Below are 71600 nucleotides of genomic sequence, written 5' to 3' on the forward strand. Positions count from 1 at the left end.
AGACGACTTTTGAGTAGTAAGACATGTATAACAGCAACAGATGTCATTTATAAGAAGGGGCTACAAGTGTCTTATATGGTGAGCTACCGAGTGGCTAGGACAGGCAAGCCCCATACTATTGTGGAAGAGTTCATTCTTCCTGCTGCCGTGGATACGGCTGGGACAATTCTACGGGAAAAGGCCCAAAAAAACTATACAGACAATGCCTTCATCAAACAACACCGTTTCACAATGCATCAGTGACATGGCAGGAGATGTATTGAAACAATTACTGCTTCGCATACAAGCCAGTGAATTATATGCATTACAGCCGGATGAGTCAACAGACGTGGTGGGCCTGGCACAGCTCCTGGTATGTCTGTTACAGCTGGATGAGTCAACAGACGTGGCGGGCCTGGCACAGCTCCTGGTATGTCTGTTACAGCTGGATGAGTCAACAGATGTGGTGGGCCTGGCACAGCTCCTGGTATATGTCTGTTACAGCTGGATGAGTCAACAGCTGTGGTGGGCCTGACACAGCTCCTGGTATATGTCTGTTACAGCTGGATGAGTCAACAGACGTGGTGGGCCTGGCACAACTCCTGGTATATGTCTGTTACAGCTGGATGAGTCAACAGGCCTGGCACAGCTCCTGGTATATGTCTGTTACAGCTGGATGAGTCAACAGACGTGGTGGGCCTGGCACAGCTCCTGGTATATGTCTGTTACAGCTGGATGAGTCAACAGACGTGGTGGGCCTGGCACAGCTCCTGGTATATGTCTGTTACAGCTGGATGAGTCAACAGGCCTGGCACAGCTCCTGGTATATGTCCATTACGTTTACGGGGGGTTCAATCAAGGAAGACATCTTCTGCAAACCACTGGAAATGAGAACAATAGGAGAGGATATTTTTTAAATACTGGGCAGCTTTGTGAAATCAAATGGACTTTTGTAGATTTCAAGATGGTATCTGTACTGATGGAGCAAAAGCCGCACCTTGGGTCCACTACAGCATCTACCAAGAAGCTCTTGGGTCCACTGCAGCATCTACCGAGAGGCTCTTGGGTCCACTGCAGCATCTACCGAGAGGCTCTTGGGTCCACTGCAGCATCTACCGAGAGGCTCTTGGGTCCACTGCAGCATCTACCGAGAGGCTCTTGGGTCCACTGCAGCATCTACCGAGAGGCTCTTGGGTCCACTGCAGCATCTACCAAGAGGCTCTTGAGTCCACTGCAGCATCTACCAAGAGGCTCTTGGGTCCACTGCAGCATCTACCAGGAGGCTCTTGGGTCCACTGCAGCATCTACCAAGAGACTCTAGCTGCCAAGGGAATGCCTGACAGCTTGAAAGATGTTTTGGACACTACAGTGAAAATGGTTAACTTTGTCAAAGCAAGGCCCCTGAACTTGTGTATTTTCTGCACAATGCAATGATACGGGTAGAAACCATGTAACGCTTCTACAACAGACAGAAGTGCACAGGTTATCAAGGGGCAAAGTATTGACAGGTTTTATTTAATTGAGAGACGAGCTTAAAGTTTTCTTTACTGATCATAATTTCACTTGTCTGACCGCTTATCCTTATCCTTATAAACTTCAATGGGATTAGGGACATCCCAAGGATGCTGGATATCACAGACCATTTTCAAATCAGATTGGAACCACATTCATAGGTGGTTTGAAATCAGAAACAAATCAAATTCATGGTCATGAACGGTTAAACTTTTTTTTGTGTCTTACGTGTTGGGCGCTAGCTACTCAGTTAACAGTTTGGCAAGAAAATGTGCTAGCAAACTAGATTGTTTACACTCTAAGGTCGATGTCCCTGCCCAAGATTAAATACAATTAGCATAATTCAAAAACTACCCATAAAAATCCTTCAATTTAATCTAGAAATATCCGTTTTTTTGCCTTGGACGTGTCTCAACCCTCCGCATCCGACTATGTCGCACTTCCGCATCTATGGGCTGTAGTACTGTAGTAGAGGACAACTTAAAAATATATTTTGTATATCTAAAGGGTTCCTAAAATTCAAAATGAAATAGCTCAATTTGCCATGGTATGACCATCTTAAAACAATTCCATATGTTAGCTGTGTAGAATCCCCGAAAGAGATTCTGGAGGGAAATGACAATTCCATATGTTAGCTTAGTAGAATCCCTGAAAGAGATTCTGGAGGGAAATGGGAGGAGCCTGAAGAATGTCCAAAACAAACAGTTAAATAACCACTGTTAACCTGTCCACCCTGACCTCTGTGAGTCAACATGTAGTATAACTATTCAACACAGTTAACCTCTCCACCCTGACCTCTGGGAGTCAACATGTAGTGTAACTATTCAACACAGTTAACCTCTCCACCCTGACCTCTGTGAGTCAACATGTAGTATAATTATTCAACACAGTTAACCTCTCCACCCTGACCTCTGTGAGTCAACATGTAGTGTAACTATTCAACACAGTTAACCTCTCCACCCTGACCTCTGTGAGTCAACATGTAGGGAAGACTTCCTCTGACAGGGGGTTGGCCAGTCTATTTATAGACAAAGTGTGTTAGTGTTTTAGGAAACAGGGATCAATGCAGGACTCAGCAAGGGCTTATCCATGGGCTGGCTAGACTACTGTGGTGTGTGTGTGTGTGTCTGTGTGTGTGTGTGTGTGTGTGCTCTATAGGAAACTGGCAGGGGATCTCCACAGTAGACCCAGGTGTGTGTAGAAGGAAACACAATTAAAAATATTTAAAACTGTTTGTATCTTAAATAGCATGAGCAGTGCACATTTGTACCAGCTCCAGAAACTCTATATTTCATGAAATGCATAGCATTACTCAGTGTTTAAATGAATGAATCAGTGTTAAATGAATTAGCATGATATTGATTCTTGACTACACCATTCACCACAGATGAATAGGGGAAACATACGTATCTTTGCTAACACCCTGCAGTCAGGTTTTCACACCAGTAGACTAGCTAGCTATGTAAACAACGCCTTCTGTGAACACGTGATGACGGTTACAAGGCAGTGCATATTTACATTTGGTAAGATAATATTTTTTAGACATTACCATTGGTGTTTTAAAAGGATCAGAGAGTGTGTGAGGAAGTGGTGGCAGCAGGGTAACTGAGGGCTTAGTCGTTGCGTACGGGTGTTTCCAGTATATGGAGTTCGTGCGTGAAAAACACATTATTTCTTTAGGGTGCTGATGGTGCCGCCATGACGCCCCATTACAGCTGCCCTTAATACGATATGCAAGTGGTGTCGTCCTGCGTCATACTTCTGGGTCCTGTCTTTTGAATGGGCTTGTTGATTATATCGACTTATTCATGAAAATGTTTTCATTTAAGATATATAGTACCAGTCAAAAGTTTCCATTTCCCCCATTATTTAAATCAGTCTTCCAAACAGTGTGCCTGAATGTGAAGTGTTTCACTTGTAAATGTTGATCATTGGCCTCGTCTAGTGGATTGGGCTGTCACTGACTCTACTAAAGGCTTGGCTAGGATGAGTCCCCTGCTCCCCCAGACTCTACTAAAGGCTTGGCTAGGACGAGTCCCCTGCTCCCCCAGACTCTACTAAAGGCTTGGCTAGGATGAGTCCCCTGCTCCCCCAGACTCTACTAAAGGCTTGGCTAGGACGAGTCCCCTGCTCCCCCAGACTCTACTAAAGGCTTGGCTAGGACGAGTCCCCTGCTCCTCCAGACTCTACTAAAGGCTTGGCTAGGACGAGTCCCCTGCTCCTCCAGACTCTACTAAAGGCTTGGCTAGGACGAGTCCCCTGCTCCCCCAGACTCTACTAAAGGCTTGGCTAGGACGAGTCCCCTGCTCCCCCAGACTCTACTAAAGGCTTGGCTAGGATGAGTCCCCTGCTCCCCCAGACTCTACTAAAGGCTTGGCTAGGACGAGTCCCCTGCTCCCCCAGACTCTACTAAAGGCTTGGCTAGGACGAGTCCCCTGCTCCTCCAGACTCTACTAAAGGCTTGGCTAGGACGAGTCCCCTGCTCCTCCAGACTCTACTAAAGGCTTGGCTAGGACGAGTCCCCTGCTCCCCCAGACTCTACTAAAGGCTTGGCTGGGACGAGTCCCCTGCTCCTCCAGACTCTACTAAAGGCTTGGCTGGGACGAGTCCCCTGCTCCCCCAGACTCTACTAAAGTCTTGGCTGGGACGAGTCCCCTGCTACCCCAGACTCTACTAAAGGCTTGGCTGGGACGAGTCCCCTGCTCCTCCAGACTCTACTAAAGGCTTGGCTAGGACGAGTCCCCTGCTCCTCCAGACTCTACTAAAGGCTTGGCTAGGACGAGTCCCCTGCTCCTCCAGACTCTACTAAAGGCTTGGCTGGGACGAGTCCCCTGCTCCTCCAGACTCTACTAAAGGCTTGGCTGGGACGAGTCCCCTGCTCCCCCAGACTCTACTAAAGGCTTGGCTGGGACGAGTCCCCTGCTCCCCCAGACTCTACTAAAGGCTTGGCTGGGACGAGCCCCCTGCTCCCCCAGACTCTACTAAAGGCTTGGCTAGGACGAGTCCCCTGCTCCCCCAGACTCTACTAAAGGCTTGGCTAGGACGAGTCCCCTGCTCCCCCAGACTCTACTAAAGGCTTGGCTAGGACGAGTCCCCTGCTCCCCCAGACTCTACTAAAGGCTTGGCTAGGACGATTCCTCTGCTCCCCCAGACTCTACTAAAGGCTTGGCTAGGACGAGTCCCCTGCTCCCTCAGACTCTACTAAAGGCTTGGCTAGGACGAGTCCCCTGCTCCCCCAGACTCTACTAAAGGCTTGGCTAGGACGAGTCCCCTGCTCCCCCAGACTCTACTAAAGGCTTGGCTAGGACGAGTCCCCTGCTCCCCCAGACTCTACTAAAGGCTTGGCTAGGACGAGTCCCCTGCTCCCCCAGACTCTACTAAAGGCTTGGCTAGGACGAGTCCCCTGCTCCCCCAGACTCTACTAAAGGCTTGGCTAGGATGAGTCCCCTGCTCCCCCAGACTCTACTAAAGGCTTGGCTAGGACGAGTCCCCTGCTCCCCCAGACTCTACTAAAGGCTTGGCTAGGACGAGTCCCCTGCTCCCCCAGACTCTACTAAAGGCTTGGCTAGGACGAGTCCCCTGCTCCTCCAGATTCTACTAAAGGCTTGGCAAGGACGAGTCCCCTGCTCCCCCAGACTCTTCTAAAGGCTTGGCTAGGACGAGTCCCCTGCTCCTCCAGACTCTACTAAAGGCTTGGCTAGGACGAGTCCCCTGCTCCCCCAGACTCTACTAAAGGCTTGGCTAGGACCAGTCCCCTGCTACCCCAGACTCTTCTAAAGGCTTGGCTAGGACGAGTCCCCTGCTCCCCCAGACTCTACTAAAGGCTTGGCTAGGACGAGTCCCCTGCTCCCCCAGACTCTACTAAAGGCTTGGCTAGGACGAGTCCCCTGCTCCCCCAGAATCTACTAAAGGCTTGGCTAGGACAAGTCCCCTGCTCCCCCAGACTCTTATGTGTGTGGGATTCCCAGTTTTATGTATGTTCTCTGTGTGACATGCGTCACTTACTGTTATTATTTCCAGGTGCTAGATGTTAGAGTCGGACAGGGTTTTACCATTAAATGGGCAGTATTTCCCCTGTGTCTGTGTACAGGTCGGCCTGCTCTGGGAGGATGAGAGAGGGGACGGTGTGGACTGATCCTAATTCCATGAACAAGTTGGTGAGTCTAAAAATAAGGCAGTCCATAAAGAAGGAGGCCGTATCCTCTGGAACACGGCTCAAATAGCAGCAGATCTGCCAACAAAGCAACGAAGCAACGCTAAATTACCTTAGAGATTGCTGTGGAAGCTGGATGTATTTCTGACACTGAACATGGCCATATTGGGCTTGTAACTCATCTGTTGCTTTGGTAGACTGTACTTCTTGCAACTCTGCTATCGACTGTATGGGATGAAATTGGAGTGTCAACAACAGCTCAGCAGTTGGGGTTTGATACTTTGACATTTCTATGTCAGCGGGTAACATTCCAAAACGACTTTAGTCTGCATGTAATTCTGACACCCAGTTTCGGGAACGTGGCCGTTGGCTGGAGAAGTTCACTGACAGGGGGGGGTCATCATGTGGACTACTTCTTGTAACATGTTGTATGTTTGTCTAAAGATCTGTAAAGCTTGATAGAAAAACACAACGGCTAATTGATCCATGTGTTTCTCCTTGTAAATGTCTGAGTTGAATATTACATTCAGCCCTCCATTGACTTCACACTGTGTGCTGAAAAGACCTCATAACCTGTAATGTGGACCACAGAGAGATCCGGTACAGAACAGCACATTATTTAGACCTTATTGGTCGACCACGAGGTCCTGACATTGCTGACATTGGCCCCCGTAATAGACTTATCATGATTTATTAGAGGCACATATCTCCCTGAGATTACACAGACCCATAATGAATTTGAAAACAAATCCAATTTTGATACACTCCCATATCTACTGGGTGAAATACCACAGTGTTCCATCACAGCAGCAAGATGTGTGACCTTTTACCTCAAGAAAAGGGCAACCAGTGAAGAACAAACACCATTGTAAATACAACCCATATTTATGTTCATTTCTTTTCCCTTTTTGGACTTGAACTATTTGCACATAATTAAAAAACTGTATATAGATATAATATGACATTTGAAATGTCTTTATTCTTTTGGAACTTTTATGAGCGTAATATTAACTGTTGATGTTTTTATTGTTTATTTCACTTTTTTGTTTATTATCTATTTCACTTGCTTTGTCAATGTAAACATCTGTTTCCCCCATGACATTAAAGCCCTTTGAATTGAACTGAATTGATTTGATTTGATATGTGACCTGAAAAATAAGATCTGAATGAAGTCCAGCTTGGTTGTTTTAGGGATCCAGCTTGGTTGTTTTAGGGATCCAGCTTGGTTGTTTTAGGGATCCAGCTTGGTGGTTTTAGGGATCCAGCTTGGTGGTTTTAGGGATCCAGCTTGGTTGTTTTAGGGATCCAGCTTGGTTGTTTTAGGGATCCAGCTTGGTTGTTTTAGGGATCCAGCTTGGTGGTTTTAGGGATCCAGCTTGGTGGTTTTAGGGATCCAGCTTGGTGGTTTTAGGGATCCAGCTTGGTGGTTTTAGGGATCCAGCTTGGTTGTTTTAGGGATCCAGCTTGGTTGTTTTAGGGATCCAGCTTGGTTGTTTTAGGGATCCAGCTTGGTTGTTTTAGGGATCATCATGTGACATGTCATATATTCTGACTGGCTGTGACATTTTAATGGATTGAATCATGTAGAAAGTGCTGCCGTGTGCCAAAGCTCTTGCGTGTCTCAGGAAAACTCCTGTCTGTGGTGATTAAACTACTTGGCAAGAACAGTGTAAGTGTTGAAAGCGCCATTAAAATGTCTTGGATCAAGAGTTACTGTCCGATACTCCCAAGGTCCGGCCAAAATATTTTAAATATGTACAATGACAGTTTTAATGTCAGTTTACTCAACGGTTTAATGACATCTGGCAGTTAACGAGTGTCTCAGAAGCCAGAAACTCCTGTTCTGGACAGCCCCATTCCACATAGTGTGCAGGTTCTTATTCCACACCAGCACTATGTCCCTCGGATACCAAAACACAGGTCGAATATCATGCCAGATCTTTGCACATTAAAATAACTTTGAATGTCATAAACTCTTAGTCTGCATGGTGTTGATGTTCTCTCCACCCACAAACATGCCAAGTAAATATCTTGTGTCTAATAACAGTGGCATCTGCTCAACTAGTGCATCCAGCAGCTCCCCTCTATGGGGCTTCTTGTACTGATGTGCTGGGTGGACACTGCTCACAGAACAAACAGGGGGTATTCAGGTGAAATGTTCTGAACATTGCTGATAGAAATGTATTGAATAGAGCTGACGTGATTCTCTATTCTACCTGACAAACAGTCATATCTGTTCTACACAATACATTTCTGTCTAAATGTCACCCTATTGAACATTAATATAGCTGGAACCATGATGATGCTATGAATTCAATAATTTCCCCATAATGTTGCTTGAGTATGATAATCTATATGTTGTTTTGTTACAGACCAGGAGAACCAGTCCTTCCTGATTACGTAAGTTGTTTACTAAAATCTCACTTGAGAAAATTTTTCTACTGCAATATGTTGTGTCATTTGGGTGTGATGAAAATACATGACATTATGAATGGATTAGGCTATGTATAGGAATGAGTCGATGAGTGGGGATAGTTGTTAATGAGAGAGGTACAGGATAGAGGTACAGGATAGAGGTACAGGATAGAGGTACAGGATAGAGGTACAGGTTAGAGGTACAGGATAGAGGTACAGGATAGAGGTACAGGATAACTGATCCCCCGTCTGTGGAAATCATCGTCCACACGATTAATACGATAGATGTCCAACAAACTGTAACATTTAAAGGGGTCTATCAAAGTAAAATGCTAGATGTATTTAGTTAACCTCTTTCTAACCCCCATGCTCTACTTTAGGGTAAATTCATCAGGATTCACTTCCAAGGTAGCAAACTGGCTAAAGCTGACATTGAGACCTGTGAGTTGATTTTCATTGTTTCTCTATGATTTCCTAAATTCACACATATTCTTATTCGGAGAGCATATCATCATATCATATCATTTTATCTCATATTCTCTCTCTCTCTCTCTCAGACCTGCTAGAGAAGTCCAGAGTGTCCTTGCAGCTTCCCGATGAGAGAGGTTACCACATCTTCTTCCAGATGATGACCAATCACAAACCTGACATTATTGGTGAGGCAAAGTAGAGATTCAGGGGGAATGTTTCCTACCTCCATTATAAATACTATTACAATGAGTACATCCATGGTAACAAGGCATTTAGATATGGGTCAGGTCTTTGGCAAAGATGTATCAAGTAATGGACTGTGATAAGTGTTGCGAATGTATCTTTCAAGGATTTGATGTAATCGATCACACAACATCCAGTGGCCCGTTGGGGTATTTCAGATGATCCCAGGGGTCTCTGACCTTCTGTGTGGCATTATCACATGTCAAATATATTAAATAATGTAATACTATGATTTAAAAATAGAAAATAGATTGACAAAGCTGTAAAACAGTATCCTAGATATAAACCATACACTTAATGAATACCATTGGTGTTTAATATGAGGGTTTCAGCATGAAATATCATTTATTTTATTATTATACACAATTGGTTTGATTCTATTTGTTGTCCATGTTTGATGTTTGGGCATCAAGCTGGTGGCAGTTGGTAAACAAAAGGAAATATTTTGAAGAATTGTATATAGGAATAAAAAAATTGTTTAAAAGTTATTAGAAAATGAATTACCAAAGTTACGATATTGTTGCCATGGATGTTCTGTTACTTGATGTTAGGAAATTATGATTAATATGACTGAACAAATCATTTTAAATGGAACTGTAAGTAAACTTATACTTTGTTCTATTATGTTTAATAGGCAATGTGAGTTCATAAGAAGAAATTGTGTGACAGGACAAGGAGTAATAAAATGTTAAAGAACACCATTCCAACTGGGCAGGAACAAATGGGTTGTGGACTGTGTAAACACATAAGGTCGTTAGCCTATGGTTGACCCTACTGAAACTTAGCTCTGTGGTTTTTAGATTAGGCAGTGAGTGCATTCCTAGGGTTTCTGTTAATTAAAACTGTCAGTTCAGTGGTGATCGATAATGTTGAGGGGTCAAAAGTTATCTGGGAGTGTGTTAGTAAGTTAGAATGAACTTTTCACCTTACTTTGTCCCGGTCGACAGGAGGGGGTTCGGTTAAGGCAGTGAAATGACGTCATGATCTGTATTTAAACTGATGCATGTGTTTGAGTGGCAGCGCGCTCCGAGAATAAATTCTATTACCTATTATTTAAAGACTGGTCTGCGTCTATTTTATGCAAACAAGAAATCTTACAAATAATCATAAAATAGATGAAGGGCTTTCAATTGATGAAAGCACATTGGCTTAATTAAATTATACTAACACTTGACAAAATTAATGAAGATTTACGGTAAACTTTGGGAAATTACAGCCGATAGCTTTGAAACCCTAACAGTGATATAAGATACTTGAGTCCATCTATTGAGTAAAGGAGAGATACTGTAAAGGTAGATCAGTAGAATTCTAAGAGATTTAACTGACAAGACATCCTCTGTTGTCCATAGAAATGTCACTCATCACCACCAACCCCTACGACTTCCCCATGTGCAGTCAGGGTCAGATCACTGTGGCCAGCATCAACGACAAGGAAGAGCTGGATGCCACAGACGTGAGTCAAACAAAGGGTTCCTCATATTCTATATATGGAATGGGTAGGACCACCATACACACTGAATGCACTGTGCAATTCCAACCTGGTGGCTGCTGGGAATGTTCATGTATTTGGTTTTGTTTTATTCTGCCTTGTTGTTAGTTAGGCATGTGCCTCAGGGAACTCTTCATACCTTCACACTTCACCTTGAGGCCCATACTGTACATGTAAGACATCAACAAGAGAGTGTCACTAAGTCCCTGTGGAACTGTGTCAAATGTATCTTGTGATGTCATCTACCAGTGTTGGTCAAGTGTATTCACGTGGATCTGAGAAGCCAGTCAAATGTATCCATCCCATTTGTTCTGCTGAGAGCACAGAACTGTAGTGTACTGTATGTGAGAAAACTAGCTTTCAGTTCATCACTGTTGTACTTCCTGTCTAATGCCAGGATGCCATTACAATCCTGGGCTTCACTAATGATGAGAAGATGAGCATCTACAAGCTGACAGGAGCTGTACTGCACCATGGCAACTTGAAATTCAAGCAGAAGCAGCATGAGGAGCAGGCCGAGCCAGACGGCACAGAGGGTGAGTCCCACTCATAGATATACAATATGTAAAGCATTAGTCCCATTCCCAGTCCCACTCATAGATATACAATAAGTAAACATTAGTCCCATTCCTAGTCCCACTCATAGATATACAATATGTAAAGCATTAGTCCCAGTCCCACTCATAGATATACAATATGTAAACATTAGTCCCAGTCCCAGTCCCAGTCCCAGTCCCAAACATAGATATACAATATGTAAAGCATTAGTCCCAGTCCCAGTCCCAGTCCCAAACATAGAAATATAAAATGTAGACGGCCAGAGCCTCATCAAAGTACGGCAGAAGATCGTTTCAGTGAGCTGGCCTTTATAATTGACCTGGCCCGGGTATCCTGGAAGGATATTGACCTCATCCCGTCAGTGAGCAGGCCTTTCTAATCGACCTGGCCCGGGTATCCTGGAAAGATATCAGTAGAGCACGCCTGGTTGCTCTTTAAAAGTGCTTTCCTCACCATCTTAAATAAGCACGCCCCTTTCCCAAAATGTAGAACTAAGAACAGATATAGCCCTTGGTTCACCCCAGACTTGACTGCCCTTGACTAGCACTAAAACATTCTGTAGCGTTCTGCATTAGCATCAAATAGCCCCCACGATATGCAATGTTTCAGGGAAGTTAGGAATCAATATACACAGTCAGTTAGGAAAGCCAAGGATTTCGAACAGAAATTTCAAACAGAAATTTGCATCCTGTAGCACTAATTCCAAAAAGTTATGGGACACTGTAAAGTCCATGGAGAATAAGAGCACCTCCTCCCAGCTGCCCACTGTCACCACCGATTAATCTACGATAAACGATGATTTCAAGAAGCATTTTTCTACGGCTGGCGATTCTTTCCACCTGGCTACCCCTACCCCGAGCAACAGCTCTTCACCCCCTGCAGCATCTTGCCCAAGCCCTAAAACTAAATGCATAATCTTCAACCGATTGCTGCCCACACCCGCCCGCCCAACTAGCATCACTACTCTGGACGGTTCTGACTTAGAATATGTGGACAACTACAAATACCTAGGTGTCTGGCTAGACTGTAAACTCTAGCCTCCAACACTCTACTCAGCAAACTGGATGTAGTCTATCACAGTGTCATCCGTTTTGTTACCAAAGCCCCATACCCTACCCACCACTGCGACCTGTATGCTCTTGTTTGCTGGACCTCGCTACATATTCGTCGCCAAACCCACTGGCTCCAGGTCATCTATAATCTTTGCTAGGTAAAGCCCCGTCTTATTTTAGCTCACTGGTCACCATAGCAACACCAACCCGTAACAGCAGGTATATTTCACTGGTCAACCCCAAAGCCAACACTTCCTTTGGCCGCCTTTCCTTCCAGTTGTCTGACTGGAACGAATTGCAAAAATCGCTGAAGCTGGAGACTCTTATCTCCCTCTCTAACTTTAAGCATCAGCTGTTAGAGCAGCTTACAGATCACTGCACCTGTACATAGCCAATCTGTAAACAGCACACGCAACTACATCATCCCCATATTGTTATTTATCTTCTTGCTCTTTTTTCTTTTTCCCCAGTATCTCTACTTGATTTAAAATGATGGAAGTGGGTTCAAATCAAAACCTAACCCTTTTGTCAGTGTGACATCAGAATCAAGTGATCTTGTGTTTCTGAGTCTGTTGTTGTTGGTTCTCTCTCCAGTGGCTGATAAAATTGGCTACTTGCTGGGCCTGAACTCAGCTGAGATGCTGAAGGCTCTGTGCTACCCCAGAGTGAAGGTCGGCAACAAGTGTGTGACCAAGGGACAGACTGTGCCTCGGGTAAGGCGGCCAAACACAGCATCTACCATTTTCTGAGCACCATACATCTTTTGGTGATGAGTGAAGTGCTTGTTTTGAATAGTGGTGCTGTTTTCCCCAAGCTCTTTTCACCTTGTCACTAGACATGGTCAATATCTCATGTATTCATTTGAGGTATTATCATTGCAGGTTAATAACTCAGTCTTGGCTCTGGCCAAGTCCATCTACGAGAGGATGTTCCTGTGGATGGTCATCCGTGTCAATGAGATGTTGGATACCAAGAATCCAGGGCAATTCTACATTGGTGTGCTCGACATTGCCGGGTTTGAGATCTTTGACGTGAGTCTGAGACCAGAACAAGACAAGTAGTTGTGATTGAGAGGGATTACAGCCTTGTATGATGATGAAATGATCCCTTCTGAAATTCCTTCAACAGTACAACAGCATGGAGCAGCTGTGCATCAACTTCACCAATGAGAAACTGCAACAGTTTTTCAACCACACCATGTTCGTCCTGGAACAAGAGGAGTACAAGAAGGAGGGAATAGTCTGGGCCTTCATTGACTTCGGCATGGACTTGGCTGCCTGCATTGAGCTTATTGAGAAGGTAAGCTGTCTGTCAGGATTATAATGGACCTCAACAGCAAAGTTCAAATGGAGATATTATCACATGGTACAACACATCTGACTGTTGATAACTCAATATGTTTCCTATTGTGCCCCTAAATGAAGATACTCTGATAATAGCATATTTGCTAAAAGAACAAATGTGATCCTAAATGTAAATATCACTAATTTGATGTACATCTCTTTTCGTAAAGCCATTGGGCATCTTCTCCATCCTTGAAGAGGAGTGCATGTTCCCCAAGGCTTCAGACACTTCCTTCAAGGACAAGCTGTACGCCCAGCATCTTGGCAAAACCAAGGCATTTGAGAAGCCCAAGCCTGCCAAAGGCAAGGCAGAGGCCCACTTCTCCCTGGTGCACTATGCCGGCACTGTGGACTACAACATCACTGGCTGGCTGGAGAAGAACAAGGACCCCCTGAACGACTCAGTTCTTCAGCTGTACGGGAAGTCTTCAGTCAAACTGATGGCAACCCTGTATGTCGCTGCCCCACCTGAGGGTAAGACTAGCAGAACATCAAAACATTTCATGTAGAACTAGTTACAAATCAGTCCCATATTCTTTAAAGGGTCAGTCTGCAGTTGCTACATCCATTCGTGGACTTCATTCTTGAAGAACATCGGCTTGGTTCACCTGTCGTACCCCATCAGAACCCAAAATATGAGCTTGTTTAAATGTTTGTAAGCAAAGTAAAAGGAAACATGCACTTTACAGCCTCAAAACATTATTAATACTATCATTTTGATATCATGGATGGTCAGTCCTTCAATACATAGATCTGTCTATACATTTGAGTGGTTATGTTTCTCCAGGACATCTCTCAGTTTTTTATCAAAACAGGGGCAGGGAGCATATTTTGGTATTGTTTCAACTGCTGATTGCTGCTTTAAATGTATCACAATTTGTCAGGGTGATTTACTGGGTTAATTTACTCATTCAACAGGTGTTATTTTACAAAATCTCATTGGCAGCACTTGCATTAAGATAAGTGTGAAATTAACATGAGATTCTCTCATTTATAACAGATACAACCAAGAAAGGAGGCAAGAAGAAGGGTGGTTCCATGCAGACTGTGTCCTCCCAATTCAGGGTGAGCTTTTAAAATGTGTATATTCAGTCCTTCAAAGCGTGTACTGATTATCAGAAATTATTTCTGAGAACATGGTTTGTAACCCTCCTACAGGAGAACTTACATAAGCTGATGACAAACTTGAGGAGCACTCATCCTCACTTTGTACGCTGCCTGATCCCCAACGAGTCAAAGACTCCAGGTACAATAGATGTTGAGTTAAATATGACATCTTGTCAGTACAGTATCAGTAACATTAACAAACCAGTCTTTAACCTTTAACCTGTTTATGAGTATTTAAAGAGACTTGGTTTGTGTTTCCAGGTCTGATGGAGAACTTCCTGGTTATCCACCAGCTCAGGTGTAATGGTGTTCTGGAGGGGATCAGGATCTGCAGGAAGGGCTTCCCCAGCAGAATCATCTATGCTGACTTCAAGCAGAGGTACACGTGCACACACACACACACACACACACACACACACACACACACACACACACACACACACACACACACACACACACACACACACACACACACACACACTAATCTTCTCTAAGGGTTTTCCCAACATCAGAATAGCCTTATTATTTTACGTAATATAACCAATCTATTACATCTTGACATTTCTCCTGATTCAGGTACAAAGTACTGAATGCCAGTGTCATCCCCGAGGGCCAGTTCATGGACAACAAGAAGGCTTCTGAGAAGCTGCTTGGGTCCATTGATGTGAATCACGAGGACTACAAGTTTGGACACACCAAGGTCAGTCAAAACCCCCCCAGCAAAAAAGATGCCAACTAAAACACAACTTCAATGATAATTTAAACTCTAACCATTAAATGTCTCTCCAGTTGATCTATCCATCATGTAATTATTTCTTAAAAATGTGAAGAAACATTGTACTCAATTCATTATCTTGTGCATTATGTCAGAATGGTATGTCTGCAGTTATCTATATCAGTGTACATTATTAATCTACAACTATACAATAACTTACAACTCATAACGAACCTATCTCATGGTTTGTTTGTAAACATTACAATGTTTATGTTGTTCAAATCAATCTAGTGGTTTTGTTCCTCTCTTTGGATTCAACCTTTCTATCTGTTCCCACCTGACTGGTTCCATAATTGACCATGTCAACCTGTGTCAGGTGTTCTTCAAAGCCGGTCTGCTGGGTGTCCTGGAGGAGATGAGAGATGAGAAGCTGGCCTCTCTGGTCGGCATGGTCCAGGCTCTCAGCCGTGGATTCCTCATGAGGAGAGAGTTCACCAAGATGATGGAGAGGAGGTGAGGAAGAGTAGACATCTTGGCAAAGAATTCTGTCAGCCTCCTGTTTGTAATGTATAATGATTGTGTCATTTCCCACTCCTTGAAGTTTGCAGTTGTATAAAAATATATATATTTTCTTCAAAACATATATTTTGACCCTTTAGTGTGTGTACTTTACTGTATTTATACTTGGGATGTCGTTTTCCACAAGAAAAGTAAAAAACAAAAACACTGGAGGAGATCTTTAAGCATGTCACTCACCACGTCACTCACCATGTCACTCACCATGTCACTCACCATGTCACTCACCATGTCACTCACCATGTCACACACCATGTCACTCACCATGTCACACACCATGTCACTCACCATGTCACTCACCATGTCACTCACCATGTCACTCACCATGCCACTCACCATGTCACTCACCATGTCACTCACCATGTCACTCTATCCTCTCTGTGGACCAGAGAGTCCATCTTCTCCATCCAGTACAACATCCGCTCATTCATGAATGTGAAAACCTGGCCATGGATGAAGTTGTACTTCAAGATCAAGCCCCTGCTGCAGAGCGCTGAGACTGAGAAGGAGCTGGCCAACATGAAGGAGAACTATGAGAAGATGACGTCGGACTTGGCCAAGGCTCTGGCCAAGAAGAAGGAGTTGGAGGAGAAGATGGTGGCCATGGTGCAGGAGAAGAATGACCTGGCGCTTCAAGTCGCATCTGTGAGTGAGCAACAACCCTCACCAGAGCACATTTAGACACACAAGTACACAGACACAATCGCACACACATCAGCACATTCAAACAATAATTTAAAAGGATGGCCTTGACTAGAATACAGTATATACATATGAAGTACATAGAACAGTGATGACAGGTCTATGAACATAGGGCAGCCGCCGGGTGCAGGGTTGAGTAACCAGGTAGTAACCGGCTAGTGATGGCTGTTTAACAGTCTGATAGCCTTGAGATATAAGTTGTTTTTCAGTCTCTCTGTGTTAGTGGTGGCTGTTTAACAGTCTGATGGCCTTGAGATAGAAGCTGTTTTTCAGTCTCTCTGTCCCTGCTTTGACACACCTGTACTGACCTCACCTTCTGGATGATAGCGGGGTGAACAGGCGGTTGAAGTCCTTGATGATCTTTTTGGCCTGTAATATATATTTATATATGTCATGCATGTAAATTGATTTGCTCTGACTTATTTGACTAAATTAAGTCTATATTTTTATACACAAAGTGAGAACACAGGTTTTTTCTCCTGTTCTGAAACCAGGATTCAGAGAATCTGAACGATGCGGAGGAAAGGTGCGAGGGGCTCATCAAGAGCAAGATCCAGCTGGAGGCCAAACTCAAAGAGACGACTGAGAGGCTGGAGGATGAGGAGGAGATGAATGCTGAGTTGACTGCCAAGAAGAGGAAGCTGGAGGACGAGTGCTCTGAGCTGAAGAAGGACATTGATGACCTGGAGCTCACCTTGGCCAAAGTGGAGAAGGAGAAGCACGCCACTGAAAACAAGGTCTTGTAGACAGTCTAACCAAACAATAATCCAAAGAATAATCAACTCAAAACAGAAATGTAATTCAAGTCTTTTTTTGAGTGCAGTAAAAATTAAGACACAAAACAGTGGAATTTCAGTTGTGGTGTACTCCCCAAATGCATTACATGTTCTGCTCCCCCCTCGTTTATGATTTCCATTCAGTCCACTGGCATGGAGTACAGTGCCATCTAGTGTTGAATCTATAGTACAGTACTTGTTGACAACATTTCTATTATCCATTTAACCACTTATGGTGAAGTGACCAAAAACAAATTTTGTTGTGGCCGTTTTCAGGTTAAAAACCTGACAGAGGAGATGGCGTCTATGGATGAGAGTGTTGCCAAGCTGACCAAGGAGAAGAAAGTCCTCCAAGAGGACCACCAGCAGACACTGGACGACCTGCAGGCTAAATATACAGTACATGCTATTATTATGTAGTGAGGTTCAATTGTTTCAACTGTATTGTAGTGTTCATTCCCCCTGCTCCTGACCCTTTTTCTAGGCCCGTATTGAGGAGCTGGAGGAGGAAATTGAGGCTGAGCGTGCTGCCAGGGCCAAGGTTGAGAAGCAGAGGGCCGATCTCTCCAGGGAACTTGAGGAGATCAGCGAGAGACTGGAGGAGGCCGGAGGCGCCACTGCTGCTCAGACTGAGATGAACAAGAAGCGCGAGGCTGAGTTCCAGAAGCTGCGTCGTGATCTTGAAGAGTCCACCCTGCAGCATGAGGCCACAGCCGCCGCTCTGCGCAAGAAGCAGGCCGATAGTGTGGCTGAGCTCGGGGAGCAGATCGACAACCTGCAGCGCGTCAAGCAGAAGCTGGAGAAGGAGAAGAGCGAGTACAAGATGGAGATTGATGACCTCTCCAGCAACATGGAGGCTGTCGCCAAGACTAAGGTGAGTAGTGATGTTTTGGTCAAGCATTGTTGAAGAGGGCCAACTACATTACCATTCAATAAACTGAAGTTGACAGTCCCATATGTTTCACTAACAGGGCAATCTGGAGAAGATGTGCCGTACTCTTGAGGACCAGCTGAGCGAGCTCAAGACTAAGAATGATGAGAATGCTCGCCAGGTCAACGACATCAGCGGACAGAGGGCCAGACTCCTGACAGAAAATGGTGCCTCCAACAATGAACAACAAACCAATATAGTTCACCTCAGTAGTACACAATAACATGTGTCGGGGGCTGTAAATTCAGTCCACACAGTTTCTGCACTACGATTCCTCAAAATAAAATGTCAATCTTCGAGAACAGAGTCCCCATAACAAGATGTCCCTCTTTCCCTGCAGGTGAGTTTGGCCGCCAGCTGGAGGAGAAGGAAGCCCTGGTGTCTCAGCTGACCAGAGGCAAACAGGCCTTCACCCAGCAGGTGGAGGAGCTGAAGAGACTGATTGAGGAGGAGGTCAAGGTAAGGCATCCTAAATGGAAACCACCTTCGAGTTTAGATCTTTATCTACACATAGACTGTTTCTACTCCTCCCTCAGAGACTTCTACTGTCATCTGTTTTACTCTCCCTCTCTAATCTCTCTTTGTCTTTCTTTCTCTCTCAGGCTAAAAACGCACTGGCCCATGGTGTCCAGTCTGCCCGCCATGACTGTGATCTCCTGAGAGAGCAGTTTGAGGAGGAGCAGGAGGCCAAGGCAGAGCTGCAGCGCGGCATGTCCAAGGCCAACAGTGAGGTGTCTCAGTGGAGGACTAAGTATGAAACTGATGCCATCCAACGCACAGAGGAGCTGGAGGAGGCCAAGTGAGTTGCTCTCAATAGTAAAGACTAAAATAAACGCTGTGGATGTTGAGGCTGGTTGGGGATCTGAGAAAATGGTACTTCAATATGTAGTGCAATATTTGTTTCACAACAAGTTACTCACCATAACACCACCCGCTGTTGTCCAACAGGAAGAAGCTGGCACAGCGTCTGCAGGAGGCTGAGGAGACCATTGAGGCGACCAACTCAAAGTGTGCATCCCTGGGGAAGACCAAGCAGAGACTGCAGGGAGAGGTGGAGGACCTCATGATTGACGTTGAGAGAGCCAACGCCACCAACCAATATTTGAAACTGGTATCATTTCCTATTTATTATTCCTCCAGTGTTGATCTTTTGTTTTGGACAGGCAGACCAGTTGTATAAGTGAAGCATTTAGAGAGAGGTTTAGTGCTTTTATATTTAATCATGTCAACCCACCCAATTCATATTCATTATATAGATAGGCACGCTTTATTTTGTCTGGATTAGCATCCCAGATAAATCTAAATATTTTTTGCTCATATGATTTGAAAAAAGGAATCATCATGAGTAGGCAGCTCCGTAAGTAAGTGAGTAAGCTGAGATATGACTAAGTGTAACGGATGTGAAATGGCTAGCTTAGTTAGCGGTGGTGCGCACTAAATAGCGTTTCAATCGGTGGCATCACTTGCTCTGAGACCTTGAAGTAGTGGTTCCCTTTGCTCAGCAAGCTTTTGTGGAGCGATGGGTAACGATGCTTTGTGGGTGTCAGTTGTTGATGTGTGCAGAGGGTCCCTGGTTCTCTCCCGGGTATGGGCGAGGGGACGGTCTAAAGTTATACTGTTACATAAGTGTCACGCCCTGACCGTAGTTATCTTTGTTTTCTTTATTATTTGGTTAGGTCAGGGTGTGACGAGGGTGGTTTGTGTAGTTTTGTATTGTCTAAGGGTTTTGGTTTATTTAGGGTGTTTAACTAGGTGTTTATATGTCTATGGTTGCCTTAGATTGGTTCTCAATCAGAGGCAGCTGTTTATCGTTGTCTCTGACTGGGGACCATATTTAGGTAGCCATATTCAATGGATAGTTTGTGGGTTGTTATTCTATGTTTAGTTGCCTGTTTGCAGTAGTTATATAGCGTCACGGTTCGTTTTGTTCAGTGGTCGTTCTGTTCATTAAAAGCGTTATGTACGCTTATCACGCTGCGCCTTGGTCTCCTCATTATGACGACCGTGACAGGACAACCCACACTACAAGGACCAAGCAGCGTGAAAAGGAGGAACAGCGCTTAATGGGGAGATGGACCTGGGAGGAGATATTAGATGGAGCAGGACCCTGGACACAGCCGGGGAGTATCGTCATCCTAAAGAGGAGTTAGAGGCAGCGAAAGTGGAACGGCGATACTACGAGGATAAATACCGGAGAATTGAGGAACGGTGACGATATGAAGGTACACGGCTAGCACGGTAGCCCGAGAGGCAGCCCCAATATTTTTGGGGGTGGGGGGGCACACGAGGAGATTGGCTGAGTCAGGTAGAAGACCTGAGCCAACTCCTGTGCTTAATGTGGGGAGCGTGTTACTGGTCAGGCACTGTGTTATGCGGTAGAGCGCACGGTGTCTCCAGTGCGCTATTCTAGCCCGGTGCGCTCTATTCCAGCTCCTCGGATTGGCCGGGCTAGAATGGGCATCCAGCCAGGAAGGAGGGTGCCGGCTCAGTGCTCCTGGTCTCCAGTGTACCTCCTTGGACCAGGATATCCTGCGGCGGCTTTGCATACTGTGTTTCCGGTGAGTCTACACAGCCCAGTATGTCCTGTGCCAGCGCCCCGCATTTGCAGGGCAAAAATAAACATCCAGCCAGGACGGGTTGTGTCAGCTCTACACACCAGACCTCCAGTATGCCTCCACAGTCCAGTACGTAAATCTGGGCTGTGTACACAACATACGATCAATCTTGCAGAATGCGCAGACAGGCACTCACTATAGGCAGCATACAAGTCACTGGAAAATATCAAAACATTCTGCCCAAACATTCTGCCCAAACATTCTGCCCAAACATTCTGCCCAAACCTTCTGCCCAAACATTCTGCCCAAACATTCTGCCCAAACATTCTGCCCAAACATTCTGCCCAAACCTTCTGCCCAAACATTCTGCCCAAACATTCTGCCCAAACATTCTGCCCAAACATTCTGCCCAAACCTTCTGCCCAAACCTTCTGCCCAAACATTCTGCCCAAACATTCTGCCCAAACATTCTGCCCAGACATTCTGCCCAAACATTCTGCTAAAACCTTCTGCCCAAACCTTCTGCCCAAACCTTCTGCCCAAACATTCTGCTAAAACATTCTGCCCAAACATTCTGCCCAAACCTTCTGCTAAAACCTTCTGCCCAAACCTTCTGCCCAAACCTTCTGCTGAAACATTCCGCCCAAACCTTCTGCCCAAACCTTCTGCTAAAACCTTCTGCCCAAACCTTCTGCCCAAACCTTCTGCTAAAACCTTCTGCCCAAACCTTCTGCCCAAACCTTCTGCTAAAACATTCTGCCCAAACATTCTGCCCAAACCTCTACAGAAATGTGATCAAATATGTCAGTGCTTTTTTTTTTACAAACTGCTGTGGCTTAATTCCAATAGTGCCCAATTATACATTAAATAAAGGGCATTATTGCCACCATAAAAGGTAAATGGAGGGCGTTTTCTTGTACCCAGCATGCACAACCCACATGGAAGGCAGCTATTGGAACTGCGGTCAAGAACGTTGAGTTCATCTCATGTTGCCCTTCAGTCTCCACATTAGAAAAAGAAAGCGTGCTATCTAGAACCTAAAAGGGTTCTTTGTCCGTCCCCATAGGAAAACCCCTTCAATAACCCTCTTTAGTTGCAGGTAGAACTCTTCTACATCGACCTCGAGTTTGATGAGGACTTGAGTATGGCCCGCGTCGACACCATCACCCCCTAAATGAACTAATTACAGATAAAACCAATAAAAGTACTGAGTCAATGTGCGGGGTTAAAGGTTAGTCGAGGTCATTTGTAAAGTGACTATGCATAGATAATAAACAGTGAGTATCAGCAGTGTTGAAACAAAGATCAGATGGTTCAGCAGTCTTAGGACTTGGGGGTAGAAGCTGTTCAGCAGTCTTAGGACTTGGGGGTAGAAGCTGTTCAGCAGTCTTAGGACTTGGGGGTAGAAGCTGTTCAGCAGTCTTAGGACTTGGGGGTAGAAGCTGTTCAGCAGTCTTAGGACTTGGGGGTAGAAGCTGTTCAGCAGTCTTAGGACTTGGGGGTAGAAGCTGTTCAGCAGTCTTAGGACTTGGGGGTAGAAGCTGTTCAGCAGTCTTAGGACTTGGGGGTAGAAGCTGTTAAGGAGCCTTTTGGACCGAGACTTGGCACTCTGGTACCGCTCGGCGGACGGTAGCAGAGAGAACAGTCTATGACTTATAATGTCTGGTACTGTGTTTATAATGTCTGGTACCGCTTGGCGGGTGGTAGCAGAGAGAACAGTCTATGACTTATAATGTCTGGTACCATGTTTATAATGTCTGGTACCATGTTTATAATGTCTGGTACCGCTCGGCGGACGGTAGCAGAGAGAACAGTCTATGACTTATAATGTCTGGTACTGTGTTTATAATGTCTGGTACCGCTTGGCGGGCGGTAGCAGAGAGAACAGTCTATGACTTATAATGTCTGGTACTGTGTTTATAATGTCTGGTACCGCTTGGCGGGCGGTAGCAGAGAGAACAGTCTATGACTTATAATGTCTGGTACTGTGTTTATAATGTCTGGTACCGCTTGGCGGACGGTAGCAGAGAAAACAGTCTATGACTTATAATGTCTGGTACCATGTTTACAATGTCTGGTACTGTGTTTATAATGTCTGGTACTGTGTTTATAATGTCTGGTACTGTGTTTATAATGTCTGGTACCATGTTTATAATGTCTGGTACCATGTTTATAATGTCTGGTACCATGTTTATAATGTCTGGTACCATGTTTATAATGTGAATTACCATGTTTATAATGTCTGGTACTGTGTTTATAATGTCTGGTACCATGTTTATAATGTCTGGTACCATGTTTATAATGTCTGGTACCATGTTTATAATGTCTGGTACCATGTTTATAATGTCTGGTACCGTGTTTATAATGTCTGGTACCATGTTTATAATGTCTGGTACCATGTTTTATAATGTGATGACCGTGTTTATAATGTCTATCGTGTTTGTCATGTGAATTATCGTAATTTCACCACTAGAGGGGACGAGGGAACACTAATCATTATGGTTGTATATATCTGCATTTATTTTGGGGGGGGGGGGTGGAAATTGGTTAATGATAAATCAATATCATGGTTTCTTTACTTTTTTCATGTATATATGCGTATAATCTCGGATAACCCAGGACTAAAATCTTGTGTAATTTGGTCAGATAATCGAGTACCATTTGTTTTCACGTCGTCTGGCCACATTAGATTATTGTGCGCATTATCTGGGACAAAATTCAAATGAAAAAAACGTTGTATCCTGAGAACTTTGTTCTGAGAATTTCCGGCCCAATCACCAAAGTGTTCTCTCTCAATTGCCATGTTTATGTTACCATCTTGCTTCTCCTATTTGTTTCTTATGGAGACATTTCAATTTGGGCATGTTCATACAGGCCACTTCCCCTGAGTGTAAAGGGTTAAGACTATCATGGATGATTATAATAGCTTAGTGTATGAATTGTGTAGTTACATTTCTCCATCCTCATCCCTCAGCTGGTTACCAAAACAAGTGACCTCTTTGTTGGGGGGTCCTCTTTGATGTTGCTTAAACCCCAGATTGCTCCTTTAGTTAAAGTACAGTATTTTTATGGTATGAAAAAAAGCTGTTTTCTGACAAATAAGTCCACAGTCACAAAGGAAGTGTATGTAGGCCGACATGTTTTTAATCATTGCTCAACTTTTCACCATGAAAATCATATTTTATGAAACACAGGAAATTGATAAGACTTTGGTCTTGTTTATTCAGCTTCTTTTCCCTGTAAGAAGAAAGAAATAACAGAATGGATCAGTATTAATAATGAACATGATAATTATATCAACACTTGGTAATAACAGAATGGATCAGTATTAATAATGAACATGATAAATATATCAACACTTGGTAATAACAGAATGGATCAGTATTAATAATGAACATGATCATTATATCAACACTTGGTAATAACAGAATGGATCAGTATTAATAATGAACATGATAATTATATCAACACTTGGTAATAACAGAATGGCTCAAGCATTTAAGACTCAGTAAACACCTTGTACCAACTAAATTAGTTATTTTATTTACCCTGTCCTGAAATGTGTTTCTCAGAAATCTAAAATACATTTGAGTGAGTGTAAAATGTCAGAATTGTCTACTGTGAAGTCAGGTGTAGGTTTAGCAGCAGTTCTGTACCTTTCCAGAGTCACGGGTCTTGGCTCTGAGCTTGTTGACCTGAGTCTCAGCGATGTCAGCACGCTCCTCAGCCTCTTCCAGCTCATTCTGAACCTTCCGGAACTTAGACATGTGCTGGTTGGATGCTTCCTCCTGGGTGAGGAAAAGAGAGGAGAGCATAACATCAGTATTGAAAGCTTGAAGCTTCATATTATTTTTATTCATATAATTATTTTAAAGGTATTTTAAAAAGATTTAGGATAGCATTGTACAGTATATATAGGGAGATAGATGATACAGAAGAGAAAGTGAGTGGTGGAACAGAGGATCAATCTGCTGCTTCCAGGGTCATGTGATCCAGGAGAGTCAGCACCACCACCAGACCAGCCCCCGGCACAAAGCTAAATAATATTCAACCCTCTCTACTTTAAAATGTTACACATTTCTTCAGAAATTACTTGCACTATCAACTGAGTCAATGTTGACGTTGTGCAGTAACAACACTTCAACTAATCTCACTAAATGTTTTGTAATGTCTACTAGGGAATGTAACCTTTCAGAGGATTTGACTAAGTCTGTGACTCACCGCTTCCTCAGCCTGCCTCTTGTAGGCCTTCACTTTCATCTGCAGCTTATCTACCAGGTCCTGAAGTCTGGCAACGTTCTTCTTATCCTCCTCAGTCTGTGGGAGAAGTTACAAGAATCAATAGTCCATAGTTTAACACACAAACCAGAGTGCTTTAGTGTGTGAAGAATACACTTTCTCTTACCTGGTAAGTGAGCTCCTTGACTCTGCGCTCATACTTGCGGACTCCCTTGACCGCGTCTACACCTCTTCTCTGCTCGGCCTCCACCTCAGTCTCGAGCTCACGCACCTTTGTGGAAGAAATAAACGTCGGCATTTATGTGAGGTGGTGAAATCAGACGTAACAAATGTTTGTAAAACAGAGGAATTTTCTTCCACTGGTCAAGAAGTGTTGTCTGCTCCTATGTACTTTTACGATTTTAATTAAAGGGGTCTATAATGAAAACAGCTACTTTTCATGATGTAGGTGGGTGATTGAGAGAAAAAGCCATTACACAATACCCCTGTTCATTTTCATATGATCAAATACATTTCCAGCAATCTGTTTTTCAATCCACCCTGCTGTTAACTCACCCTGGACTCCAGTTTCTGGAGCTGCTTCTTGCCTCCCTTCATGGCCAGATTCTCAGCCTCATCCAGACGGTGCTGCAGGTCCTTGACTGTGACCTCCAGGTTCTTCTTCATTCTCTCCAGGTGAGAGCTGGTGTCCTGCTCCTTCTTCAGCTCCTCGGCCATCATGGCCGCCTGGAATGGTAGTTAGTTTAATTTATGCACCAACTGGCACCAATCATAAAGCTCCTTTGGGATCTTTGGTGTGGTTAAACCAGCCCAGCGACTGCTGGCCCTTGGGGACAAATCAAGTTGATGTAATTCAAGGACTCACGTCAGTGATGGCCTTCTTGGCCTTCTCCTCTGCATTCCTGGCCTCCTGGACAATGTCGTCCACCTCTCCCTGCACCTGAACCAGGTCAGTCTCCAGCTTCTTCTTGGTGTTCGCAAGGCTGGTGTTCTGAAGGAGGAAACAAGACGATTTGTTTGACTCTCAAGAGAACTTACAAGTCTGAGAAAGAGAAAGTCACAAGGCTGAAATCATGGAAATGTAAACGGTATGCTTGGTTGAGTTTCATTAGAAATGGCTTTTGACCCGTACCTGGGAGTGCAGCAGTCCGACACGCTCGCTGGCGTCCACCAGCTCAGTCTCAGCCACTTTGCGGCCTCTCTCTGTCTGTTCCAGAGCAACTCTCAGCTCCTCGATTTCAGCCACCATCAGACCGTTTCTGCGCTCCACCATGGCTGCCTGCTCCTTCATATCCTCTGCGGCGCGGACGGCATCATCAAGGTGCAATTGGGCATCCTGGGGTTCACAATTACATAGTATCATTAGACTTGTGGAAGTAGGGGCGAAAGGATTGGTAATAAGGGGGAAAGGGGGATAACTAGTCAGTTGTACAACTGAATGCCTTCAACTGAAATGTGTCTTCTGCATTTAACCCTCTGAATCAGAGAGGTGCAGGGTCTGCCTTAATCGACATCCACGTCATCGGCGCCCGGGGAACAGTGGGTTAACTGCCTTGCTCAGGGGAACAGTGGGTTAACTGCCTTGCTCAGGGGAACAGTGGGTTAACTGCCTTGCTCAGGGGAACAGTGGGTTAACTGCCTTGCTCAGGGGAACAGTGGGTTAACTGCCTTGCTCAGGGGCAGAATGACAGATCCAGCAACCTGTTGGTTACTGGCCCAACGCTCAAACCACTAGGCTACCTGCCACCCCAGTGGGTAATAGGCATGTTCATTGGTAAAAATGTCCCGGATATCCTTACAGTATATTAGTTCACTCTAATATCCCTACAGTATATTAGTTCACTCTAATATCCCTACAGTATGTTAGTCTACTCTAATATCCCAACCTTCCTACAGTATATTAGTCTACTCTAATATCCCTAACTTCCTACAGTGTATTAGTCTACTCTAATATCCCAACCTTCCTACAGTATATTAGTCTACTCTAATATCCCTACCTTCCTACAGTATATTAGTCTACTCTAAAATCCCTACCTTCCTACAGTATATTAGTCTACTCTAAAATCCCTACCTTCCTACAGTATATTAGTCTACTCTAAAATCCCTACCTTCCTACAGTATATTAGTCCAGTCTATTACATTCCTCTGATCTATTATTTTCTACTGATTCACGAACAAATCCCTCCCTGATGTCCAAGTCCCTTTACCTTGAACTGTCCCTGGACGTTCCTCAGCTGTTTCTGGGCCTCAGCGGCCTGTCTGTTGGCGTGGCTCAGCTGAATCTCCATCTCATTCAGGTCTCCCTCCATCTTCTTCTTCACCCTCAGGGCGTCATTCCTGCTCCTGACCTCAGAGTCCAGGGTGCTCTGCATGGAGTCAACCACCCTCTGGCTGTTCCTCTTGATCTGCTCCATCTCCTCGTCCTTCTCAGCGATCTTCCTGTCCACCTCACCCTTGATCTGGTTCAGCTCCAGCTGCACACGCAGAATCTTGGATTCCTCGTGCTCCAGTGTGCCCTAAACGAAGAGAAGCTGTCAGTCAAATCAATCCTTCACTCAGCTCCGCCCCCCTTGGTTACTGTTGCAACCTCTGACAACATTTTCCTGGGAAGCCCAATTCCCCATTCAGACCACTGGAATAAACCCCTTACAATAATCTCAAACTGTGTTTTTATATACACAATTAAATTAAACACTACCCCTCAGGTATGTTGTGTTGGACTGTCATTACAGCTGCTTCAAAGGGAATCCTGGTCAAATCATTGTTGTAGTGTGGCCACTGAATGGCTCTGAATTCAGTGCCAGCATGCAGTCAAAGCCATAACTACTTTTGGAACTAACTAGTGGTCTCAAATCGTATCCTGAAGTTTAAAGCAGATGGGAGATGTATTCATAACATGACTAAGTGAGCTAGCCAATGTACATGATCATATAAGTTATATGGCTAGCTAGCAACGTTTGGTGGTCTATGAGACAGAGCTAGCTAACCAAGTGAGCTAGCAAACAATGCAACAAAAGCATAATATCGGATTCACTCCATCAATAGGCTCTGCATTTCAGGATTCAAGTAGCAAGTCCCCCTGGTGCACTGTTCAATTATTAAACTTGAGTTTTATTTTAAGAAAACTCTGTTTCTGTTTTCTTCTTCTACTGGTTTTCATGTGTTTGAAACAAGAGCTTGTTCGATGTGTCCGACTCGACGATAGTTGCTATCCATTGGAGAACAGGGATTGGTTGCCCACAAACGTTAGGGCGGAGCTTAGCGAAGGGTCAGGACGTTTGGATGTGCAAAACACAAGGAATTGCATATATATGACTACAATAAACACCAATAAAAGGGAGCATTGGATTGTAGCTGGCATTGCCAAGTGTAACACTGCTTTTCCAATCAAACAGCTGTAGTTTGTACCTCAGCCTCCTCCAGAGCGGTCTGGATCTCAGACTTCTCTGTCTCCACGGTCTTCTTGGCCTTCTCCAGCTCATGGATGCTCTTGCCAGTCTCTCCGATCTGCTCAGTCAGGTCAGAGATCTCCTCTGCACACACAAACACAGAAGCTGTTGAGACTTGGGAGATTTTCAGTGGATATCACCAATGCACTGAAGTTTATAATGAATCATAATAACAGATAATTAGTCATTGTCTTGCAAATCTAATTGCCACCCCACATCATTGGGTTGTTCAAAGGAATACCAATTACAAGTTCCAAAAATATATATATTTTAAAATATATGTAAAAATTCTGAGATTGTGTAATAGCAATTTGATATAATGTTGATGATTCCAGTCGATTCCATTTTCAAACACTGGTCAAACATCATGCAAGAATAACTGCTGTCAAATGCTCACGTTGCAGGTTCTTGTTCTCTCTCTTCAGAGTCTCCAGATGATCCAGAGCCTCCTCGTAGGAGTTCTTCATCTTGAAGAGTTCAGTGCTCATTGAGCGAGCCTCCTTCTGAGCTCCTTCCAGCTCAGCCTGGCCCTCCTCATACTTCTGCTTCCACTCTGCCAGAACCTGGGGAAATCCATGGGATTTTCATTACAACTCATTGAAAGAGAGTTTTCAATCGGAAATATGCTACAATTATAATACAACTGATCAAATAGCAGACAGAAAATATCACCCTAGAGTGAGGTTTATAAGTGTTCACCTTGTCGAAGTTCCTCTGCTTCTTGTCAAGGTTGGCGGCCATGGCGTTGGCTCTCTCAACGTCAATCATGAGGTCCTCCACCTCTCCCTGAAGTCTCTGCTTGGTCTTCTCCAGGGAGGCACACTTTGAGTTGGTCGCCTCAATGGTCTCCTCAGCCTCCTGCAGACGCTGGGCCAGCTTCTTCCTGTTGGACAACAGCGGGTGGTGTTATGGTGAGTAACGTGTTGTGAAACAAATATTGCACTACATATTGAAGTAACATTTTCTCAGATCCCCAACCAGCCTCAACATCCACAGCGTTTATTTTAGTCTTTACTATTGAGAGCAACTCACTTGGCCTCCTCCAGCTCCTCTGTGCGTTGGATGGCATCAGTTTCATACTTAGTCCTCCACTGAGCCACCTCACTGTTGGCCTTGGACATGCCGCGCTGCAGCTCTGCCTTGGCCTCCTGCTCCTCCTCAAACTGCTCTCTCAGGAGATCACAGTCATGGCGGGCAGACTGGACACCATGGGCCAGTGCGTTTTTAGCCTGAGAGAGAAAGAAAGACAAAGAGAGATTAGAGAGGGAGAGTAAAAGAGATGACAGTAGAAGTCTCTGAGGGTGGTGTAGAAACAGTCTATGTGTAGATAAAGCTCTAAACTGGAAGGTGGTTTCCATTTAGGATGCCTTACCTTGACCTCCTCCTCAATCAGTCTCTTCAGCTCCTCCACCTGCTGGGTGAAGGCCTGTTTGCCTCTGGTCAGCTGAGACACCAGGGCTTCCTTCTCCTCCAGCTGGCGACCAAACTCACCTGCAGGGAAAGAGGGACCTCTTGTTATGGGGACTCTGTTCTCGAAGATTGACATTTTATTTTGAGGAATCGCAGTGCAGAAACTGTGTGGACTGAATTTACAGCCCCCGACACATGTTATTGTGTACTACTGAGGTGAACTATATTGGTTTGTTGTTCATTGTTGAAGGTACCATTTTCTGTAAGGAGTCTGGCCCTCTGTCCGCTGATGTCGTTGACCTGGCGAGCATTCTCATCATTCTTAGTCTTGAGCTCGCTCAGCTGGTCCTCAAGAGTACGGCACATCTTCTCCAGATTGCCCTGTTAGTGAAACATATGTGACTGTCAACTTCAGTTTATTGAATGGTAATGTAGTTGACCCTCAACACTGCTTGACCAAAACATCACTACTCACCTTAGCCTTGGCGACGGCCTCCATGTTGCTGGAGAGGTCATCAATCTCCATCTTGTACTCGCTCTTCTCCTTCTCCAGCTTCTGCTTGACACGTTGCAGGTTGTCGATCTGCTCCCCGAGCTCAGCCACACTGTCGGCCTGCTTCTTGCGCAGAGCGGCGGCTGTGGCCTCATGCTGCAGGGTGGACTCTTCAAGATCACGACGCAGCTTCTGGAACTCAGCCTCGCGCTTCTTGTTCATCTCAATCTGAGCAGCAGTGGCGCCTCCGGCTTCCTCCAGTCTCTCACTGATCTCCTCAAGTTCCCTGGAGAGATCAGCCCTCTGCTTCTCAACCTTGGCCCTGGCAGCACGCTCAGCCTCAATTTCCTCCTCCAGCTCCTCAATACGGGCCTAGAAAAAGGGTCAGGAGCAGGGGGAATGAACACTACAATACAGTTTAAACAATTGAACCTCACTACATAATACTAGCATGTACTGTATATTTAGCATAAATGTGTTTATACATAGCCAGCTACACTAACATATTTACTATATTCATTAGACATTGTCCCATGCAGGAACCAACCTAACAACGGTAAGAAGCAACATCTTTTCATAGATTAGAAGCACCAGCAAGAAGCACCATCTTCCATCTTACTGAGCCATCAGAATCCACCAGGAAGAATGTGTGCTACCAGAAGAAATATGTCAGTTATTTTCCTGTACTGGAGCTTAGATCCTCTACTGTACCTGCAGTTCCTTGATCTTCTTCTGCAGCTGAGCTCCCAGAGACTGCTCATCCTCTATCTTGCTGAGGAGCTGGGTGGTCTCAAACTCCTTCCTAACAAACACAAACACATTGATTGTAAAGTTTGTTTTGGTTAGACAGTGTAAAGGGAGCCTAAGCTACCATTCACTTTGCTTGTAAGAATCACATACAAAGACTATTTCATGATTACAAGAATGAGCCAAGAAGAACCATTATGTTGATCAAGAAGGCAGGGAATACTGTAGTCATTTATTTGTGTTTACTTCTTGATTTTCTCATCAGACTGCTGCTTGTCATTCTCCAGGTCCATTATGGACTCCTGGGCCAGTTTCAGATCTCCCTCCAGCTTTCTCTTGGCTCTCTCAAGGTCCATACGGAGTTTCTTCTCTTGCTCCAGAGAACCCTCAAGCTACAAGATATAAACAGACATGTGTTGGTCAAATCTAAACAACTGTAGATTATATCATCTTGCATAATATCATGGCCAGAATGACAAACTCCACTCACGTCGTCCACTTGCTGTTCCAGCTTGGTCTTGGCCTTGGTCAGAGTGTTGACTTTGTCCTCCTCTGCCTGCAGGTCATCCAGTGTCTGCTGGTGTGCCTCTTGGAGGGCTTTCTTCTCCTTGGTCAGCTTGGCAACACTCTCATCCATAGACGCCATCTCCTCTGTCAGGTTTTTAACCTGAAAACGGCCACAACAAAATTCGCTTTTGGTCACTTCACCATAAGTGGTTAAATGGATAATAGAAATGTGTCAACAAGTACTGTACTATAGATTCAACACTAGATGGCACTGTACTCCATGCCAGTGGACTAAATGGAAATCATAAATGATGGGGGAGCAGAACATGTAATGAATTTGGGGAGTACACCACAACTGAAATTCAACTATTTTGTGTCTTAATTTTTACTGCACTCACAAAAAGACTTGAATTACATTTCTGTTTTGAGTTGATGATTCTTTGGATTATTGTTTGGTTAGACTGTCTACAAGACCTTGTTTTCAGTGGCGTGCTTCTCCTTCTCCACTTTGGCCAAGGTGAGCTCCAGGTCATCAATGTCCTTCTTCAGCTCAGAACACTCATCCTCCAGCTTCCTCTTCTTGGCAGTCAACTCAGCATTCATCTCCTCCTCATCCTCCAGCCTCTCAGTCGTCTCTTTGAGTTTGGCCTCCAGCTGGATCTTGCTCTTGATGAGCCCCTCGCACCTTTCCTCAGCATCGTTCAGATTCTCTGAATCCTGGTTACAGAACAGGAGAAAAAAACGGTGTTTTCACTTTGTGTATCAAAATATAGACTTTATTTAGTCAAATAAGTGAGAGCAAATCAATTTAAATGTTTTAAATATACCATGGGCAATTTCTTGAGTTAGTCACATAGTGATTGTGTTAGTGTCTGTGTACTTGTGTGTCTAAATGTGCTCTGAGGAGGGTTGTTGCTCACTCACAGATGCGACTTGAAGCGCCAGGTCACTCTTCTCCTGCACCATGGCCACCATCTTCTCCTCCAACTCCTTCTTCTTGGCCAGAGCCTTGGCCAAGTCCGACGTCATCTTCTCATAGTTCTCCTTCATGTTGGCCAGCTCCTTCTCAGTCTCAGCGCTCTGCAGCAGGGGCTTGATCTTGAAGTACAACTTCATCCATGGCCAGGTTTTCACATTCATGAATGAACGGATGTTGTACTGGATGGTGAAGACAGAATCTCTGGTCCACAGAAAGGATAGAGTGACATGGTGAGTGACATGGTGAGTGACATGGTGAGTGACGTGGTGAGTGACATGGTGAGTGACATGGTGAGTGACATGGTGAGTGACATGTTTAAAGATTGTTAGGAAAATTATGATAAAATGACTGAACAATATTCTAATTTTAAATAGAACTGTAACTAAGTAAACTCCTCCATTGTTTTTGTTTTTTACTTTTCTTGTGGAAAACGATATCCCAAGTATAAATACAGTAAAGTATAAATACAGTAAAGTATAAATACAGTAAAGTACACACACTAAAGGGTAAAAATATATGTTTTGAAGGAAATAGTTATTTTTAAATACAACTGCAAACTTCAAGGAGTGGCATTCCCAGTATTCCTTAACTGGAAAAGTAAAAAATAAAGTCACTTGATGACGTCTTTAAAGCTACATTCTGCGATTCCGAGAATAACAAAATGGGGACCCCACCACTTTTTGCATACAGCTGAGGACTGAGGCTAGGGAAATGTAATCCCTCTTAAATGTATAGACGGCGCTCTAGATGCAAGAACTGACAGGTGATGTTAAGATCACGAGGCATTTCATATTATTCCAGAATTAATGGGTAAATATCACTTATTTAAATAACAATTGAACTGCTTGCTAAATCCCAAACTGCTGCTTTAATAGAATATTATATCATGTACCTTCTCATCCTGAACAACTCACAGCATATTCAGTACACAATCATTATACATTACATACAGGAGGCTGACAAAAATTGTTTGCCAAGATGTCTACTCTTCCTCACCTCCTCTCCATCATCTTGGTGAACTCTCTCCTCATGAGGAATCCACGGCTGAGAGCCTGGACCATGCCGACCAGAGAGGCCAGCTTCTCATCTCTCATCTCCTCCAGGACACCCAGCAGACCGGCTTTGAAGAACACCTGACACAGGTTGACATGGTCAATTATGGAACCAGTCAGGTGGTAACAGATAGAAAGGTTGAATCCAAAGAGAGGAACAAAACCACTAGATTGATTTGAACAACATAAACATTGTAATCCTTACAAACAAACCATGAGATAGGTTGTTTATGAGTTGTAAGTTATTGTATAGTTGTAGATTAATAATGTACACTGATATAGATAACTGCAGACATACCATTCTGACATAATGCACAAGATAATGAATTGTGTACAATGTTTCTTCACATTTTTAAGAAATAATTACAAGATGGATAGATCAACTGGAGAGACATTCAATGGTTAGAGTTTAAATTATCATTGAAGTTGTGTTTTAGTTGGCATCTTTTGCTGGGGGGGGTTGACTGACCTTGGTGTGTCCAAACTTGTAGTCCTCGTGATTCACATCAATGGACCCAAGCAGCTTCTCAGAAGCCTTCTTGTTGTCCATGAACTGGCCCTCGGGGATGACACTGGCATTCAGTACTTTGTACCTGAATCAGGAGAAATGTTTAACATGAGTCAAGTTGTAATGGGTTGGTTAAGCCTATTCTGATGCTGGGAAAACCCTTGGAGAAGATATTTGTGTGTGTGTGTGTTTGTGTGTGTGTGTGTGTGTGTGTGTGTGTGTGTGTGTGTGTGTGTGTGTGTGTGTGTGTGTGTGTGTGTGTGTGTACCTCTGCTTGAAGTCAGCATAGATGATTCTACTGGGGAAGCCCTTCCTGCAGATCCTGATACCCTCCAGAACACCATTACACCTGAGCTGGTGGATAACCAGGAAGTTCTCCATCAGACCTGGAAACACAAACCAAGTCTCTTTAAATACTCATAAACAGGTTAAAGACTGGTTTGTTAATGTTACTGATACTGTACTGACAAGATGTCATATTTAACTCAACATCTATTGTACCTGGAGTCTTTGACTCGTTGGGGATCAGGCAGCGTACAAAGTGAGGATGAGTGCTCCTCAAGTTTGTCATCAGCTTATGTAAGTTCTCCTGTAAGAGGGTTACAAACCATGTTCTCAGAAATCATTTCTGATAATCAGTACACGTTTTGAAGGACTGAATATCCACATTTTAAAAGCTCACCCTGAACTGGGAGGACACAGTCTGCATGGAACCACCCTTCTTCTTGCCTCCTTTCTTGGTTGTATCTGTTATAATGGAGAAAAGTTCAATATAATTATAAATGAGAGGGATCTCAGGTTATCTTCACACGCATCTTAATGCAAATGCTGCCAATAAGATTGTGTAAAATAACACCTATTGTATGAGTAAATTAACCCATTAAATCACCCTGACAAATTGTGATACATTTAAAGCAGCAATTAGCAGTTGAAACAATAACAAAGCATGCTCCCTGCCCCTGTTTCGATAAAAAAAAACGAGATGGTCTGGAGAAATGTAACCACTCAAATTTATAAACAGATCTATTTATTCAAGGACTGACCACTCATGATATAAATGATAGTTTTAACCATGTTTTGAGGCTGTTTTGAGGCTGTAAAGTGCATGTTTCCCTTTACTTTGCTTACAAGCATACAAGTAAAAGCTTATATTTCGGATTCTGATGGGGTACGACAGCTGAACTAAGCTGATGTTCTTCAAGAATGAATGGGTACATATCTTAAGTCCACAAATGGATGTAGCAACTGCAGACTGAGCCTTTAAAGAAAATGGGACTGATTTGTAACTAGTTCTTCATGAAGTCTTTTGATGTTCTGCTAGTCTTACCCTCAGGTGGGGCAGCGACATACAGGGTCGCCATCAGTTTGACTGAAGACTTCCCGTACAGCTGAAGAACTGAGTCGTTCAGGGGGTCCTTGTTCTTCTCCAGCCAGCCAGTGATGTTGTAGTCCACAGTGCCGGCATAGTGCACCAGGGAGAAGTGGGCCTCTGCCTTGCCTTTGGCTGGCTTGGGCTTCTCAAACGCCTTGGTTTTGCCAAGATGCTGGGAGTACAGCTTGTCCTTGAAGGTAGTGTCTGAAGACTTAGGGAACATGCACTCCTCTTCAAGGATGGAGAAGATGCCCAATGGCTTTACAAAAAGAGATGTACATCAAATTAGTGATATTTACATTTAGGATCACATTTATTCCTTTAGCAAATACGCTATCAGAGTATCTTCATTTAGTGGCACAATATGAAACATATTGAGCTCTCAACAGTCAGATGTGTTGTACCATGTGATAATATCTCCATTTGAGCTTTGCTGTTGAGGTCCATTATAATCCTGACAGACAGCTTACCTTCTCAATAAGCTCAATGCAGGCAGCCAAGTCCATGCCGAAGTCAATGAAGGCCCAGACGATTCCCTCCTTCTTGTACTCCTCTTGTTCCAGGACGAACATGGTGTGGTTGAAAAACTGTTGCAGTTTCTCATTGGTGAAGTTGATGCACAGCTGCTCCATGCTGTTGTACTGTTGATGGAATTTCAGAAGGGATAATTTCATCATCATACAAGGCTGTAATCCCTCTCAATCACAACTAATTGTCTTGTTCTGGTCTCAGACTCACGTCAAAGATCTCAAACCCGGCAATGTCGAGCACACCGATGTAGAACTGCCTTGGATTCTTGGTGTCCAACATCTCGTTGATACGGATGACCATCCACAAGAACATCCTCTCATAGATGGACTTGGCCAGAGCCGAGACTGAGTTATTAACCTGCAATGATAATACCTCAAATGAATACATGAGATATTGACCATGTCTAGTGACAAGGTGAAAAGAGCTTGGGGAAAACATCATCACTATTCAAAACAAGCAATTCACTCATCACCAAAAGATGTATGGTGCTCAGAAAATGGTAGAAGCTGTGTTTGGCCGCCTTACCTGAGGCACGGTCTGTCCCTTGGTCACATACTCATTGCCGACCTTCACTCTGGGGTAGCACAGAGCCTTCAGCATCTCAGCTGAGTTCAGGCCCAGCAGGTAGCCGATTTTATCAGCCACTGGAGAGAGAACCAACAACAACAGACTCAGAAACACAAGATCACTTGTTTCTGATGTCACACTGACAAAAGGGTTCGGCCAAGTTTTTTGGGGTCTAGGTTTTGATTTGAACCCACAACCATAATTTTAAATCATTTATGGAGGTTGGAATTGGTCTCTATAAATGATCTCCTGCCAGACATTGATGAGGCTCTGCCTGTCTTACATTTTGTATTTCTTTGTTTGGGACTGGGAATGGTTATAATGCTTTACATGTTGTATATCTATGAGTGGGACTCACCCTCTGTGCTGTCTGGCTCAGCCTGCTCCTCACGCTGCTTCTGCTTGAATTTCATGTTGCCATGGTGCAGTACAGCTCCTGTCAGCTTGTAGATGCTATTTTTCTCATCATTGGTGAAGCCCAGGATTGTAATGGCATCCTGGCATTAGACAGGGAGTACAACAGTGATGAACTGAACGGTAGTTTTCTCACATACAGTACACTACAGTTATGTGCTCTCAGCAGAACAAATGGGATGGATACATGTGACTGGCTTCTCAGATCCACATGATTACACTTGACCAACACTGGTAGATGACAGCACAAAGGGAATTTTAGACTAGAGATTGACACGGGAACAGGAATCCCGCGGGTTTTTGCGGGTCCTCCGGGATTCTGGCAGGAATGGGAGTGAAGTTCTAGAATCAAGTTCGGAGAGGCTAAACAGTCTACAGGAGCTGGCAGTACATGTAAGGTTATAAACATCGTTTTGGGGTGGAAATATATAATGTGTAGAGTATTTCATTAAAAGAACATTTAAAAAAACGAAATACATTGTAATTACCCCCTCCCCTTCTGTCGGCTCACCCTCCCGGTGTAACGTAATCAAATACGCTACCAACAACAGAGCGGGACAAGCGGCCTGATGCAGCATAGCTGCTCTCCTCCCAACAACTTTATCGTCAAGCCTGATTGTTCGTGTATTTAACTAAACCCGTAACGTATGAGGTGAAGAGTGAAATAAAAATTCTATTGACTTATGCAGTAATGCCCGCTCAGGTTTATTTTTTTATGTTCATGTTGTAAATGTTATTGTGTTGTAAATGTTCATATACGACGGTGCTCAGCTGTAGGTTACTGTGGTCTGTCCTCATCCTCCAGTTTCAATCCATCTACATTTAGGTCGTTTAGAATATGTTCTTATCCAGGGCGATTTAGGCCTACAAGTCAGTGCGCTTAACTAAGATAGGTAAGACAACCACATATCACAGTCGCGTATTGCATTACTGAAATCATTTAGCATACTTCCTAAACAAACACAATAGCCTACATACTGTATTTCTTTGCGCAAAAATGAGCACTGGACGGGACAAGAGAGATTTTTTTTTTATCACGAAGGGACAGGAAAGTTCAAGGGTTTTGGAACTGTTGCTGGATCAGGACAGCACAGGAAAAAACATTGACAGGACAAGATGGGAAATGAATGAATTTTCACTCCCGTGTCAACCTCTATTTGACACAGTTCCACAGGGACTTAGTGACACTCTCTTGTTGATGTCTTACATGTACAGTATGGGCCTCAAGGTGAAGTGTGAAGGCATGAAGAGTTCCCTGAGGCACATGCCTAACTAACAACAAGGCAGAATAAAACAAAACCAAATACATGAACATTCCCAGCAGCCACCAGGTTGGAATTGCACAGTGCATTCAGTGTGTATGGTGGTCCTACCCATTCCATATATAGAATATGAGGAACCCTTTGTTTGACTCACGTCTGTGGCATCCAGCTCTTCCTTGTCGTTGATGCTGGCCACAGTGATCTGACCCTGACTGCACATGGGGAAGTCGTAGGGGTTGGTGGTGATGAGTGACATTTCTATGGACAACAGAGGATGTCTTGTCAGTTAAATCTCTTAGAATTCTACTGTCCTACCTTTACAGTATCTCTCCTTTACTCAGTAGAAGGACTCAAGGATGTAGTGTAAAATAAATATTATCAACTGAGACTCGTGGACTAGTGCACCACAGTCCATTACTTGATAGATATTTCCCAAAGACCTCACCCATATCTAGATGCCTTGTTACCATGGATTAACTCATTGTAATAGTATTTATTAGAATGGAGGTAGGAAACATTCCCCCTGAATCTCTACTTTGCCTCACCAATAATGTCAGGTTTGTGATTGGTCATCATCTGGAAGAAGATGTGGTAACCTCTCTCATCGGGAAGCTGGAAGGACACTCTGGACTTCTCTAGCAGGTCTGAGAGAGAGAGAGAGAGAATATGAGATAATATGATATGATATGATGATATGCTCTCCGAATAAGAATATGTGTGAATTTAGGAAATCATAGAGAAACAATGAAAATCAACTCACAGGTCTCAATGTCAGCTTTAGCCAGTTTGCTACCTTGGAAGTGAATCCTGATGAATTTACCCTAAAGTAGAGCATGGGGGTTAGAAAGAGGTTAACTAAATACATCTAACATTTTACTTTCATAGACCCCTTTAAATGTTACAGTTTGTTGGACATCTATTGATGTCAGAAGGGAAATAGTGAAATACATTTGTCCAATATTAGATCACTTTCCCAGTGTGCCCTTCATACTTACGAAGCGAGACGAGTTGTCGTTCCTCACAGTCTTGGCATTACCGTAAGCCTCCAGCAGAGGGTTAGCAGCAATGATCTGATCCTCAAGAGACCCCTGATTGAGACAAACACAAGTTGCTCAGAAACTGGTTAAGTGGTAAAGTTAGTTATTCTCGATTGCTTGAACACAGCCCACCAAACTGAAATGTATTAAAATGGCACTCAGAAGCTGAACATACCTGCATTTTGGTGGGGTCTACTTCCTTCTTGACACCAGACACTGCAATGGTGGCAAAGTACTGGATGACACGCTTGGTGTTGACAGTCTTTCCTGCACCGGATTCTCCGCTGGTTAATATGACAGAGAAACAGGGGTTTTAGTCACATGTTTGAATGTCAGATCGGCTTTCACTAATAAATAACATTGTAAAAAACACTGTTTTCCTACATAAATTAACAAATATCCCCACTCATCGACTCATTCCTATGCTTAGCCTAATCCATTCATAATGTAATATATCACACCCAAGTGACACAACATATTGCAGTAGAAACATTTTCTCAAGTGAGATTTTAGTAAACAACTTACGTAATCAGGACGGACTGGTTCTCCTGGTCTGCAACAAAACAACATATTGTTTATTATACTCAAGCAACATTATGGGGACATTATTGAATTCATAGCATCATCATGGATTTCATTTTGGAACATTTTCCATTCAAGGCAAGTGAAATCAGATATTACCAGCAAACTGTTCTAACGTAGAATAGAAAACAGTAGATACATCTCTAAAACATATTTTAACTTCTATCCATCCGTCCATCCATACATCCGTCCATCCGTCCATCCGTCCGTCCGTCCGTCCGTCCGTCCATCCATCCATCCATTCATCCATCCATCCATCCCTCCCTCCCTCCCTCCCTCCCTCCCTCCCTCCCTCCCTCCCTCCCTCCATCCATCCATCCATCCCTCCCTCCCTCCCTCCCTCCATCCATCCATCCATCCTTCCATTAGAGCTCATACCAATCTGCATGAACTGAAAGGCGTTGTCAGAGACAGAGAAGATATGGGGTGGAGCCTCCATCCTCTTCTTCCCTCTGTAGGCGTTAACAACCTCCATGTCGTACACAGGAAGCCACTTGTAGGGGTTCACCGTGGCACAGAACAGCCCAGAGTAGGTCTGGATGAACGAGAATAAATTCAATTAGGGGATTAGAACAATCAGATTGACGTTTACCTGGATTTATGTGAGGATGTGGGTGTACTATGGTATAGTAATGTAGGTCTACTGTATTTGGTCTGTTTTGGTTTCTACCATGACTTTATGTGTAGTACTGTATGTGTGTGTATGTTTAGACAGGTTTCTTACATAGATCATCCATGCTGCATAACGCTCTTTGAGGTTATACAACACAGAGGCTTCATTCAGGTAGGTCATCATGGCCATGTCCTCAATCTTGTCGTACTTAGGGGGGTTCATCTCATAGACATCTGCTTCTTTGAAGACTTTTCCTTCCTGAAACAGTCAGAAATCTAGATTATACACAGATCAAACTGGACAGGACTGAATGCTTTTAAAAACAAATATATTTTAAAAAAAACTGCCATATATTTTTTTTTTCTTCTTTTTTTTTTAACCTTAATTTAACATATAAATATATTTTATTGTTTATTATTAAATATATTATTATTACAATTTTAATTAGCAGCGATAAAAAGGATGTGTTTGAAGGTTATATTCTGCCTCCAAAAAAAACTAAGAAATGCTTATGAATCAATCAATATTGTTTTACTTATTTAATTTGTACAATTGGCATGATAAAAATGAAAAAAGTGTCTGCACAATCTTCAATTCTTTTCAAATCAGGCTTACCTCCTTAGTGCCGTTAGGATTCGTGACTGTCACAGTACACTTTCCTTCAGCCCTGGCAGTGACCAAACCCTTAAGGTAAAGCTCCTTGGTGTCTGCGACATAGCAGGCGTTCTTTGAATCAAAGGGTGCGGTTTGTGCCTCCATCCTCTCCTTCTCAGGCTTACGGAGGTATATGGCAGCCTTGCCGTAGATTTGCATCTCCGCGTCCGTACTCATGGTGACGGATCACTAGGAAAGAGGCGAAACAAGAAACATGATTGACTCTGTGGTGCTTCCTCCACAATCAACCTAGTTGTGAGGGGTTTCTCTCACAGAACATTTGTCACTTTTCTTATGAAGACTCAAACTATGTCTCACCTTCTTTTTCCCCTTCTACAGATGAATTTGTACTTCTTGGAGAACCCTGGGAAACATTAGGGTGGTGTGAATAAGTCTAAAGCATTATCATTTAGCCCCCGGAGGGCCAGAAAACATCATTCAACTCAATCATGACAACCTTGTCCAATTAAACTACAGGTGCAACTGGTAACTTTCATTTCCTGGTGACATCTCACTTAACTACACATTCTGACAAGAATTCAAATAAATACCCCTGAAAACCCAGTTACATTATAAACCAACCCCTCAATTTCTAAACAGCAGGAGCACCACTTTTGACCGTAAATGAAATTTACAGATTTGAATAGAAAACACATTTAAATTTAAGCACAATAAATAAATAAAACATTTTAAATCAACGCCACTTGATTGTATTTTAAAAATCTAACAAGACACATGTAAGATTCTAAGCACACAAAATGTTGGCAAATGTAAACATGTGAAGAGGTGGAGAGAGTCTTACCACAGAGGAAGAAGGTGTCTGACTTATGGATGCTGGGGTCTCAGCCTGCTTATATCTGGTTGAAACTGACAACCAGGCAAAAGTTAATTATGGACCACTCTGGTAAAGGACATGGATTGACTGAGAGACCTCTGTGTTTCTGTGTCTCACTAGCGCCACCAACTCCCAGGAGCGCCACACTCCCATTACATGACTTTTTAATGCAATAGTTGGTTTTAAATTGAATTTCACTGAATTGACGTTCATTAGATCAAATCAAATGTTATTTGTCACATGCGCCAAATACAACAGGACCTTACAGTGAAATGCTGACTTACAAGCTCTTAACCAACAATGCAGTTTTAAGAAGAAAAAAATGGATCATAATAAAACAATAATTATAATAATATCATTATGACAATAATTATGACGCTGCCACTCAAATACTGTAATGACACTACAATTGTAATACAAATATGATCTTACTTAATTTAGTTTAATTTTTGTGGCATTAATCCTTATCAACAGCTTTCTTTATATTTAAAAAAAAAATAGATCTATTATTTTGCTTTCAAACACATCTAAACGGTCTCCTCATGTCACCTCATGCATGTCACCTCATGCTTGTGAAGGAGTTGGCCGTTACTTCGTGCTTTGCTTAGTTTGATTTGTCACCCTGGTAAAACCATATTGCATTTAGGCTTTCAATTACATCTCATAAAAGTGTTAAACCAACGGTGTAGTTATTTATCTACAGTATGATCTATTGAAGATGCTGCAGGAGCTTTTTTTTGTCTCACGTGTCAGTTGTCTAAAACGGTCCAGGAGGATTCTTAAGGATTACATAACATCAGTACAGTATTTAAATCATCTCACATTTCAGTTGTCTAAAACGGTCCAGGAGGATTCTTAAGGCTTACATAACATCAGTACAGTATTTAAATCATCTTATCCACTCATATTTCTGACAGCCATGTAGCTACCTCAGACTTTTATTTCACTCCGAGGTAAACCGTTTAGCAGCTGGCTTCTATAAAACTCCTTTAAAATGACTATATAGTTACAATAAAGTAACAGATTCCTTTCCATTTCCATGACAGTTTAATTAATCCTTTACAATACAGTTTTAATATCTTTCTAACAGCTCTGGCAACTTGTGAGGGAGCCACGATCAGCAGAGACATTTCTTTAACCTATTTTTAACACGCAATTCAGCAATGTAATGCACACACACTAGACGTTAATGTATTTAAATGTATGTAAATCCTAAAGTCTTTTGTCTGTAATGTCTTTTTTTGGTTGTGTGTCGGACTCCAGTAAGACACCCTGTCACCATTGGCGTCGGCCAATAGGGATCCTAATAAATCAAACCAGGAAGTTGTTCTTTCAAGTCAGGCATTTCACATTCTTCAATTATCTATCTCATCTTTGCTTTTATCAAACCTCTGCATTTAATAGACGTTTAAATGTTCTTTGTGTCTAATATGGTGCAGCCACATTAATGTTCAATAGCGTGAAACCTTACACAGGGCCGGTCCTAGCCTTTTGGGGCCCTAAGTGAGATTTGGGCCACAGTGGAAGTCATGGCCCCTGCGTGCCCGGCCGGTTTAGGCCATGATTACTACGAGTTTAGATAGCTGACTAGATTCATTTACCAATCTAAAAATTAGCTGACATGGCTAATTCAGTGACTGATATAAGAACAGAAAACTGCTGATGCACAACCATTCTATCTCTGCTGGATGCACAAGTTGAGCAGGGGGCTGACCATCTGGGAGGACCATCAAGGCCTTTTAATTTCTTGGACTGTGCTCTAGTCTTCACTGCAGCCAAGGTTTATTGTTTGGTTTTTCTGCCAACATTTCCACACAGCCAAAATCTGGCTCCGTTGCCACTGTTATTAGACAGAAGATATTTACTTGGCGTGTTTGTGGGTGGAGAGAACATCAACACCATGCAGACTAAGAGTTTATGACATTCAAGTTATTTTAATGTGCAAAGATCTGGCATGACACATGACCGGTGTTTCTGTATCCGAGGGACATGCTTTCTCTAAGCTCCAAACTTGTTACCATCCGCAAATCAGTGGGGTGGAGATGTCAGAGGAATAGACAACTGTGAATTTGGCCACAAACACCTCAACTGACTTTACAGCCATGGGTCTTCTCACAATGCACTGTATCGAGATCAGGGCTGAGGTTATTTCGAGTCAATTTAGGAATTGACCTGCAATAATTTATCATTAAAAGCCTTGTGAAATATTGGAATTTCAGTTCAATTCCTGAATGAACTGAGTTGTATTGCTTCATTAACACACTGAACCTGATTTTAGGTAATTAAGGGCTAAATTGAAGAGAATGATCCGTTGATTTAGCTAAACCCGCTATGTTAGCGCTAGGGTGGAACACGAGCCTGCACACCATGTTGATGGGCTGTCCAGAACAGGAGTTCCTGGCCTCTGACACACTCTCAACTGCCAGATGTCATTAAACAGTTGAGTAAACTGTCATTATAAAACTGTCATTGTACATATTTGACGTATTGTGGCAGGCCCTTCAGAGGGTCAGACAGTAACACTTCATCCAATACATTTTAAGGGTGCTTTAATTCCTCAGGCAGAGCCGGCTCTCTGGCTTAACTGGCATAGGGGGCCCCCGACCCCCCCCCCCCCCCCCCCCCCACCCCACCCCCAAAAATAAGTAAAAAATAATAATAATTAGGAAATCTGTCGGGTTCTCAAGTTACTATTAGGAGTTAGAATAGTAGAATACCCAAGGTGCAATTTAAAAATGTGGTTGTACATGAGCAGTTTTTCTCTTGTTATGTCTGTCACTGAATAAAGGTCTTCACGGGTCCACCCGATTACCCGGGACCCGAACCGGTCCGAAATTCCATAGAAAGACCCTCGGATCTAGGTCGGGTCCTGTTTGATGGCCATTATTTTAGATGCAACAGAAAATGGATGTGTGAAACCATTTCGGACAAATCTTGGACATGTTTCAGGTCAGGATCTGGTCAACCTCGGATCCAACCTCGGATCCAAATGGCCATTATTTTAGATGCAACAGAAAATGATGTGTGAAACCATTTCGGACAAATCTTAGACATGTTTCAGGTCAGGATCTGGTCAACCTCGGATCCAAATCGAGTTGGGTATTGATCTTCAAAAAAATGACCTGGTCCTGTCGAAGTCGGGTTGGAATTTTGTGCTTCCAATTTGGTGCGAGTCTCATTTTCAGGACCCAAGAATACCTCTATCACTGACACTCTTAATTAGCCCATGTCAGTTAAGATTTTGTAGCTTGCTGAGATAGTCTAGCCAGCTATATACATTTGTAGTAACCATGGTTGAATTGTGGTGCCAGGTAGCCTAGTGGTTAGAGCTGTTGGACTAGTAATCTAAAAGGTTGCTAGATTGAATCCCTCAGCTGACAAGGTAAAACATTTGTCGTTCTGCCCCTGAACAAGGCAGTTAACCCACTGTTCCTAGACCAGTTAACCCACTGTTCCTATGCCGTCATTGAAAATAAGAGTTTGTTCTTAACTGACTTGCCTAGTAAAATAACAAATCAACCGGGCTCGCAGGGAATGAGCTCAGGGGCCTTAACCTCCAGGGGGCCCCCCATTGATTTTGTTTGTCACTCTCACTCATATATCATATTAACATTCCATAAGTCACGTAAAAATGTATAGAATTGCAGAAAATGTGTTATAAAATTGGGTGGGGGGGAGGGCAACAACATTTAGTTTAGGGTCCCCAAAAGGCTAGGGCCGGCTCTGGAGTTACCCTGAGACACCCTAGCGCCTTGGCTCACATCAGCATTTTTTTTTACACGGTTCAATCCATTAAAATGTCACAGCAGTAAAACTCTATATCTGGATATGAAATGTCTGTGGCATGGATCCACAAAACAACCGAGCAGGGTTCATTCAGATCTTATTTCCAGGTCACATATCTCGCTATAAATTTAGTATGGGGGGGCCAACGTCAGCAATGTGAGGACCTCGTGGTCGACTAATAAGGTCAAAATAATGTGCTGTTCTGAACCGGATCTCTCTGTGATCCACATTGCAGGTTATGAGGTCTAAATAATGTGCTGTTCTGAACCGGATCTCTCTGTGATCCACATTGCAGGTTATGAGGTCTAAATAATGTGCTGTTCTGAACCGGATCTCTCTGTGATCCACATTACAGGTTATGAGGTCTAAATAATGTGCTGTTCTGAACCGGATCTCTCTGTGATCCACATTACAGGTTATGAGGTCTTCACTTTTCTCGCATGCAGTGTGAAGTCACTGTAATATTAATCTCAGAAATGTTCAAGGATAAACACATGGGGATCGGTTGTGTTTTCCATGAAGCTTTACAGATCTTTGGACAAATAAGTAGTCAAAATTATTACCCCCCCCCCCCCCCTGTCAGCAGCCTTCTCCTGCCAATCACCCTATTCCCGAAACTGGAAGTCAGAATTACATGCAGCCTAAAGTTGTTTGGGATTGCTTTATGACCATCTGTCATAGAGATGTCAAAGTATCAAACCCCAACTGCTGAGCTGTTCTTGAAACTCCAATTTCATCCCATACAGTCGATAGCAGAGTTGTAAGAAGTACAGTCTACCAAAGCAACAGATGAGTTACGAGCCCAATATGGCCATGTTCAGTGGTCAGAAATACATCCAGCTTCCACAGCAATCTCTAAGGTAATTTAGCATCGCTTCGTTGCTTTTTTGGCAGATCTGCTGCTATTTGAGCTGTGCACCAGAGGACATTAACGTAAAGGAAACAGACCTGATATGGCTATTAAACAGACCAGTCAAATATCTGCTTATTATTGGACAGTTTTATTTGTACACTTTCAAATGTAAAGACAACAGAGGTTGTAGAAAGATACAGTCAAGGACAAGAAAAGTAAAGTCCATAACAGAGAACATGAATAAAACTGGGAATCCCACAACTCCCCTTCAGCTGAAGCTGTTGGAACATAAGCGTCTGGGGGAGCAAGTGTTTGTGTGTGTGTGTGTGTGTGTGTGTGTGTGTGCGTGTGTGCGCTTGTGTGCATGCGTGCGTGCGTGCGTGCGTGCGTGCGTGCGTGCGTCTACAATTATATTTCATACAGGTATGGTCATGCGAATAGGACTCCATTGAGTTGTTTGGCGGCCATATTAGAAAAAGTATTCTGTGATTGTCTTGTAATCTACAAATCTTTTTAGAAACCTGTTCTAGCCGTGTGTATGTAATTTGGTGCTTATATCACCAAAGTTACCATCCAAAAACGTAACTTCCAACATTCTCATGTCTATTGCACAATATGGGCTAATTTTAAACAATATTTGAAGGTGTTGCTGTCAAATTTGGTTATATTATATACATTTGAAAGGGTGATGTCATGACCTGTCAGCTCCACTTGTATTAGGGTTTCCTTTTTTAAAACAATTCATACAGGCAATTCTGATATGTACCCTAGATGTCAAAGGTCAAAGTTCTGTTGACCTGAACATATCCCCGAAAATGTGTCTAGTGGATAGCTGTGAATCAATGCTTTTCAATTATATACTGAATGAGTATTGGGTATGTGTGAGCAATAACTTGTTGTGTACGGACATTGTTTGTGATAGGGTAAAATCCCTACCCTCTCCTATGGGGGAAATGAATAGGATGGAGGGATGAAAATGTGAAAACACATTGAAAGCTACCATTTCTGCACTGCTATCACACGTGTTACAGCTCCAGGGACATAGACCTTCAACGAAATCACTGTGAGACATCGTCACCCCAAGTGAACCCTACGGCCCAAATGTGGGGGTCTGGCCCATGGACTGTTTCTGGAAACGACAGCCTGCAGTACCCAGGTCGGCCTTGAACTGCATGGCTTCAATGAGAGGGGCGCAGTCGTTCTCCCCTGATTTCGGCTGACTGTTTGGCTTTCCTTCCAACCTTTCCCGCCACTGTGGATGTATTTATAGCCCTCTCATAAAAGTCAGAGGGCTCCGCTATGTGTCTGATATGCTGACAAAGCTATCTAGCCTCTAACTCATTGCAATTTGAACCCTCTGGAAAATGTGGATAAGTGTAATGTTACTGAATACATGAAATGCTTTTTTCCTAAATGGGTATAGACTTGTTATTGCTTGTGTTTGCAGATGGGGGGATCTGTGAAACTCACTCCTCAGTCTGACGTGTCTCCCCTTGCGCTGCCAAATAGAAAAATTAGCATTACCATGAACAATAACGTTTAATGAACTTCATTCATCCCTGAGGGGCAATCATTTCTGGCAGGCATAGGATACAGTTAAAAGCCAATAAACATACACTTGAAGGCCCCGAACAGTCAAAATCATGTTGGAATCATGTTGAAAGGCCCTGAACAGTCAAAATCCCAAATTGGATGATGTTTGGATGGTGGGCGTTGTTTACATAGCTAGCTAGTCTACTGGTGTGAAAACCTGACTGCAGGGTGTTAGCAAAGATACATATGCTTCCCCTATTCATCTGTGGTGAATAGTGTAGTCAAGAATCAATATCATGCTAATTAATTTAACACGGATTAATATATCAACTATATATTTCATGAAATGCATAGCAATACTCAGTGTTTAAATTAGTATTGCTAATGCATTTCATGAAACATGTAGTTTATATTTTAATTGCGTGCTGGTACAAGGTTCCCCGCTCATGCTATTTATGATACAGTGAGTTCCAAAAGTATTGGGACTGTGTCACGGTCGTCCTCCTCTTCATCTGAAGACGAGAGGCGAAAAGGATCAGAGGACCAATATGCGGCGTGGTAAGTGTCCATGGTAAATCTTTAATCAAGAGAGTACTGAACACTGAAAACTATACAAAACTAGTAAACAAAATGACGACCGTGAAGCTACAAATTAGACCTGTGCTGACACAAGCCACTAACATAGACAATCACCCACAAACAAACAGTGCAACCCAGGCTACCTAAGTATGATTCTCAATCAGAGACAACTAATGACACCTGCCTCTGATTGAGAACCATACTCGGCCGAAACATAGAAATGCCCCAAAACATAGAAAAACAAACATAGACTGCCCACCCCAACTCACGCCCTGACCATACTAAATAAATACAAAACAACGTAAATAAAGGTCAGAACGTGACAGGCTGTGACGCATTTTTTTGTTGTTGTTTTGGATCTGTACTCCAGCACTTTGGATTTCATATGATACAATGACTGTGAGGTTAAAGTGTTGTCAGCTTAAATTTGAGGGTTCTTTCATCCATGTCGGGGGGAACCATGTAGAAATCACAGCACTTTTTGTACATAAGTCCCCCTCATTTTAGGGGGAACTTAAAGTATTGGGACAAATTCACTTCTGTATATTAAAGTAGTAAAAAGTTAAGCATTTGCTCCCATATTCATAGTACGCAATTACTCTACAAACTTGTTGGATGCATTTGCTGTTTGTTTTGGTTGTGTTTCAGATTATTTTGCTGTTTGTTTTGGTCGTGTTTCAGATTATATTGCTGTTTGTTTTGGTCGTGTTTCAGATTATATTGCTGTTTGTTTTGGTCGTGTTTCAGATTATATTGCTGTTTGTTTTGGTTGTGTTTCAGATTATTTTGCTGTTTGTTTTGGTCGTGTTTCAGATTATTTTGCTGTTTGTTTTGGTTGTGTTTCAGATTATTTTGCTGTTTGTTTTGGTTGTGTTTCAGATTATTTTGCTGTTTGTTTTGGTCGTGTTTCAGATTATTTTGCTGTTTGTTTTGGTTGTGTTTCAGATTATTTTGCTGTTTGTTTTGGTCGTGTTTCAGATTATATTGCTGTTTGTTTTGGTTGTGTTTCAGATTATTTTGTGCCCATTTTGGAGTCACATTTACTGTATTTAACGCTTTGAAATATTTCCTTCTACACACATTAATCTACTACAGTGATCACCTGCCTGTTTCCTAAACAGAGCACACACACATTAATCTACTACAGTGATCACCTGCCTGTTTCCTAAACAGAGCACACACACACATTAATCTACTGCAGTGATCACCTGCCTGTTTCCTAAACAGAGCACACACACACATTAATCTACTGCAGTGATCACCTGCCTGTTTCCTAAACAGAGCACACACACATTAATCTACTGCAGTGATCACCTGCCTGTTTCCTAAACAGAGCACACACACACATTAATCTACTACAGTGATCACCTGCCTGTTTCCTAAACAGAGCACACACACATTAATCTACTGCAGTGATCACCTGCCTGTTTCCTAAACAGAGCACACACACACATTACTCTACTGTAGTGATCACCTGCCTGTTTCCTAAACAGAGCACACACACACACATTAATCTACTGCAGTGATCACCTGCCTGTTTCCTAAACAGAGCACACACACATTAATCTACTGCAGTGATCACCTGCCTGTTTCCTAAACAGAGCACACACACACACATTAATCTACTGCAGTGATCACCTGCCTGTTTCCTAAACAGAGCACACACACATTAATCTACTGCAGTGATCACCTGACTGTTTCCTAAACAGAGCACACACACACATTAATCTACTGCAGTGATCACCTGCCTGTTTCCTAAACAGAGCACACACACATTAATCTACTGCAGTGATCACCTGTCTGTTTCCTAAACAGAGCACACACACACATTAATCTACTGCAGTGATCACCTGCCTGTTTCCTAAACAGAGCACACACACACATTAATCTACTGCAGTGATCACCTGACTGTTTCCTAAACAGAGCACACACACATTAATCTACTGCAGTGATCACCTGCCTGTTTCCTAAACAGAGCACACACACACATTAATCTACTACAGTGATCACCTGCCTGTTTCCTAAACAGAGCACACACACATTAATCTACTGCAGTGATCACCTGCCTGTTTCCTAAACAGAGCACACACACACACATTACTCTACTACAGTGATCACCTGCCTGTTTTCTAAACAGAGCACACACACACACATTACTCTACTACAGTGATCACCTGCCTGTTTTCTAAACAGAGCACACACACACATTAATCTACTGCAGTGATCACCTGCCTGTTTTCTAAACAGAGCACACACACACATTAATCTACTGCAGTGATCACCTGCCTGTTTTCTAAACAGAGCACACACACACATTAATCTACTACAGTGATCACCTGCCTGTTTTCTAAACAGAGCACACACACACATTAATCTACTGCAGTGATCACCTGCCTGTTTTCTAAACAGAGCACACACACACATTAATCTACTGCAGTGATCACCTGCCTGTTTCCTAAACAGAGCACACACACATTAATCTACTGCAGTGATCACCTGCCTGTTTCCTAAACAGAGCACACACACACATTAATCTACTGCAGTGATCACCTGCCTGTTTCCTAAACAGAGCACACACACACATTAATCTACTGCAGTGATCACCTGCCTGTTTCCTAAACAGAGCACACACACATTAATCTACTGCAGTGATCACCTGCCTGTTTCCTAAACAGAGCACACACACACATTAATCTACTGCAGTGATCACCTGCCTGTTTCCTAAACAGAGCACACACACATTAATCTACTGCAGTGATCACCTGCCTGTTTCCTAAACAGAGCACACACACACATTAATCTACTGCAGTGATCACCTGCCTGTTTCCTAAACAGAGCACACACACACATTAATCTACTACAGTGATCACCTGCCTGTTTTCTAAACAGAGCACACACACACACCACAGTAGTCCATAAATATTTACTGCCAGCCAGCCCAGGGGAAGCCCTTGCATTGATCCCCTGTTTCCTAAAACACGAGCACTTGTTGTCTATAAATAGACTGGCCAACCACCTGTCAGAGGAAGCCTTCCCTACATGTTGACTCACAGAAGTCAGGGTGGAGAGGTTAACTGTGTTGAATAGTTACACTACATGTTGACTCACAGAGGTCAGGGTGGAGAGGTTAACTGTGTTGAATAGTTATACTACATGTTGACTCACAGAGGTCAGGGTGGAGAGGTTAACTGTGTTGAATAGTTATACTACATGTTGACTCACAGAGGTCAGGGTGGAGAGGTTAACTGTGTTGAATAGTTAGTTATACTACATGTTGACTCCCAGAGGTCAGGGTGGAGAGGTTAACTGTGTTGAATAGTTACACTACATGTTGACTCACAGAGGTCAGGGTGGAGAGGTTAACTGTGTTGAATAGTTACACTACATGTTGACTCACAGAGGTCAGGGTGGAGAGGTTAACTGTGTTGAATAGTTAGTTATACTACATGTTGACTCCCAGAGGTCAGGGTGGAGAGGTTAACTGTGTTGAATAGTTACACTACATGTTGACTCACAGAGGTCAGGGTGGAGAGGTTAACTGTGTTGAATAGTTACACTACATGTTGACTCACAGAGGCGGTCAAGTCTGCTAGCAAAGCAAAGGTCCTGAGTTTGCTCCAGGTTTGGGCTGAATTGGGAGGAAGTCGTACTCGCTAAGCAAGCAGTGTGACGTCCTTTACAAATCTGGAGATTTGCAAAATAAGTAGCAAAGCCCACGAGCTGGGTCATGTTCATTAAGGCATGTAACAAAAAACATCTTCAAAAATGTATTTGCCTGGACAGAGACAGTGATGGAATAGAATGCCTGGAGAGATCAGCAATGGGTTAGAATGTCTGGACAGAGGTAGTGATGGACTAGAATGTCTGGACAGAGGTACTGATGGGATAGCTAGATGGGTCTCTGGACAGAGGTACTGATGGGATAGCTAGATGGGTCTCTGGACAGAGGTACTGATGGGATAGCTAGATGGGTCTCTGGACAGAGGTACTGATGGGATAGCTAGATGGGTCTCTGGACAGAGGTACTGATGGGATAGCTAGATGGGTCTCTGGACAGAGGTACTGATGGGGTAGCTAGATGGGTCTCTGGACAGAGGTACTGATGGGGTAGCTAGATGGGTCTCTGGACAGAGGTACCGATGGGATAGCTAGATGGGTCTCTGGACAGAGGTACTGATGGGATAGCTAGATGGGTCTCTGGACAGAGGTAGTGATATAGGATAAAGATACAGGATAAACGACAGGAATAAATATTGCACCATTTATGTTAGTAGAGACTTTGACGATTAGGAATAATGTAAATAGGCTAAAAGGCTAAACAAATTTGTAATAACTTTTCTCAACCAGGGGGTTCATAATAATAGCCTTCAGAAAGTATTCCTACCCCTTGACTTGTTACACATTTTACAGCCTGAATCATTTGATTGTCACCCATCGACACACAATATCCCATTATCAAATCAAATCGCATTGTATTTGTCACGTGCTGAATACAACAGTGAAATGCTGACTTACAAGCCCTTAACCAACAATGCAGTTTTAAGAAAAATAAGTGTTAAGTAAAAAACAGATAAGTAAAAAAATAAATAATAATAAAAGTAACAAATAATTAAACAGCAGCAGTAAAAACTGGAAGAGAACAGTTGGCTACATCTTCTAGGCTAGGTCTTCCAAGCTGCACCAGTTCTGGGATTCTCTCTCATTAGGTCTGAGCAGTAAGAGGATCCCACCGTACACCGGAATTGGAGAGCGCTCACAGAAATATTGGAAAAATGCTGACGTGAGCCAAGGCGCTAGGTTGCCTCAGCCAAACACCTGTCTGTGCTGATAGAACCGCTTGGCGAGCACGGACCCAGTCGTTTACAGCGCCTTTAGAATGTATTGGATCAAGAGTTACTATCTGATCCTCCCAAGGCCCAGCCAAACACCTGTCTGTGCTGATAGAACCGCTGGGCGAGCACGGACCCAGTCGTTTACAGCACCTTTAGAATGTATTGGATCAAGAGTTACTATCTGATCCTCCCAAGGCCCAGCCAAAATACCTCAAATATGAACAATGACAGTATTCTAACTTGTATACCCCCCCCCCCCCCTCCCCTGCCTCCAGGGCCTGTCATAAAGTCTGCATGGTGAGAATGTTCTCTCACCCCAAAAACACTCCAAGTAAACATCTTCTATCTAATAACAGTGGCATTGGTGCCAGAATTAGAATGTGTGTCAATGTCAGCCCGTTCACATTAAACAGACGTAAGATATGGAATGTAAATTTGTGTCCCTCCGTTGCGTATGATGTGTTCTGTTACATTACAAATGGAATAATGGGTGTGGTTACTTAATACGTGCCTTCAGAAAGTATTCATACCCCTTGACTTATTTCACATTTTGTTTTGTTACAGCCTGGATATTTATTTTTGCCAACCATCTACAAACAATATCCCATAATGACAAAGTGAAAACATGTTTTTTTAGAAATATTTGCTCATTTATTGAAAAGAAAATACAGGTATATTATATAATTTACATCAGTATTCACACCCCTGAGTCAAATACATGTTAGAATGACATTTGGCGGTTAGTCTTTTCAAAATTCTTCAAGCTCCATAAAATTGGTTGTTGATCATTTGTAGACAACCATTTTCAAGTCTTGCCATAGATTTTTCAAGCAGATTTGAGTCAAAACTGTAACTCAGGAACATTCACTGTCTCCTTGGTAAGTAACTCCAGTGCTTAGCTCCATTCATGAATGTTATATCCTGAAAAACTCCCCAGTCCTTAACGATTAAAGCATACCCATAACATGATGCAGGCACCACTATGCTTGAACATATGGAGAGTGGTACTCAGTAATGTGTTGTATTGCACCAAACATACCATTTTGTATTCAGGACAAAAAGTGAATTGCTTTGCCAACTTTTGTTGCAGTATTACTTTAGTGCCTTGTTGCAAACAGGATGCATGTTTTGGAATATGCTTATTCTATACAGGCTTCCTTCTTTTCACTCTGTCAATGAGGTTTGTATTGTGGAGTAACAATGTTGTTGATCCATCCTCAGTTTTCTCCTACCACAGCCATTAAACTCTGTAACTGTTTTTAAGTTACCATTGGGCGCATTGTGAAATCCCTGAGCGGTTTCCTTCCTCTCCAGCAACTGAGTTAGGAAGGACACCTGTTTCTTGACCTCTCAAATGGCGCAAATGGCACCGCATCTCAGTGAGCATGGTTCAAATCCAGGCTGCATCACATCTGGCTGTGATTGGGAGTCCCATAGGGCAGTGCACAATTGGCCCAGCGTCGTATAGGTTTGGCCGGGGTATGCTGTCATTGTAAATAAGAATTTGTTCTAAACTGACTTGCATAGTTAAATTTAAAATATATATATTTGTAGTGACTAGGTTCTATTGATGCACCATCCAACGTGTAATTAATATGTGACTTTTGACGTTGCAAGTGCAATGCTCTACAGACTGAGCCACATAGGACTAAGTGGTTTGGATAAAAGTGTTTGCTAAATTGCTTATATTATTGTATACTGTATTGCGTTTTTCTTCCCACTTAAAACTACAACTCCCATGGGTCCCGCACTAGAGGAGGTTAAAAAAAAAGTCCATATGAATTTTTCAGACAGATTTGGTCTATTCTACAAGGAACATGTAGTTGTCTATCTGTTATTAATCCATGTAGCTACGACTGACCTCTAGTGGAAATGTACTTCTGTACCCGTTTCCTCGATGTTTATGTAATACTTTTTTGGCCCACTGGAGGGCAGTTGCTGATGGATAACCTCTCTCTCGTTCATGGGGCGCTCTTGAACCGGATGTGTGTGCATGTCGTTATCATATGAATTCATGGTTCACATTGCCGTGGCTGCATTTCTAGCTACAACATGGGATTTGGGAACGACAAGTGATAGTGTGATGACTGTATATCAAGTTTAGTGTGAACAACAGTGTAGAAAATAACAGTTTATGTCCTAGATCTGTATTTCTGCCGGAGGTTGGCGGGGGCGAACAGAAGTCACGATGGTGAAAGAGCAGTTTAGAGAGACCGATGTGGCCAAAAAAATGTAAGTTTGTCCAGCTAGCTAGATGCTAGCCATTAGAAATTAATATTTCCCCCAGCCCACTAGCTATGAGTATTGTTCGTAAATATTTGCCTAAAGTAGCTTGCAATTTGTAACATGAGCTTGCTTTTCATAGCTAAGTTAGATAGCTTTTTGCAATTGCATCATTGATTTGAACAGGGTCAGCAATGCTGGAAACACGTTTTAGAAAGCTAGCTAGCTAAACATCTCCACCTGGCTAAGGTGGCAGGATATCGAACTCGTGTTGCCATGACCACTGGCACTCTTGCTGAGTACATGGTAAAGCATGACGTGTAGCAGGGAATCTGCATTCCAACCAACTACCAAGTAGCCTCAAGTAGACATCCAGCAAGGCAATGCATGCATTACTAATAGACTCCCAATTGACCCCTAAACTATAGCTTGTTATCATTGGCAGTTCTTGCTTGGGTAGGACCTATTTGCTAGTTGACTTAGTAGCCAGTGTTTAATTTAACCCCTATGCTGAGTTGGCTATCTATTCCATTTATGTCAACAGAAGCCACATCTGTTTTGGGATGAAGTCGGCTGAACAGATGAGACAGCAGGCTCATATCCAAGTGGTCAGTAAGAACCTGTACAGCCAGGACACCAGCCATACTCCTCTACCATACGGAGTACTGGATCATCGCATGGTAGGGCTGATACGTGTACACATACACACATACATACACACACACACACACACACACCACCCTATTGAGTAGTGGATCATCACATGGTAGGGCTGACACGTGTACACATACACACATACATACACACACACACACACACACACCACCCTATTGAGTACTGCATCATCACATGGTACACTACCGGTCAAAAGGTTTAGAACACCTACTCATTCAAAGGTTTTTCTTTATTTTTTACTATTTTCTACATTGTAGAATAGTAGTGAAGACATCAGCTTTGAAATAACACATACGGAATCATGTAGTAACCAAAAACAGTGTTAAACAAATCAAAATAGATTTTAGATTTTTGAAGTTCTTCAAAGTAGTCACCCTTTGCCCTTGATGACAGCTTTGCAAACTCTTGGCCTTCTCTATTGGTGGTTGTGACCCAACTGTCATGTTATATTCCAGGGCACCAGTGAGAAGGATCGTCCTTGTGAGACGTGTGGGAAGAACCTGGCTGACTGTCTGGGACACTATGGGTATCTGGACCTGGAGATGCCCTGTTTTCATGTGGGCTATTTCAAAGCCACCATTGGAATCCTACAGGCAAGTTCACTATGACAGTAACTGCCAAAATAAAGGAAACACTTGAGTAAATGAGAGATACAAGTAGGATGTATAGAAAGCAGGTGCTTCCAACACAGGTGTGGTATCCTGAGTTAATTAAGCAATTACCATCCCATCATGCTTAGGGTCATGTATAAGAATGCTCAGTTGCCCAGTGGTTAGAGCGTTGGACTAGTAACTGGAAGGTTGTGAGTTCAAACCCCGGAGCTGACAAGGTACAAATCTGTCGTTCTGCCCCTGAACAGGCAGTTAAACCACTGTTTCCAGGCCGTCATTGAAAATAAGAATGTGTTCTTAACTGACTTGCCTGGTTAAATAAAGGTCAAATAAAATAAAAAAATCTTGGCTACCATGGCTAGAAGAAGAGATCTCAGTGACTTTGAAAGAGGGGGATCAAAGGAGCATAGAGGGTTTAAAGGGTGTGTCTCAGTCACCAGATCTCAACACAATTGAACACTTATGGGAGATTCTGGAGCGGCACCTGGGACAGCGTTTTCCTCCACCATCAATCAACAAAACACCAAATGATGGAATTTCTCGTAGAAGGGTGTCGCATCCCTCTAATAGAGTTCCAGACACTTGTAGAATCTATGCCAAGGGGAAAGCTGTTCTGGCGGCTCGTTATCGCCCAACGCCCACTTTATGTTGATGTTTCCTTTATTTTGGCAGTTATTTGTATATATTTATCTTCTCTCTTTCTACAATGTAGCAAACTAAATATGACATTACTGTACTGCACACTGAGGAGCCTACATCACAACCTGATCATCCTGATTAAATCATCATAGTTATTTCTTTGACTCTTGCTATGGGATTGTTGTTCAAGCTGGCCCATTAGAACATCATGTGATTGTTGTTCAAGATGGCCCATTAGAACATCATGTGATTGTTGTTCAAGCTGGCCCGTTAGAACATCATGTGATTGTTGTTCAAGATGGCCCATTAGAACATCATGTGATTGTTGTTCAAGATGGCCCATTAGAACATCATGTGATTGTTGTTCAAGCTGGCCCATTATGACATGTTATTGTTGTTCAAATTTGCCCATTATGACATCATGTTATTGTTGTTCAAATTGTTCCATTATGACATCATGTTATTGTTGTTCAAATTGTTCCATTATGACATCATGTTATTGTTGTTCAAATTTGCCCATTATGACATCATGTTATTGTCGTTCAAATTGTTCCATTATGACATCATGTGATTGTTGTTCAAATTGTTCCATTATGACATCATGTGATTGTTGTTCAAATTGTTCCATTATGACATCATGTGATTGTTGTTCAAATTCTTCCATTATGACATCATTTTATTGTTGTTCAAATTGGCCCATTATGACATCATGTTATTGTTGTTCAAATTGTTCCATTATGACATCATGTTATTGTTGTTCAAATTGTTCCATTATGACATCATGTTATTGTTGTTCAAATTGTTCCATTATGACATCATGTGATTGTTGTTCAAATTGTTCCATTATGACATCATGTGATTGTTGTCCCTCCAGATGATCTGTAAGACGTGTTCTCACATCATGCTGACCAAAGAGGAGAAACTACAGTTTATGGATGTGTTGAAGAGGCCAGGCCTAGCGTACCTCCAGAAACGAGGAATGAAGAAGAAGATATCCGACAAATGCCGCAAAAGGACGATGTGTCTCAATTGCTCCACGTTAAATGGTAGGGTATCAACAATAGCTTAGTCTTTGACTGTTTACGGTTCAATTTTGACATTTGGGCCGAAATACATATGAAGTTATATTTGAATTTAGTTGAGTTAAAAGCAAAGCCCAAGTGGTGGTTGGTGTGACTGATAATGTCTTTGTTCTTGCCATTTAACAGGACCAGTGAAGAAGTGTGGCTTGCTGAAGATCCTCCACGAGAAATACAAGACAACCAAGAAAGTGGTGGACACTGTAGTATCAGACTTTCTCAACTCATTCGATATCGCAATAGAACACAACAAGGAAGTGGAGGGCTTGCTTAACAGGGCTCAGGTGAGTCACGTTGAAGGCAACTAGGGCTTGCTTAACAGGGCTCAGGTGAGTCACGTTGAAGGCAACTAGGGCTTGCTTAACAGGGCTCAGGTGGGTCACGTTGAAGGCAACTAGGGCTTGCTTAACAGGGCTCAGGTGAGTCACGTTGAAGGCAACTAGGGCTTGCTTAACAGGGCTCAGGTGAGTCACGTTGAAGGCAACTAGGGCTTGCTTAACGGGGCTCAGGTGAGTCACGTTGAAGGCAACTAGGGCTTGCTTAACAGGGCTCAGGTGGGTCACGTTGAAGGCAACTAGGGCTTGCTTAACAGGGCTCAGGTGAGTCACGTTGAAGGCAACTAGGGCTTGCTTAACAGGGCTCAGGTGAGTCACGTTGAAGGCAACTAGGGCTTGGTTAACAGGGCTCAGGTGAGTCATGTTGAAGGCAACTAGGGCTTGCTTAACAGGGCTCAGGTGAGTCACGTTGAAGGCAACTAGGGCTTGCTTAACAGGGCTCAGGTGAGTCACGTTGAAGGCAACTAGGGCTTGCTTAACAGGGCTCAGGTGAGTCACGTTGAAGGCAACTAGGGCTTGCTTAACAGGGCTCAGGTGAGTCACGTTGAAGGCAACTAGGGCTTGCTTAACAGGGCTCAGGTGAGTCACGTTGAAGGCAACTAGGGCTTGCTTAACAGGGCTCAGGTGAGTCACGTTGAAGGCAACTAGGGCTTGCTTAACAGGGCTCAGGTGAGTCACGTTGAAGGCAACTAGGGCTTGCTTAACAGGGCTCAGGTGAGTCACGTTGAAGGCAACTAGGGCTTGCTTAACAGGGCTCAGGTGGGTCACGTTGAAGGCAACTAGGGCTTGCTTAACAGGGCTCAGGTGAGTCACGTTGAAGGCAACTAGGGCTTGCTTAACAGGGCTCAGGTGGGTCACGTTGAAGGCAACTAGGGCTTGCTTAACAGGGCTCAGGTGAGTCACGTTGAAGGCAACTTTTAACAGTTTACATGTCTACTTTGTAGAGGTCATATGAGGTTAATGGTTTGTTTTGTATATTTCACTTAGCAGTGACTTACAGTAACAGAGTTCATACAGGGTTAGTATATGGGAAGCTTGTCGGAATTGAACAAACAGAACCTGGTATTACTAGAGTCACACTCTTCTTACCAACTGGGTCACACTGGTTTTAAATGCTGACCGATCATGTCTTTCACCCCGACGGAGAACCTGAGTCCTCTGGGTGGTGCTGAACCTCTTCAAGATGTGTCTGTCTGAATCTGGGAAACTGGCCCTTATGGTTTTAAATGCTGATTGACCTTCATGTCCTGTGGTTTCCAGGAGAACCTGAGTCCTCTAGTGGTGCTTAACCTCTTCAAGATATGTCTGTCTGAATCTGGGAAACTGGCCCTTATGGTTGTAAATGCTGACTGACCTTCATGTCCTGTGGTTTCCAGGAGAACCTGAGTCCTCTAGTGGTACTGAACCTCTTCAGGAGGATACCAGCGGAGGACATTCCCCTGCTCCTGATGAACCCTGAGGCAGGTAAGCCTGCAGACCTCATCCTCACCCGCCTGCTGGTACCCCCGCTCTGCATCCGCCCCTCTGTCATCTCAGACCTCAAGTCAGGTACTAATGAGGATGACCTCACCATGAAGCTCACAGAGATCATCTTCCTCAATGACGTCATCAAGAAGGTGGGTACATTACATTTACATCAAATATATACATTTTTTTTGTATGATGTCATAGAGAAGGTGGGCGTCATGGGATTGGGAGAGTAGCAGGAAGTGTCAATGAATTTGTGATTAATTGTTTTATTAATCGGCCCGGGAGTTTTTCCATGAACTGACCAGGAAAACCTCTGTGGCCCCAGTAGGCTATTACTAACTAGTTGGTCAGCTGAGGAAAACCTCTGGGCCCCCCAGTAGGCTATTACTAACTAGTTGGTCAGCTAAGGAAAACCTCTGGGCCCCAGTAGGCTATTACTAACTAGTTGGTCAGCTAAGGAAAACCTCTGGGCCCCAGTAGGCTATTACTAACTAGTTGGTCAGCTAAGGAAAACCTCTGGGCCCCAGTAGGCTATTACTAACTAGTTGGTCAGCTGAGGAAAACCTCTGGGCCCCAGTAGGCTATTACTAACTAGTTGGTCAGCTCAGGAAAACCTCTGGGCCCCAGTAGGCTATTACTAACTAGTTGGTCAGCTGAGGAAAACCTCTGGGCCCCAGTAGGCTATTACTAACTAGTTGGTCAGCTGAGGAAAACCTCTGGGCCCCAGTAGGCTATTACTAACTAGTTGGTCAGCTGAGGAAAACCTCTGGGCCCCAGTAGGCTATTACTAACTAGTTGGTCAGCTGAGGAAAACCTCTGGGCCCCAGTAGGCTATTACTAACTAGTTGGTCAGCTCAGGAAAACCTCTGGGCCCCAGTAGGCTATTACTAACTAGTTGGTCAGCTGAGGAAAACCTCTGGGCCCCAGTAGGCTATTACTAACTAGTTGGTCAGCTGAGGAAAACCTCTGGGCCCCAGTAGGCTATTACTAACTAGTTGGTCAGCTGAGGAAAACCTCTGGGCCCCAGTAGGCTATTACTAACTAGTTGGTCAGCTAAGGAAAACCTCTGGTCCCCAGTAGGCTATTACTAACTAGTTGGTCAGCTCAGGAAAACCTCTGGGCCCCAGTAGGCTATTACTAACTAGTTGGTCAGCTGAGGAAAACCTCTGGGCCCCAGTAGGCTATTACTAACTAGTTGGTCAGCTAAGGAAAACCTCTGGGCCCCAGTAGGCTATTACTAACTAGTTGGTCAGCTAAGGAAAACCTCTGGGCCCCAGTAGGCTATTACTAACTAGTTGGTCAGCTGAGGAAAACCTCTGGGCCCCAGTAGGCTATTACTAACTAGTTGGTCAGCTCAGGAAAACCTCTGGGCCCCAGTAGGCTATTACTAACTAGTTGGTCAGCTGAGGAAAACCTCTGGGCCCCAGTAGGCTATTACTAACTAGTTGGTCAGCTGAGGAAAACCTCTGGGCCCCAGTAGGCTATTACTAACTAGTTGGTCAGCTGAGGAAAACCTCTGGGCCCCAGTAGGCTATTACTAACTAGTTGGTCAGCTGAGGAAAACCTCTGGGCCCCAGTAGGCTATTACTAACTAGTTGGTCAGCTCAGGAAAACCTCTGGGCCCCAGTAGGCTATTACTAACTAGTTGGTCAGCTGAGGAAAACCTCTGGGCCCCAGTAGGCTATTACTAACTAGTTGGTCAGCTGAGGAAAACCTCTGGGCCCCAGTAGGCTATTACTAACTAGTTGGTCAGCTGAGGAAAACCTCTGGGCCCCAGTAGGCTATTACTAACTAGTTGGTCAGCTAAGGAAAACCTCTGGTCCCCAGTAGGCTATTACTAACTAGTTGGTCAGCTCAGGAAAACCTCTGGGCCCCAGTAGGCTATTACTAACTAGTTGGTCAGCTCAGGAAAACCTCTGGGCCCCAGTAGGCTATTACTAACTAGTTGGTCAGCTCAGGAAAACCTCTGGGCCCCAGTAGGCTATTACTAACTAGTTGGTCAGCTCAGGAAAACCTCTGGGCCCCAGTAGGCTATTACTAACTAGTTGGTCAGCTCAGGAAAACCTCTGGGCCCCAGTAGGCTATTACTAACTAGTTGGTCAGCTCAGGAAAACCTCTGGGCCCCAGTAGGCTATTACTAACTAGTTGGTCAGCTAAGGAAAACCTCTGGGCCCCAGTAGGTTATTACTAACTAGTTGGTCAGCTCAGGAAAACCTCCTGTGCCTTTTTATGAAAGCAATAACACAAGACAAAAAAAAAGTTATAATTTCCAATTCACATTAGACAATAAGGTGGTTTGATGTTGATGTTATTGTTGTTGTCTAATGAATGTTGAGTGATGAATGAGTTGTTCTGCCCGCCTCCCATGCCGTCCCACAGCACCGTATGTCAGGGGCCAAGACCCAGATGATCATGGAGGACTGGGACTTCCTCCAGCTGCAATGTGCTCTCTACATCAACAGTGAGCTCTCTGGCATCCCCCTCAACATGGCCCCTAAGAAGTGGACCAGAGGCTTCGTTCAGAGACTCAAGGGCAAACAAGGTCTCGCTCATATAAATGTTGATTTTTAATTCTAACTTTTTAATAGTTACCTGTTGTCTATTCTGATTTCTAGTTCTGTGGTCACTCTCACCATCGTATTTATTGATAGTTGACACTGAATTCATTTCAATGTCATGCCTTTTGTCATAAACAATGTAGTTTATTTACACAGCTGAGTCAGAAACAGAAAGTATCCTAGTTGATTGTGGAGCCATTTAATTACAAACTATAGTTATTCTCCACTGCTGCCTTTGGAGACACTCGGTTATTGATGGTTCTTGGTGTCTCTCTCTCAGGGCGATTCCGTGGAAACCTCTCGGGGAAGAGAGTGGATTTCTCTGGGAGAACGGTCATCTCTCCAGACCCCAACTTGCGGATTGATGAGGTGGCTGTCCCTGTGCACGTAGCCAAAATCCTGACCTACCCAGAGAAGGTAAGATTCTTATTGGCCACACTTTAACTACAACTTTTATAAAGGCTTTATAATAATTAGGGCTTTCCACGTTAACACTTTTTAATGCTGTTAATTTCTTTGACGCTTTTAATTGCTTCTCCATTTCTTTACCCCGGAACCTTTTTAAGCGCACGTGTTTCAGTAGGGACCCTTATAAGCGCAACACACAACACGCTCTGTGCTGTGTACCTGTCAGTGAGCACACGGTCTCAGTAGCGCTTGTCTGTCTCTATTGTAGTGTGTCGTGCGCACAGCTTTGAGCAACTGTTTTGATGGAAACCGTACAGATACTTCTACCGTAAACACATTCTCAGGCATTTCTTTAGATGACAGCAAAAAAACATTCATTTGTACAGAAGTAACCATCTAATTATGCTAACGTTAGCTAGCTAGCTAGCCATAAATTGTTTACAATGCCATGGCTGAATGGCTCTTGATTCAACTAACTTCCCACAATGATTTGAATCAGAACAGGACATCTATTCCATGTGACTACTGTTTCTGTTGTAGTCCTCAGGTCAAAAAGACTTAATGATCCCAGTTCTAGTAACAGCAACATGTGACTACTGTTTCTGTTGTAGTCCTCAGGTCAAAAAGACTTAATGATCCCAGTTCTAGTAGCAGCAACATGTGACTGCTGTTTCTGTTGTAGTCCTCAGGTCAAAAAGACTTAATGATCCCAGTTCTAGTAGCAGCAACTGCTGTTTCTGTTGTAGTCCTGTCAAAAAGACTACTGTTGACTACTGTTAGCAGCAACATGTGACTACTGTTCTAGTAGCAGCAACTTGTGACTAGGTCATGATGAAGAACATGGATCAGTTAAGCTTCAATATTATTGATAAGATGGATTAGGCCTCCTGGGATCATGAATAGCTAGCTGTTACAGAGACTTTGGTGTTGTTTATGGTGAAAATGCCTTTAAAGCGTTTTTAATCCACACTATTTTGGGTTTAATAGTAACTCAATGTTCTGCTCTCATTCAGATATCTTTATGTACACATTCTTTATCCCTTTACACTTGTGTGTATAAGGTAGTAGTTTTGGAATTGTTAGGTTAGATTACTCGTTGGTTATTGCTGCGTTGTCGGAACTAGAAGCACAAGCAGTTGGCTACACTCGCATTAACATCTGCCAACCATGTGTATGTGACAAATACATTTGATTTGATTTTGATTTTTAATGAAAAATTTGTTGAAAGTCCGAATTGGAGCAAATTCTATAATGGCAATGAATCGCGATTTAACTATAATTCCGTTAACTCTATTTAATTATTTTAATCGGTTGACTTCCTTAATAAGAATACATGAATTGTTTATAAGCACTACATAGATGCTTCACAAATCAGGATGGATCACAAGGCAGGTTGAGTGCCTTTTCCAGCTGTCTTTACCATTGAGAAGTAACCTGCACAGTGTCTTCACTGTCCCCTGTTGTATGACCTGCGACCTCTTAACCTGTTGTGCCCCAAGGTGAACAAGGCCAACTTGGAGATGCTGAGGAAGCTGGTGCGGAGTGGTCCAGAGGTCCACCCTGGAGCCAACTTCATCCAGCAACGACACACGCAGATGAAGAGGTCAGGACAGTTCTATTGGACATGTTTAGTCAGTTTTAAAAGCATGAGCTGACCCACACCCTTAAAATGTTGAAGAAGGCACTACATCCCAAAACGTTGGTGAGGTTTTACCCATTCAGTTATTAGAAGCATATATAGAGTATCTATCTTTCTTTTTTATACATTTTTAGTTAATTTAAAGGGATACTTTTTGTCTTGAGGCCCTTTATCTACTTCCTCAGTCAAGATGAACTCGTTGGTGCCAGTTTAATGTCTCTGTTTACTGGGACATCAGTTCATCTGACTCTGGGGAAGTAGATTAAAGGGCCTCATTGTCCCAAAGTATGCCTTTTTAATAGAACCACACTGAAACTGTGGTTACGGGCCTACCACTAAACTGGTTACAGGCCTACCACTAAATTGAAACTGGTTACGGGCCTACCACTAAACTGAAACTGTGGTTACGGGCCTACCACTAAACTGAAACTGTGGTTACGTTACAGGCCTACCACTAAACTGAAACTGTGGTTACAGGCCTACCACTAAACTGAAACTGTGGTTAAAGGCCTACCACTAAACTGAAACTGGTTACAGGCCTACCACTAAACTGAAACTGTGGTTACGGGCCTACCACTAAACTGAAACTGTGGTTACGGGCCTACCACTAAACTGAAACTGTGGTTACAGGCCTACCACTAAACTGAAACTTTGTATGAAACCACATGTTTAGGTGTATGTTCCAAGAGTATTCCCTGTGTGTGTGTCTGTCTGTCTTCAGGTTTCTGAAGTACGGGAACCGAGAGAAGATGGCCCAGGAGCTGAGGTTTGGAGACGTGGTGGAGAGACACATGATCGATGGAGACATCGTCCTCTTCAACCGACAGCCCTCTCTACACAAACTCAGCATCATGGCTCATATTGTGAGTGCTCTCTCTCTCTCTCTCTCTCTCTCGCTCCACATCATACACCCATCTTTCACTTCGGCTCTGTCTGGAAACTGTTAGGTTAATCACCGTGCTGACTCCATGTCAACGTGTAGGCAGGAAGAGAACCTCCCGGTTAGAAGTAGGGGATTTTGTGTGATGTATCTTGGGGATGTCTGTTTTAGAGCTGCCTTGTCGTGTAGCTGTGAGCTGCCTTGTCGTGTAGTTGTTACTGTTTTAGAGCTGCCTTGTCGTGTAGTTGTTACTGTTTTAGAGCTGCCTTGTCGTGTAGTTGTTACTGTTTTAGAGCTGCCTTGTCATGTAGTTGTTACTGTTTCAGAGCTGCCTTGTCGTGTAGTTGTTACTGTTTTGGAGCTGCCTTGTCGTGTAGTTGTTACTGTTTTAGAGCTGCCTTGTCGTGTAGCTGTTACTGTTTTAGAGCTGCCTTGTCGTGTAGTTGTGAGCTGCCTTGTCGTGTAGCTGTTACTGTTTTAGAGCTGCCTTGTCGTGTAGTTGTTACTGTTTTAGAGCTGCCTTGTCGTGTAGTTGTTACTGTTTTAGAGCTGCCTTGTCGCGTAGCTGTGAGCTGCCTTGTCGTGTAGTTGTTACTGTTTTAGAGCTGCCTTGTCGTGTAGTTGTTACTGTTTTAGAGCTGCCTTGTCGTGTAGTTGTTACTGTTTTGGAGCTGCCTTGTCGTGTAGTTGTTACTGTTTTAGAGCTGCCTTGTCGTGTAGCTGTTACTGTTTTAGAGCTGCCTTGTCGCGTAGCTGTGAGCTGCCTTGTCGTGTAGTTGTTACTGTTTTAGAGCTGCCTTGTCGTGTAGTTGTTACTGTTTTAGAGCTGCCTTGTCGTGTAGTTGTTACTGTTTTGGAGCTGCCTTGTCGTGTTGTTGTTACTGTTTTGGAGCTGCCTTGTCGTGTTGTTGTTACTGTTTCAGAGCTGCCTTGTCATGTACTTGTTACTGTTTTGGAGCTGCCTTGTCGTGTAGTTGTTACTGTTTTGGAGCTGCCTTGTCGTGTAGTTGTTACTGTTTTGGAGCTGCCTTGTCGTGTAGTTGTTTCTGTTTTAGAGCTGCCTTGTCGTGTAGTTGTTACTGTTTCAGAGCTGCCTTGTCATGTAGTTGTTACTGTTTTGGAGCTGCCTTGTCGTGTAGTTGTTACTGTTTTGGAGCTGCCTTGTCGTGTAGTTGTTACTGTTGTAGAGCTGCCTTGTCGTGTAGTTGTTACTGTTTTAGAGCTGCCTTGTCGTGTAGCTGTTACTGTTTTCGAGCTGCCTTGTCGTGTAGCTGTTACTGTTTTCGAGCTGCCTTGTCGTGTAGTTGTTACTGTTTTAGAGCTGCCTTGTCGTGTAGCTGTGAGCTGCCTTGTTGTGTAGCTGTTACTGTTTTAGAGCTGCCTTGTCGTGTAGCTGTTACTGTTTTCGAGCTGCCTTGTTGTGTAGCTGTTACTGTTTTCGAGCTGCCTTGTCGTGTAGTTGTTACTGTTTTAGAGCTGCCTTGTCGTGTAGTTGTTACTGTTTTAGAGCTGCCTTGTCGTGTAGTTGTTACTGTTTTGGAGCTGCCTTGTCGTGTAGTTGTTACTGTTTTGGAGCTGCCTTGTCGTGTAGTTGTTACTGTTTTAGAGCTGCCTTGTCGTGTAGTTGTTACTGTTTTGGAGCTGCCTTGTCGTGTAGTTGTTACTGTTTTAGAGCTGCCTTGTCGTGTAGCTGTGAGCTGCCTTGTTGTGTAGTTGTTACTGTTTTAGAGCTGCCTTGTCGTGTAGTTGTTACTGTTTTCAAGCTGCCTTGTCGTGTAGTTGTTACTGTTTTAGAGCTGCCTTGTCGTGTAGTTGTTACTGTTTTAGAGCTGCCTTGTCGTGTAGTTGTTACTGTTTTCGAGCTGCCTTGTCGTGTAGTTGTTACTGTTTTGGATGTATCATGATAGGTTTATTTCAGGCAGATATCATTATTGTATTCATCTTTGTCTGTCCTAAAGGCCAAAGTGAAGCCTCACAGAACGTTCCGGTTTAACGAGTGTGTGTGCACGCCGTACAACGCTGACTTTGACGGGGACGAGATGAACCTTCACCTTCCCCAGACAGAGGAGGCCAAGGCTGAAGCCCTGGTGCTGATGGGGGTTAGTGTCGCCTGCCCTGATTCGCCTTTAGACTCCTGCAGCAGCACACTTCACACCCGACACACCTCTACACACCCTCACACCCCGACACACCCTCACACCCTTACACACCTCACACCCCTACACACCTCACACCCCGACACACCTCTACACACCTCACACCCCGACACACCCTCACACCCTTACACACCTCACACCCCTACACACCTCACACCCCGACACACCTCTACACACCTCACACCCCTACACACCCTCACACCCCTACACACCCTCACACCCTTACACACCTCACACCCCTACACACCTCACACCCGACACACCTCTACACACCTCACACCCCTACACACCCTCACACCCCTACACACCCTCACACCCTTACACACCTCACACCCCCACACCTCTACACACCCTCACACCCTTACACACCTCACACCCCTACACACCTCTACACACCCTCACACACCTCTACACACTTCACACCCGACACACCTCTACACACCCTCACACACCTCTACACACCTCACACCTCTACACACCTCACACCTCTACACACCTCACACCTCTACACACCTCACACCTCTACACACCTCTACACACCTCACACCTCTACACACCTCTACACACCTCACACCTCTACACACCTCTACACACCTCACACCTCTACACACCTCTACACACCTCTACACACCTCTACACACCTCTACACACCCTCACACCCTTACACACCTCACACCCCTACACACCTCTACACACCCTCACACCCTTACACACCTCACACCCCTACACACCTCTACACACCCTCACACACCTCTACACACTTCACACCCGACACACCTCTACACACCCTCACACACCTCTACACACCTCACACCTCTACACACCTCACACCTCTACACACCTCACACCTCTACACACCTCACACCTCTACACACCTCACACCTCTACACACCTCACACCTCTACACACCTCTACACACCTCACACCTCTACACACCTCACACCTCTACACACCTCTACACACCTCTACACACCTCTACACACCTCACACCTCTACACACCTCACACCTCTACACACCTCTACACACCCCTACACACCTCACACCCCGACACACGTCACACTGTACACTGTACAGCCCTCCCATTGACATCAATTAATAATTTACATGAAAGTCCAAGTTGCACAGTCTGACTACCAGCATTTACCTCTTCACCCCAACACCACCCCTACAACGCCTCAACACCACCCCTACAACACCTCAACACCACCCCTACAACGCCTCAACACCACCCCTACAACGCCTCAACACCACCCCTACAACGCCTCAACACCACCCCTACAACGCCTCAACACCACCCCTACAACGCCTCAACACCACCCCTACAACGCCTCAACACCACCCCTACAACGCCTCAACACCACCCCTACAACGCCTCAACACCACCCCTACAACACCCCGCAGTCCACCACTTCTCTTCTCTGTCACTCAGTCTTTGAAATCCCAGGTTTTTAAACTAAAACCTGTACAGCCGAGGTTCTACTCTCACACTGACCTATACTTGTCTCATGTCTCTTTCCCTCCAGACCAAAGCCAATCTGGTGACCCCCAGGAACGGAGAGCCTCTGATTGCTGCTATTCAAGACTTTCTGACAGGTCAGCCGTTGTGTTACAGCAATGAGCCAATCATTGTTTGTCGCAGCAGGGCCTGACAGCCAATCAAATGAGCCTTTTGACGTCTGTATTAGTGAGCGTCTCAAACTGCTCGTTGTCAGGTGGAGAAAAGAAACAAGGTTTTGCCCTGGTGATCATGTGATCAACATGATGGAAGATGTCTCCCTGACGCGCTCCGATCTGTTCGCATTGCATTTGATAGATATGTCACAGCTCATCTCGTCATAACGATGTCATCTTCGTCATACAGCTGCTTGGCTTGTTTTCATCCAGATTGGGACACTTACCTCTTGTTAAGTCAACACCTTGATGGGGCTCTTCATACTGACCTTATTATCCACTCTGGTTTGACATTTTGAAACTGAATTCAGGAAGATGAGCTTATGTCAAATTATATATATTTTTTAAAACATTTTCTGAAAAAGTACAGTCCCAGAGCTTTGAAATGGTCTGTTATGAAACATGGGAAAGTTATGCTTCTCTGACGTTTGATAAACGTGTTCTCCCAATATGGAGATGGGTGGGAGCAAAATGCCCTTGAATGATTTTCCCACTTTCTAGAGAACACTGGTTAATTTACGACCATTCAGCATCGGGTAGCCTAGCGGTTAGAGTGTAGGGACGGCAGGGTAGCCTAGCGGTTAGAGTGTAGGGACGGCAGGGTAGCCTAGCGGTTAGAGTGTTGGACTAGTAACCGGAAGGTTGGTACAAGGTACAAATCTGTCGTTCTGCCCCTGAACAGGCAGTTAACCCACTGTTCCTAGACCGTCATTGAAAATAAGAATGTTCTTAACTGACTTGCCTAGTTAAAAAAAATGTATATAATTTAAATCGTTCACGCCCTCTTAAGCCTTAGTCCCACCCATTTATTTAAGAATTCACGTGTAAATTAACGAGTCGGCGTGGCATTGTCCTCCAGAAAGTGGTCTCTCTATCAGTGGCGGTTGGTGACGTTTAACATGAGGGAGGGCGACTTTTATTTTTAATGAGCATGGCCTTAATTCTGTTCTAGCATATTGGATTAACTGTCATTCTTATTCCATTCACCCAGCTCTATGTAACATCCATAGGTTTAGGTTACTGTCATTCATATTCCATTAACCCAGCTCTATGTAACATCCATAGGTTTAGGTTACTGTCATTCATATTCACCCAGCTCTATGTAACATCCATAGGTTTAGGTTACTGTCATTCATATTCCATTCACCCAGCTCTATGTAACATCCATAGGTTTAGGTTACTGTCATTCATATTCCATTCACCCAGCTCTATGTAACATCCATAGGTTTAGGTTACTGTCATTCATATTCCATTCACCCAGCTCTATGTAACATCCATAGGTTTAGGTTACTGTCATTCATATTCACCCAGCTCTATGTAACATCCATAGGTTTAGGTTACTGTCATTCATATTCCATTCACCCAGCTCTATGTAACATCCATAGGTTTAGGTTACTGTCATTCATATTCCATTCACCCAGCTCTATGTAACATCCATAGGTTTAGGTTACTGTCATTCATATTCCATTCACCCAGCTCAATGTAACATCCATAGGTTTAGGTTACTGTTGTTCACCCAGCTCTATGTAACATCCATAGGTTTAGGTTACTGTCATTCTTATTCCATTCACCCAGCTCTATGTAACATCCATAGGTTTAGGTTACTGTCATTCACCCAGCTCTATGTAACATCCATAGGTTTAGGTTACTGTCATTAACCCAGCTCTATGTAACATCCATAGGTTTAGGTTACTGTCATTCTTATTCCATTCACCCAGCTCTATGTAACATCCATAGGTTTAGGTTACTGTCGTTCACCCAGCTCTATGTAACATCCATAGGTTTAGGTTACTGTTGCACGCTCTCCTCCTCCTCACCTTTTCCCTTCCCTTCGACACATCAGG

At 43.6% G+C, this 71600-nt stretch overlaps 3 protein-coding genes across 6 annotated transcripts in view; 2 read left to right on the plus strand and 1 right to left on the minus strand.

The window, feature by feature from the left end:
• The first annotated feature begins 943 nt into the window (after positions 1-943).
• Positions 944-21751, plus strand: LOC139411043 (myosin heavy chain, fast skeletal muscle-like). Its single transcript, XM_071156876.1, has 24 exons — positions 944-1077; positions 5582-5648; positions 8440-8500; positions 8617-8715; positions 10123-10226; positions 10660-10798; positions 12467-12585; positions 12754-12903; positions 13001-13171; positions 13386-13689; positions 14216-14280; positions 14374-14461; positions 14584-14701; positions 14899-15022; positions 15414-15550; positions 16003-16258; positions 16810-17052; positions 17368-17490; positions 17576-17965; positions 18063-18189; positions 18363-18481; positions 18625-18821; positions 18971-19133; positions 21677-21751. The coding sequence occupies exons 1-24, from the start codon at positions 944-946 to the stop codon at positions 21749-21751; spliced, it is 3573 nt and encodes a 1190-aa protein (XP_071012977.1).
• Positions 21752-23699: 1948 nt separating this feature from the next.
• On the minus strand, positions 23700-41824 carry LOC139413820 (myosin heavy chain, fast skeletal muscle-like). Its single transcript, XM_071161610.1, has 41 exons — positions 41796-41824; positions 41312-41357; positions 40955-41182; positions 40451-40597; positions 40105-40261; positions 39670-39697; positions 39320-39428; positions 39103-39195; positions 38868-38928; positions 38653-38751; positions 38262-38365; positions 36790-36928; positions 36390-36508; positions 36072-36221; positions 35804-35974; positions 35289-35592; positions 34644-34708; positions 34463-34550; positions 34230-34347; positions 33923-34046; positions 33398-33534; positions 32347-32602; positions 31897-32139; positions 31406-31582; positions 31162-31307; positions 30880-30970; positions 30151-30540; positions 29930-30056; positions 29638-29756; positions 29298-29494; positions 28965-29148; positions 28663-28828; positions 28225-28349; positions 27024-27332; positions 25949-26152; positions 25682-25807; positions 25372-25542; positions 24983-25087; positions 24799-24894; positions 24234-24365; positions 23700-23814 (listed from the first exon to the last, which is right to left on the minus strand). Exons 3-41 carry the CDS (start codon positions 41168-41170, stop codon positions 23797-23799), a joined length of 5811 nt encoding a protein of 1936 aa, XP_071017711.1. The 5' UTR covers positions 41171-41182; positions 41312-41357; positions 41796-41824; the 3' UTR covers positions 23700-23796.
• Positions 41825-55412: 13588 nt separating this feature from the next.
• Positions 55413-71600, plus strand: part of LOC139413773 (DNA-directed RNA polymerase III subunit RPC1-like) — a 65390-nt gene continuing 49202 nt past the window's right edge. For 2 of the 4 annotated variants that reach the window (XM_071161533.1, XM_071161523.1), the window contains exons 1-12: positions 55475-55643; positions 56179-56314; positions 56765-56902; positions 58434-58605; positions 58768-58922; positions 60350-60589; positions 62823-62985; positions 63282-63418; positions 64909-65012; positions 65770-65911; positions 67887-68027; positions 69609-69678. In XM_071161533.1, the coding sequence (XP_071017634.1) occupies positions 55600-55643; positions 56179-56314; positions 56765-56902; positions 58434-58605; positions 58768-58922; positions 60350-60589; positions 62823-62985; positions 63282-63418; positions 64909-65012; positions 65770-65911; positions 67887-68027; positions 69609-69678 (1642 nt within the window). In that variant the 5' untranslated portion in view covers positions 55475-55599. Of the gene's footprint in view, positions 55644-56178; positions 56315-56764; positions 56903-58433; positions 58606-58767; positions 58923-60349; positions 60590-62822; positions 62986-63281; positions 63419-64908; positions 65013-65769; positions 65912-67886; positions 68028-69608; positions 69679-71600 lie in introns of all 4 variants that reach the window. The other 2 variants (XM_071161542.1, XM_071161516.1) reach the window with 2 other exon arrangements.

The sequence above is a fragment of the Oncorhynchus clarkii genome, chromosome 1 (genome assembly GCF_045791955.1).
Source record: "Oncorhynchus clarkii lewisi isolate Uvic-CL-2024 chromosome 1, UVic_Ocla_1.0, whole genome shotgun sequence".
NCBI lineage: Eukaryota > Metazoa > Chordata > Actinopteri > Salmoniformes > Salmonidae > Oncorhynchus > Oncorhynchus clarkii.

Coding starts and splice junctions, on each gene's coding strand:
- LOC139411043 (XM_071156876.1), top strand. CDS start 944: ATGGTATCTGTACTGATGGAGCAAAAGCCGCACCTTGGGTCCACTACA. Junction 5,649..8,439: donor CTAATTCCATGAACAAGTTG/GTGAGTCTAAAA, acceptor GCTCTACTTTAG/GGTAAATTCATCAGGATTCA. Junction 17,053..17,367: donor AGCACGCCACTGAAAACAAG/GTCTTGTAGACA, acceptor GGCCGTTTTCAG/GTTAAAAACCTGACAGAGGA.
- LOC139413820 (XM_071161610.1), bottom strand. CDS start 41,170: ATGAGTACGGACGCGGAGATGCAAATCTACGGCAAGGCTGCCATATAC. Junction 36,929..38,261: donor AAGAGCTGGATGCCACAGAC/GTGAGTCAAACA, acceptor GTCTAATGCCAG/GATGCCATTACAATCCTGGG. Junction 28,829..28,964: donor AGCAGAGGAACTTCGACAAG/GTGAACACTTAT, acceptor GGATTTCCCCAG/GTTCTGGCAGAGTGGAAGCA.